Raw genomic sequence first — 72,089 nt, forward strand, 5'->3', positions numbered from 1 at the left:
GGAAAGACAGTACACGGGGCCCGCGTGGGAAAGACAGCACACGGGGACCGCGAGGGAAAGACAGCACACGGGGACCACGAGGGAAAGACAGCACAGGGGGACCGCGAGGGAAAGACAGCACACGGGAACCACGAGGGAAAGACAGCACACGGGGACCGCGAGGGAAAGACAGCACATGGGGACCGCGAGGGAAAGACAGCACACGGGGACCATGAGGGAAAGACAGCACACGGGGACCGCGAGGGAAAGACAGTACAGGGGGACCACGAGGGAAAGACAGCACACGGGGACCGCGAGGGAAAGACAGTACAGGGGGACCACGAGGGAAAGACAGCACACGGGGACCACGAGGGAAAGACAGCACACGGGGACCGCGAGGGAAAGACAGCACACGGGGACCGCGAAGCAAAGACAGTACACGGGGACCGTGAGGGAAAGACAGCACACGGGGACCACGAGGGAAAGACAGCACACGGGGACCGTGAGGGAAAGACAGCACAGGGGGACCACGAGGGAAAGACAGCACATGGGGACCGTGAGGGAAAGACAGCACAGGGGGACCGCGAGGGAAAGACAGCACACGGGGACCGTGAGGGAAAGACAGTACAGGGGGACCGCGAGGGAAAAACAGCACACGGGGACCGTGAGGGAAAAACAGCACACGGGGACCGTGAGGGAAAGACAGCACACGGGGACCATGAGGGAAAGACAGCACACGGGGACCGCGAGGGAAAGACAGCACACGGGGACCGCGAGGGAAAGACAGCACACGGGGACCGCGAGGGAAAGACAGCACACGGGGACCGCGAGGGAAAGACAGCACACGGGGACCGCGAGGGAAAGACAGCACACGGGGACCACGAGGGAAAGACAGCACACGGGGACCGCGAGGGAAAGACAGCACACGGGGACCGCGAGGGAAAGACAGTACAGGGGGACCACGAGGGAAAGACAGCACACGGGGACCGCGAGGGAAAGACAGCCGTTTGAGTAGAAGACTACAGTTTGAGACAAAGACATTGAGTAGACCAAGTCTAAGTTTCATCAATATCATGAGAAAAATGCATGGTTGTGACAAGACTTTGGACGTGGGTAGCACAGGTGCACAAAGAGCAAGAGCCCACGAGAATACTCCAAAATTTGGGAACCCTGTGAAAAAATTTGTTTTGAACTCCGAATTGCCAGTGACAATAAATTGTTCATTGAATTGTGCTTGTTGCAGTTTAAGCTTCAGTTCTCTGTTTTCCTCTTGGAGCCTCTCAAGTTCCTCCCTTGACATATCACGTGCCTTCGATACAGTCTGGCACCCCGCTCTGGCACCCTGCTCTGCTAACCAAACTCTCTTCCTTTGGTATCCATGGAAATCTCCACGCATGGCTGGTGGACTTCCTCTCTAGTCGTAGTCAACGTGTGGTCCTGAATGGGTTTCTCTCATCTCCTCTTCCTGTTCAGGCTGGAGTTCCCCAAGGCAGTGTTCTGGGCCCTGTGCTTTTTCTGGTCTTCATCAATGATCTCTCCGACTCTCTTGAAAATCCTCTCTATCTCTTTGCTGATGACTCCACTCTCTGTCGCTCCATTCCTCATCCCTCAGATCGGCAGTCTGCAGCCTCCTCACTCTCTGCAGACCTGGACAAAATCACAGACTGGGCAAACAAGTGGAGCATGTCTTTCAATCCTGACAAATCTCACACTCTTACGATGTCTCTCCGAAAAGACCGACTGGACAACCCTCCCATCCACTTTCTGAATAATCCTCTCCAAGCAGTTCTGTCACTCAAGCTTTTGGGTCTCACTATCTGCCATGATCTTTCCTGGGAAAACCACATTTCAAATCTGGCCTCCAAAGCCAGTCGCCGACTGGGCATCCTCCGTCGTGCGAAGTCCTTCCTTGGCACACCTGAGCTCCTCACCACATACAAGGCTTTCATCCGCAGCTCAATGGAATACTACTCTCCCCTCTGGGCTGGTGCTCCTGCCTCACACCTAGCTCGTCTTCACGCTGTTGAAACCAAAGCGTTCAGAATCATTGGAATCTCCCGCGATGACGCTAACTCCACAGGCCTCTCACTCACTCACCGCAGGCAGGTTGGTGGTCTTTCCGTGTTCTACCGACTCCTCTCTGGCCTTGCGCCCCCCCAGCTCTCTCTGGGCTCTGTCCCCCAAATATTCCTACAGGTCGCACAAGATCTGCCTGCAACCCTCTTATGGTTAAACTGCCAAAATCAAGACTTTCTGCTCACCTTCACTCCTTCATTCCTCTTTTCTCCCACCTCTGGAACAAACTCCCTCACTCTCTTCAATCCCACTCCACCCTCCAGGTCTTTAAAACAGCTGTTCACCACCATCTCTTATCTTCCCCCATCCAAAACCTTGATCTTTTCTACCCCCGCTAATTTCACCCCAAATCCTACACTTTTTTGAAATACCAACTTCTGTCCTGGAAGTCCTTGGTGTCCTTGTGTTTTTACACCTCTCCCCCCCCCCCCCCCTTCCCACGCCTCCTCCCCCCAGGCCATCTCCCTCCCGTGCTTCTCCCTGCTCTCAGGTGTTGTGTTTGTGTGCTTCCCCTCCTCTCCCCATCTTGTCTTCCGCTCCCTCTTTTTGTATGTTTTGTTTGTCTGGTTGATTTGTTTGTGAAATAAATGTTAGCTCTTTCACGAGCCTCGATTCAGTATACAAAAAAAAGCAAGAAAAAAAAAAGCACAGTGTGGAAGTTTACATCCAGCGTTAAAGATGGCTGCCTCGACTAAAACATTTTTGTTACCTGAACTTGTCGTGTGGTGTGGGCAGAGTGTGCGGCGGAAACACTGCTGCTCCATTAAGGCTTTCTATGCTGTGTCTGCAGCCACCTTGAGATGCCACCTGAGCGCTCTTAAAATGGAAACGGACGAATAGTGGAAGGCGTCAATCAACAATGCACCAAGAAGGGAGTACAAGGATAACTTAACGAGAACGGCACTAAATAGAGAGCATACCTCCACCTGGTTGGCCATATCACTCAATGGTGAAAAATCACTTTAAAAATTCTACTAGCCGGATCCGGATCTGGATCTTCACCAAAATTGAAGATTCGTCCCTGTCACACACAATCTGTCCAGCAAGTTTTGTCCAAATCCATCCATAACTTTTTGAGATATCCTGCTATGTATCGTTTTTCGCCCAATCTCCCAATGGTGAAAAATCACATAAAAAATAAAATAATTCTCATATCCGAATCCATATTGAAATCTTCACTAAAATCGAATCGAATCGTCCTTGTCAGACACCCAACCTGTCCACCAAGTTTCGTCCAAATCAGTCTACAACTTTTTGAGATATCCTGCTATGTATCATTTTTGGCCATATTTCCCAAAGGTGAAAAATCACTTTAAAAATTCTCGTAGCCGGATCCAAATCCGGATCTTCACCGAAATCGAATCGAATCCTCCTCGTCACACACATAACCTGTCCAACAAGTTTCGTCCAAATCCGTCCATAACTTTTTGAGATATCCTGCTATGTATCGTTTTTGGCCCGATCTCCCAATGTTGAAGAATCATTTTAAAAATTCTAGTAGCCGGATCTGGATCAGGATCTTCACCAAAATCGAATCATTTCGTCCTTGCCACATACGCTACCTCTCTGCCAAATTTCGTCCGAATCCGTCCACAACATTTTGAGATATTCTGTTCACAAACGGACAGACAAACAGACAGACAGGGGTGAAAACATAACCTCCATCCACCTTTGATGACGGAGGTAACAAGTGGATGTCATTGTCGATAAGATAAACATTCTTGCTGGGCATTGTTATAAACCCGTAGCAACCAGGCTCGTAACGGCACACGGCACATTATCCGTCACAGGTAGAGTTGGTGGTCGTCACTAGGCGAGGCACGACTAATTGAATATGCGGTATGTACGAGCCCTACGTAGACGACCATATTAGAACCCCAAAGCCAGAAACCCTTCTCTAAATTTACAATTGATCTTATTTTTACAATTAAGGATTCCATCGGAACCTCTGACTCACGACGGTGGGAACCTGTGTACAAATGGCAGATACCTTAAGTGTTTGTCCATTGTCTGACGTAACAATGCTGTCCGCGCCCTCCATGTGATTTATGTACAAGCTCCTGTCGTGAGTCTATTTTTAAATACACTAAAAATACATTATCACACAAGTAAATACACTAAACATACTGCATCACATACGTCATCCATACGCAGACACTACGTGTACATGTATGTTATGTGTAACGTCGATGGACATCTGTTTATGGCGTACGCATGGGAATGTTGAAGAGTCTGAATTGAGAAAAGAAGGTTAAAAGAAAACACTGATGGAGTGGGTATACTAAATAGATAACTAGTCTGCTCTTCAAGAAGGACACCATATGGTTATATGTCCCCTAGCTAATACCGCCAGATGGGCCGACCAGAGCCGAAGGTCCATGCGAGGGACATTGATGCCTGGTCCAGCCTGCGAAACTCCAGGGTGACGCTTTATAGCTGGGCCGGGATTCCAAACAAGGCCAGACAGGTCTGAGACGAGTGTGTGTACCCTCGAGCTATTCTGCCAGGCCCGGAAGTGTTGGTGATGAAAAATAAGGAGAGTGCAGCTGATAAATCAACCATGGAAATGCAATAAATTCAACTAAGGCCCTTTGTGGACAAGTCTCACCAATTATATTGCCACCAATAAGAATAGACCTTTTTTATGCTTTAGTTATTGGAGCTTTGCCCTATTTTTATAGGCATTTCATTTATTTACTCAGGTTCAATTGCATCTTTCAATTTCATCTTTCATGTCACCTGTTGAACTGGCTTCCCGAGTCCGTTGTCTGGAGCCCTTCCCAACTAGATTTCAAGCCTGCTGCATAGCACCGGCTAGTGGTCTCTCTCATTCGGCTAGTGGTCTCTCTCATTCGGCTAGTGGTCTCTCTCATTCGGCTAGTGGTCTCTTTCATTCGGCTAGTGGTCTCACACCGGCTTGTGGTCTCTCTCATTCGGCTAGTGGTCTCACACCGGCTAGTGGTCTCTCTCATTCGGCTAGTGGTCTCACGCCGGCTAGTGGTCTCTCTCATTCGGCTAGTGGTCTCTCCCATTCGGCGAGTGGTCTCTCTCATTCGGCTAGTGGTCTCTCTCATTCGGCTAGTGGTCTCTCTCATTCGGCTAGTGGTCTCTCTCATTCGGCTAGTGGTCTCTCTCATTCGGCTAGTGGTCTCTCTCATTCGGCTAGTGGTCTCTTTCATTCGGCTAGTGGTCTCACACCGGCTTGTGGTCTATCTCATTCGGCTAGTGGTCTCACGCCGGCTAGTGGTCTCTCTCATTCGGCTAGTGGTCTCACGCCGGCTAGTGGTCTCTCTCATTCGGCTAGTGGTCTCTCCCATTCGGCTAGTGGTCTCTCTCATTTGGCTAGTGGTCTCTCTCATTCGGCTAGTGGTCTCTCTCATTCGGCTAGTGGTCTCTCTCATTCGGCTAGTGGTCTCTCTCATTCGGCTAGTGGTCTCTCTCATTCGGCTAGTGGTCTCTCTCATTCGGCTAGTGGTCTCTCTCATTCGGCTAGTGGTCTCTCTCATTCGGCTAGTGGTCTCACACCGACTAGTGGTCTCTCTCATTCGGCTAGTGGTCTCTCTCATTCGGCTAGTGGTCTCTTTCATTCGGCTAGTGGTCTCACACCGGCTTGTGGTCTCTCTCATTCGGCTAGTGGTCTCACGCCGGCTAGTGGTCTCTCTCATTTGGCTAGTGGTCTCACGCCGGCTAGTGGTCTCTCATTCAGCTAGTGGTCTCTCTCATTCAGCTATTGGTATCACACCGGCTAGTGGTCTCTCATTCGGCTAGTGGTCTCTCCCATTCGGCTAGTGGTCTCTCTCATTCGGCTAGTGGTCTCTCTCATTTGGCTAGTGGTCTCTCTCATTCGGCTAGTGGTCTCTCTCATTCGGCTAGTGGTCTCTCTCATTCGGCTAGTGGTCTCTCTCATTCGGCTCGTGGTCTCTCTCATTCGGCTCGTGGTCTCTCTCATTCGGCTTGTGGTCTCTCTCATTTGGCTAGTGGTCTCTCTCATTCGGCTAGTGGTCTCTCTCATTCGGCTAGTGGTCTCTCTCATTCGGCTAGTGGTCTCTCTCATTCGGCTAGTGGTCTCACACCGACTAGTGGTCTCTCTCATTCGGCTAGTGGTCTCTCTCATTCGGCTAGTGGTCTCTTTCATTCGGCTAGTGGTCTCACACCGGCTTGTGGTCTCTCTCATTCGGCTAGTGGTCTCACGCCGGCTAGTGGTCTCTCTCATTCGGCTAGTGGTCTCTCATTCGGCTAGTGGTCTCTCTCATTCAGCTATTGGTATCACACCGGCTAGTGGTCTCTCATTCGGCTAGTGGTCTCTCCCATTCGGCTAGTGGTCTCTCTCATTCGGCTAGTGGTCTCTCTCATTCGGCTAGTGGTCTCTCTCATTCGGCTAGTGGTCTCTCTCATTCGGCTAGTGGTCTCTCTCATTCGGCTAGTGGTCTCTCTCATTCGGCTAGTGGTCTCTCATTCGGCTAGTGCTCTCTCATTCGGCTAGTGGTCTCTCTCATTCGGCTAGTGGTCTCACGCTGGCTAGTGGTCTCTCTCATTCGGCTAGTGGTCTCACAGCGGCTAGTTGTCTCTCTCATTCGGCTAGTCATCTCACACCGGCTAGTGGCCTTCGGCGCCCGGCAACATCATCATGCAGCACATGGAGACGGATTTGGAGGGAGCAGTGTACAATAATTGATTAATTAATTCATTAATTGCTTAATTAAAATAAATAAATAATAATCGCAAAATAATTAATTTCTTAATCAATTGGGGAATAGCATACCTAAACCACCAGTGTTTTATCCGAATCTGTAATTTTGAAAAAAATAATTAAATAAATACACAGCTAATCGAAATAATTAAATAATTAATCGATTGATCAATAAATAATTAATCGATTAATTTATTAATCAATAAATCAAAAATATCCTTCATAGCCAAATCACTTGGTCACTGTCATGTCTGAATATCAGCTTCCTAGCTCAAAAGGTGCCTGAGATATTGCCCAGATGAGAAAGAAAATAAATAAGTGATTAATAATGAAAATAAATAAATAATAATGATAAAATAATTAATTTCTTAAATCATTTGGCTAACAGCACAGCCAAACCATTACTGTTTCATCCGAATCTGTAACTATTTGAAAATTAATTAAATAATTAATCAAAAATTAAAGAATTAATTGATTAATTGATTAATCTATAAATCAAAAATACCCTTTACAGCCAAATCCCTTTTTTTGTTGTTGTTTTGTATACAAGATCGAGGCTCGTGTAAGAGCGAACATTAATCATTCAAAAAACAAACTGACACATAAAACATACAATAAAGGGAGCGGAAGACAAGATGGGGAGAGACAGGGAAGCACACAAGTACAACAGTATAGAACAGGGACATCGGGAGATCTGTGGAAGGGAGAGGGCTTGGGGGTTGACGGATGGAAAGGGGGGGGGGGGGGGGGGTGGGTGGGAGAGGTAAAAAAAAAAACACGTGGACACTGCTAGGACTTCAAGGAAAGAAGTCGGTATTTCAAAAAAGTGAATCTGGGGTTAATTAACGGGGTTAGAAAAGATCAAGGTTTTGGATGGGGGAAGATAAGAGTTGGTGGTGAACAGCTGTTTTAAAGACTTGGAGGGAGGAATGGGCCTGCAGAGAGTGAGGGAGTTTGTTCCAGAGGTGGGAGAAAAGAGTAATGAAAGAGTGAAGGTGAGCAGAGAGTCTTGATTTCAGCAGTTTAACCATAATAGGGTTGCTGGCAGATCTTGTGCGACCTGTAGGGGTATTTGGGGGACAGAGCCCAGAGAGAGCTGGGGGAGCAAGGCCAGAGAGGAGAAGGTAAAAGACAGAAAGACCACCAACCTGCCTGCGGTGAGTGAGTGGAAGACCCTCAGAATGAACTTCGTCACGGGAGATTCCAATGATTCTGAAAGCTTTGGTTTCAACAGCGTGAAGCTGAGCGAGGTGTGAGGCAGGAGCAACAGCCCAAAGGGGAGAGCAGTACTACATCAAACTGCGGATGAAAGCCTTGTATGTAGTGAGGAGCTCAGGTGTGCCAAGGAAGGACTTCGCACAACAGAGGATGCCCAGTCGGGTCACTTGGTCCTTTTCGTGTCCAAATATCAGCTTTGATGCCCGGCGATGACGTCATGCAGCGCCTGGAAATGGAATAGGAAAGGAGCGGCGATCAACAAACAAACAGTCGAATACGAAAGATGTCGTGCACAGCACGATACTTGAAAAATCCAAATAAACAATAATTGCCATTAAAACAGCAATTTTTCTGTTTCGAAAATTTTGCCTATCAAGTGTTTTTTTACATGTTTGAATGTTACACATACATAACACATTTGGCTCGTCATTACATTTTCTAAGTGGCCCTTGCTCATAGGTGTTTTACATGTTCTGGATTGCCTTGACCTTGACCATGATTTGACTTGACCTTGATTTTTGACTAATTTTGATCAGATCCTACTCACATATTCTCTACATATTGTTATGTCTGGGGGGTAAAGGAATATCTAGAGCCAGGTAGATCTGTATAGGTAGGTATTCGACTGTCGCGATAAGGATTCTCCCTTGTAATAAGTTCTGTGTTTTAGGCAGTTTGTCGGGATAAGAGTATACCTGTGAACATACAAGGATGTTCGGGTGTTAAATAGTGTAGGGACTAAGATAAACCCCTATGTGTCAGACCTGGAAATCATTCCTTTGTCCCTTATGACAACGCACTCCAATAAACACTTAGATAGGTCCTTTAATGCACACAGTAATTTGTTCCCTTCCCTTACGAAGACTGTGGAAGACAAACAGGCAGAAAGCCAGGACGGGGCGCCGCCGATGGGGCCGCAGCCAGCCACGCCACCAGCTGGCCTAGCAGCCAGCCTCGTGGCATGGCTGGGAGCCACGCCCATGAGGACTGTTGACTGGGCAGGGAGAGGGGCGAGCAATACCAGGTGGGAGGCACTCGGCCAATGAGAGGGCGCCAGTGAAAGGGAACATTGGAGGAGAGTGGATGGGAGGTCATAAAAGGGCACGCTGCATGACATTTTAGCAGCTCTCTCTCTGCTCTCTGAGCTCTCTTGGGTTCTTCGCTGGTCTCTTGGGCTGCACGACATTGTGTCTCTCTTGCTCTTGGGTTCTTCGCTGGTCTCTTGGGCTGCACGACATTGTGTCTCTCTTGCTCTCTCTCCCTTTTTGCCGTGGTTCTTCACCGGACTCTTTTGCTGCACGACACTGTGTCTCTCTTGCTCTCTCTCCCTTTTTGCCGTTCTTCTTCGCTGGTCTCTGCGCTTCTCTTCTTCGTGCTGACGCTTCGCTCGTGGTGCTTGGAGCAGTGCTCAGTGCTTCTGGAGCTTGGAGTGGTGCACGGACCTCGTGGGCGGTCAACGAGGAGCCTGGAGCGCATGGGCGAAGCGGACGAAAGGATTCTTCGCGCCGGAGCTCGGAGCCGTGTTGGACAGTGGACATTGCACTATGGACAGATAAGGCCGCACCCCACATAACATTACACGACGAGACATTTCCTTTCGTAATTCATTCCTGTGTGGCGTATTTGAAGTGAGGTGTGTGGGATCCCAACTTAGGATCATTATTTATTTACCGTCACGTTCCTTGTTCTCGGGTTCCGGAATAAACGTGTTCTTTTTGTACATTTTACCCTGCATTTTCGTTCGAGTTCATTCCCTCAATAGGTAAGCGCTCCCGCCTCTTCATCTTCCCTTCTTCTTCCCGCCCTTCTTCCGTTGATAGCAAAATCCGGTTTGATCGTCGCCTCCGTTAAATCCGTTCGGTCTTCCGCGCTCCCTGGTGTTAACCTTGAGGGATTCGCACGACAATATCAACAAATACGCTGTGTTAGTTTCAATTTAATATCTTGAAAAATCACTGAGGTATTTTAATAATAAATTTTAAAAGGCCCATTTGAATATAATAGGGTGAAATTGTTGTCGTGGACACCATTGACATGTCAAAACAGATACATCCATCACTCTGATTTTTGGTGAACCAATTCAGTGACCTGATATGCAAATCCTGCTCAAATTTCAAGTCAATAGGATAGAAATTGGCGACTTTATTTGATCTTGATCTTTGACCTTTTGACCTCCAACAATAGGCGTCTGTAACCTGAGATGCAAATTTTGTTCAAACTTCCAGTAATTGGGATGAAAATGAATTGTGACCTTGACCTTTGACCTCAAACCATCGGCTTCCATGACCCAATATGCTAATTTTGTTCAAGCTTCAAGTAAAGTGGATGAAAATTGATCTTGTGACCTTGACCTTTGACCCCAAAGTATATGATTCAGTGACTCGATATGCAAACCCTGTTCAAATTTCAAGCAAATCGGATGAAAATTGCCGATTTTGTGACCTTGACTTTTGACCTCAAACTATAGGCTTCAGTGATCCGATGTGAAAACTGATATGAAACTAAGGAATACATCTCCGAGCAGTGCCCCTCCTCCCTGACCACTCATTAAAGATGCAGTTCCATGACCCGTCCACACGCGTCTGCTCACTGTCTATAAAACCACCTGTTGGGAGGAAGGGATTCATTTCTGCATTGTCTGGCTTCAAGTTTGGTAAGAATGATGAAACAAATATGCCGTGTACTTGTCATTGTCTCATAATGGTTGAGAATGCTTGCTTAATAGTGTTTTATACTTTTCTGTCGATGTGTTGAATTCAAGTGGATTAAAACTCTGAATTGGAGTCGATGTGGACATCTTTGATTTTCACCACACAAACCCAGTTCAAATTTCAAGTAAATCGGATGAAAATTGAAGATTTTGTGACCTTGACCTTTTGACCTCAAAACCAATTGGCTTCTAGCTTTTGACGAGCTTTACCAGGTGTCTATGCCTCATGAAAACCGCTCTAGAATTGCAACCTCTAGGTGATTGATGCACAGACAAAAAAGCAAACAGACAAACAAACATACTGAGTAAACGAATGTACTTGCGAAAGTTCGATTTTGACTACATCCCAACAGTGTGGTGCAGAGATAGCGCACTTACCTTTCGGCTGTCTCGGCTGGGTTCGAATCCCGATCCGACTATAAACTGTCGGATTGGTCCTTCGCAGGTCGAGCATTGCATCACAAAGTTCGCCCTCCCTCGGATGGATTTTAAGCTGGGAAACAACGTGCTCGCATCAGTTAGTGAATGTTAAATATTCCATGGTGTCCTTTAATCAACAAAGAGTGGGGAAGTCATACTCTGGCCAGATCCCAAAAATCCCTGCCCTAATATATCAGCAGCACAGCTGATGGGAAAAGCAGCACCAGGACTGGTCCTGGGAAATGATGCTGATGACTCTGCTCGAAGCTTCCAGTAACTTCCAAAGATGACGGACATACGAACACAAAACTGAACATAAGATAAAGAAGAGTTTTTTTTAATCAGCAAAAATGGTGTTGATGGTGTCTCTGGAGAGCGAGTTGTTATGAAGGATAGAGAAGGATCCTTCTTCCTTAGTTTATTCAATCCCACTCATTCCATTCCGGTTAGCAATGCACAACCCAATTCAGGTGACCCTGCATCCCTACCCATGATGTTTTTACCTACCTCTTCCCATCTACAGGATGGCCTGAAAGTCACTTTACCCATGATACATATGTCTCCCACTTCCCCTCCACCCTTCCCAACCATGGAATGCAGCAACACTGGCTCACTGACGTGGGAGGACTCTTTGTGGGGCTTCATCAAGGAAAAAGTGTTGACAAACAGGGATCAACGGTGTTTTGCGTGCTGCAGGCGTGGCCACTTTAGCACAGGTGACTCATAAGATGTCTAAGAGGACTTGTCGACAAATTAAATGGTGCAAGGAGAATTATGGAGCACATACATACTCAGTGAGTGATTAATTATTGTGAGTACTGTACTGCACAATCAAACCTGGATATTAAAAGAGTTTGAGGACGAATGCTTTACCGGGGAGGGGTAAAGTAACTTCAGGCCATCCTGAACCTGCAGTTTTTTCTATACAGTCAGGGCTCGTACACTGAAGGGATCAGGAAGTAACAGGACAAAAGGAAGAGCAGATAGAGGGGGGAAACACCGACAGCAGAGTTGAAGGCCAAGATAGAGGGAGACTTGGACAAACAATGGGTGTGGGAAGGTAAATGCGTTCAGAAAAGGATGCATGGAGTTGACAATATGGATACAGAAGGAAACTCTCAGGAGGGAAAACTGTAAATTTCGAAGGAAGACAAATTTTGGGTGGGTGTGGTAGGTTAACAAGGGTAGAACAGATCATGGTTTTGGATTGGGGATTATCTGAGATGGTGGTGAACAGCTGTCTTGAGGACCTGGAGGGAAGAATGAGATTGAAATGAATATGGAAGTTGGTTCCACAGGTGGGAAAAAGAGGAATGAAGGGGTGGAGGTGAACAGTGATCCTGGATTTAGGTAGTTTCACCAGAAGGGGGTTGATGGTGGACAATGTGTGCCCTGCAGAAACCTTTAGGGGATCAAAGCATGGAAAGAGTAGAGAGTGCAAGACCAGAAAGGAGGTGGCAGAAGACAGGGAGAGAGACAGAGAGACAGAGAGACAGAGAGACAGAGAGACAGAGAGCCCACTGACCCGTGTGCGATGGGAAGGTGAAAGACCGATAGACTCGGCTTCGTTGCGGGACTTTCCAGCGATATTGAAGGCCTTGGTTTCCACAATATCAAGCTGGGCAAGTTGTGAGGGGTGAAAGCCAGTCCGGATGGGAGAGCAGTACTCCATGAGGCTGCGGATGAAGGCCTTGTAGGTGGATAATAGTTCAGGTGTATCAAGAGGATGGATGCCCAGTTAGCGACTGCCTTTGGAGGCCAACTTTGAAATGTTACCCAAGAGTATGAGTGACTTCACTTCTGAAATTCCTTGATTATCGAGAATATCTGCATCTTTGATTGAGAATATCCGCCACATTCTGTCGACTGGGCCGGAAGAACCAAGAAATGAAGGTTAGAAAGTTGGAAAGGAATGAAACAAAAATAACTCAATCAATCACTCACTAATCCTCCAATTTGAATGATTTCCAGAACGTTTATTCTCTTCCAATTAATGTTAAGAGCCAACTGAATATAAGGATGATTCATTCAAGGTGGAATAATTGGTGTCATTTAATGAGGTTACGAACAAGGTTGCCCCAGCATGATGCAAAGTCAACAAGTTGATGAAAATATTTTCACTGAATATGTTATTTCAAGAATATTCCACAAGACATGTTGAAAAAGCAAAACCAACAAGAAAAAGAGCAATCAGAGAGTGCAAACCCTCGCCAGGATGTGTTTTCATTGGTTTTTAAGGCTTTTGTGTTAAAACAAATATGGCGGCCGAACCACGTGACCGATGACGTCATCTTTTTTTATCCACTAATTTATTCCTAGATTATGCTCAAGAAATTTCATCTTGATCGGATTAAGTTTTGTACTTGTCGAAGTATGACGTCATAATGGAGGCACATATGACAGTATGAAATCATCATTGACATATTTTATTCCCCATGGAGAGTTCTTTACAATGAGCTACGTCTAAATTTTTTCTATTCAGCGCTTTCGGAGATATGGAGGTGCAAAGTTTTTCGTTTTTTCCAAGATGGCAGCCGAACCACGTGACATATGACGTCATAATTATCATAAAAAAATTCTGCAGGTGGGTTTGCATCTATGGTGAAAACTTCCTGTCAATCGGACCAACGGTTGCAGAGAAAATCATATTGATTCTGTGTGAACAAACAAACAGACAAAACAAACAAACTGACAGACAAACAAACAAATGAAAAATCACTCATAGAGCGACACTTGGCAAAAGAGAACAAAGCAGAATGGCACTCAGTAAAGCATCCTTTTGACCTCACAAATAATTGGTATTTGAATTCAGTTAGCTGATATAAAAATCCAATTCAAATTTCAAGTCAATCAGATGAAAATTGAGGCTTTTACAAATATGAAATAAGTGATTGACCTTTGGCTTATTTTGACCTTTTGGCCTATGCTGATCTCAAAAATAGTTGGTTAAATTCAGTTCACTGATGTGTAAATCTCAAGTGAATCGGATGAAAATGGAGGATTTTAGAAATTTGAAATTGTTGTTGACCTTTTGGCCAATGCTGATGTCAAAATAGTTGGTGGTTAAATTGAGTTTGCTGATATGTAAATCCCATTCAAATTTCAAGTCAATCGGATTAAAATTGAGGATTTTAGAAATTTGAAAAAAGTGGTTGATCTTTGGCCTATGTTGACCTTTTGGCCTATGCCGATCTCAAAAGTAGTTGGTGGTTGAATTCATTAAGCTGATATGTAAATCCTATTCAAATTTCAAGTCAATTGGATTAAAATTGATGATTTTAGCAATTCCAAAAAAAAAGTGGTTGCCCTTTGGCGTATGTTGACCTTTTGACCTTTTTACCTCAAAAATATATAGGATTTTCTCGGACCATGAACTCTACCATTTGGTGTAGTTTCGTGAAGATCTGTTTCAAATTGTGACCTGTAGGCAAGTATAAGTTAGCGGACAGACAAACACACAAACACACAAATACACAAACCGGAGTGATCAACATACTTGCAAAAAAAAAAAAAGTTTTTTTTTTTCCCAAGTAACAAACGGACTTAAATGCAATACCCACTCATCTGGCGAGGGTAAAAATCTCCAACATCATTGTGCTCTTGACATCTGTGTGCAGACTTCAGCTCCTTCAAAGTGGAAATGAAAGATATACTGTAATATATTTGATCAGAGGTCACACAGGATGTGATTTGGCCAACTATTGTGACGTCACTCAATTCATAGGTCCCATATGCAATTTGAAACAGTTACATTTGTGCATAAGGTCTTATGCCGACAATGTATGAAAGAAAAGGGATGTCACTTTATCTGTACTATAAGAGAGCCCTTTGCCTGTGTGTGTCTGAACAGATCTTTATCAAACTTTCAGAGATTCATCAGTGAGTGTTGAGTGTTTTAGACAAAAAAAAAAAGTTCGATTTTATTCGATTTTTAAAAATCTCTCTTGAAAAATGTAGCTATGTGAAATGTGATATTAAATGATCCCCAATTAGTATGTGTGTGTTAAAAATACCTGCGCTCCCGAAGCAAAAAATAGGGTTAGGCATTCGGTTGCGTACGTGTGGCGTACATACGTGTGTGTCTGCATTTTAAAAACTAATTTTCTCGGCAACCGTTGGTCCGATTTCCACTAAATTTTACCATCGGAGCGCCTCGGCCTGTAGATGTTTTCTTATTCATAATTATGATGCCACGGGTCACGTGGTACGGACGCCATCTTGGGAAAAAGTTACATCTCTATATCTCTGAAACTGCTCAATGGAAAATTTAAACAAGGCTCATTGTCAAGTACTCCCCATTAGTGGGGCGGCTTAGCCCAAACATTCAAAAGAATTGTGCATTTTGTGATACAAGCACCAAATTTGGCACAAATGTACATTAATATGTTGCGAACATTTTCAGATATTGGGCCACTTGAAATTCCGTAATTTTTTTTTTCAAATTTTTTCAAATTTCGTAATTTCAAATTTTTCGGGTGACACCGTCACAATTTCGGTCTTCGAGGCCGGCCGATAGGCAAAGTGTGACCGGAAGGGACGAGGTTCTCCTGACCACGTGGCCCTCGATCTGGGAAGCGAGAGGCGTTCCATTAGTGGACGCGCCCCTCACGCCCGACTTTTGGGCGGCCCCGGCAGGCCGTTTGTTTTGACGTTCCGTGACAGGCCCCGCACCCCCACCTCCGGGCCGACCGGAAGCTTGTGCTGAGTACATCATACCTGAACAACTCAGTGAGGCAGAACACAGCAGTGCACACCAGGGTGACCCCTTCAGTGCATAAACCAATTAACCTGTCCACTGCAGGGCATATAGAAATGAAGTTATTTTCTGCATATAATAATAATATAAGTTCAGTTCTATATAACAATTTCTGTTATCACCACTACCACTACAACTACTACAAGCTTTGTCTGGAATTTTGTGGACTAACAGACAAACAGACATACAGACAAGCTGGGATCAAAACATTACCTCCTTCCACCATTGAGTGTAGAGGTAAACATCATGGAAATTATATCATGCCCTAGATTTAATTCATGCTTACCCGTGTATTTGCTTCACTGGTTCACAAGGTCTTTTGCATACATGTAATTCAGACTCTCGTCTTCATTGCTGACCACACAATGTTCGCAACATATTAATGTACATTTGTGCCAAATTTGGTGCTTGTATCACAAAATGCACAATTCTTTTGAATATTTGGGCTAAGCCGCCCCACTATATCGGCCGGCCTCGAAGACCGAAATTGTGACGGTGTCACCCGAAAAATTTGAAATTACGAAATTTGAAAAAATTTGAAAAAAAAAATTACGGAATTTCAAGTGGCCCAATATCTGAAAATGTTCGCAACATATTAATGTACATTTGTGCCAAATTTGGTGCTTGTATCACAAAATGCACAACAGGTTTGCTATGCTGCTACACTACATTGTGAATAAGACATTAATGATTATGTTATCGGTGCCTTCATTATGACGTCATATTTCGACAAGTTCAACCCTTGATCTGATCAGTATAAAAACCACCTTTAGAGGCCATTTTTCCCCGCAAGCGGGGGTTGGCCTTTTTCGGGAACTGTGGTTGTTGTTGTTTTTCGGTCCCCTTTTTGAAGCAATGTTTTACGGCCGGATGCCCTTCCTGACGCCAACCCTTTTTGCCGCCTTTAACGACAAGCAGGGAATTACCAGTGAACTGGTACTCAATTAGCCGACCTCGGAAGGATGACAGGCTGGGTCAACCCCCCTGGCGTTAATTCAGCGATTAGACCGGAATCCCGGGACCGGGATTAGACCGGATCAGTATGAAAAAGAAAATTTCTCTGCAACTGTTCGTCCGATGGACACAAAATTTTGACCATAGGAGCACCTCCTCCGGTAGAATATTAAGTTAATTATGACATCATAGGTCACATGGTACAGGCGCAATCATGTGAAATAAGTGTTGTTAACGATGACGTTATTGGTGCCTTAATTATGACGTCATAATTCGACGAGTACAACACTTAGTCTGATCAGTATGAAATTTCTTGAGCATGATCTACACAACAATTATATTAGAGAATATACATTTATGATGGAATCACTCACGTGGTGTGGCAGCCATATTGGATCAAAGAAAAAAAACCCTTCAAAAACAGAAGAGTTGGTTCACACCAAGTTGAATGCGCAGGGTAAGTATTCTATCAATACTGTAATATTGAAGACCGGCCGATGAAGACCGGCCTCAGACGGATAGCTAAAATGAGCTTTAACTCCGAGGCGTACTTCCAACCTTGGCGGGATTATCTTTTCACACGTGCGGGAAAGTCCGAAGCCTTACCTGATCTGGAACACACAGGGTTAATCCGAACCCACAGAACAAAGAAATGAAACAATACAAGTAATTGAAAGTCAACAAATAATGATTTAATGAAAATAATGCAAGCAATTAAAATGAATGTGAGGTAAAAACTATTTCCTAATTTCAGACGTCTCCACTCAGATTCATACAAACAAGGGGGAAAGATAAATTAAAATAACTTCCCTAACTGTAGGGCTGACCCTCAGCTCTGGCCCCAAAGTGTGTTGAGGGCGCATTGGTCATTGCTGCAGGTGTAGCAGTTTGTGTGGGACACGCCCCGATAATGGCGCCGAACCCGCGCGTCAGAAAACGCCCAGGTGTGAGCAAGCACTCAACCAGCCCTTCCTCACTTCCACCGCCAAGCGCAACGTGGCCCCAGCTCCCCCGAAGACACTACAGTCCAACAATACCCCCGCCTCCAATGTTTTAAAAGTCCACAATGCTCCGAAGGTTCTCTGAACGAGTGCACACGAGAGGAGCGACCGTCCACCACGCAGCCAGGACACACACAGAGAGAGAGAGAGAGAGAGAGAGAGAGAGAGAGAGAGAGAGAGAGAGAGAGAGAGAGAGAGAGAGAGAGAGAGAGAGAGAGAGACAGAGAGAAAGAGAGAGAGAGAGAGAGAGAGAGAGAGAGAGAGAGAGAGAGAGAGAGAGAGAGAGAGAGAGATGGCGAGACTGTGTGTTTTTCCTTTCAGCTTTTGAATGTTCGATTGCTGACGTCACACTCTGACAAATCACCGAGCACTACTCAACATCCCATCGCGCCTCCACCAATCACGAAGGCCCAGGCGTGGCCTCCTCGTTCCGAGTCATCGGGGGGCGGAGTCTAATCTCTGTTCGGGAATGTTCGGATGACGTCGGTGTTTACTTGCCGATTGGCAAATGCTGTTTGTCGGTCCTGGCGGCGTTGTGAACGAATGAGTCCATTGCCTGGCCGGCTGAGTTTTATAAGAACATTAGGGAAAAGGTATTTTTCCTAAGGTATTTCATCTCCGACCCCCCACAAACGTAACAATACCATCTACTTATAATATTAAATATAACTTTTCCTTAGTAGGTGTAGGGAAGTGTTTTGGGCACCCGAAGAAAATAAGAAAAGAAACCCAAATTAACGCCAGGCACTCCTGCTAGTTATATATGAGGACTTGTTGATAAAGACAACGATACGATGCCATTGGAGTTGATGAAAAGATGACGACAGGTGTCCAGAAAAGGGTCATTGGGACACTTATTCCATTCAGAAAAGTGAAATTGAAATTTGGATTTGCTTTGAAGGTGAGGCAGACTGAATTGGTGGAACGTAGGATAAGGGTCGATATTTCGGTGGTAGAACTGTATATCTTGTCGAGGTTTTTGTTAAGGAGAATCGAAGGAACACAAAGACAGTTGAATGGTCACACTGCAGTGACTCGCTCGTACTGGGAAGATACATTTGGAATTTTCAGGAATTCCTGTGACTCCACTACATAGTCACGATTCCCACCATGGCCTCTGGTACGAAAACTCGGACTAAATCTGTGTGACGTATAAACTCTTCAAGTAAAAAAGAAAATCACCCGTTTGACTAAAGACTTGACCGAAGATTCGAAAATTGAATCCTTTTTTTGTTGTTTTTGAGATTTTACAGCTGAGGCTCGACTTCCAGTTTATTATTCCCCTACTCGTTTCATTGGAGGGGGCTATAGGCTTGCTCTCTGTCTGTCCATCCGTCCCACCTGTGGTTTCTCAGAAAAAAATCCAGTTACTCCTTCACCTCGATATCTTTTAAACCTTCACCTTCCTTGGAACCCTTCACCTTCCTTGGAACCCTTCACCTTCCTTGGAACCCTTCACCTTCCTTGGAACATCCCTGGAATACAAATAGCATATATTTTTTTATCATGGAAACCCGAGATGGAAGGTTATCGAGACAGGGTTAAAGAGATGTGCCGTTTACTTTTGGATAATGTTCTATTTACTTTATCATAAAGTCAACAGTTCTTTGGAAGGAATTTTATCAACGAAATGTCCACAGTTACGTCTGCGTCATAGAACTTCAATTGGTGCCTATTGTTTCTTCTTTTTTTTCTTTTTATCCAAGGTCTAGGCTCGTGGAAGAGCTATGACACAGAACATATCAGGACACAACATAACAAAGGGACCAGAAAGAGAAAGGGGGAACACTAATAGCAGAGCGGAGGGAGAAAATCGACTGAGATGGACAACCAGGGGATACAGGTAATGGTGAGCTTGAAAGGGAGATATAAAGGTGTGAACAAGATGGATTACATCAGCAAAAATTTAGGAGGGGTAGGGATGGTTTAACAGGTGTAGAAAATATCATGGTTTTGGATCGGGGATGAATTGAGATGGTGGTGAATAGCTGTCTTGAAGACCTGGAGGGAAGAATGAGATTGAAGAGTGTGGCAGGTGATACAACAGGTGGAAAAAAAAAAAGCGGACTAAATGGGTTGAAGTGAGTTGTGGTTCTGGATTTAGGCAGTTTCACGAGGAGTGCGTTGCTGGTGGACTACGTGCGTCCTGCAGATACCTTGGGGATGAGGGGGGAAGGCAAGGCATGGAGAAGGCAGAGGGTGCAAGACCAGAAATGAGGTGGAAGAAGACAGAGAGACCACCGACCTGTCGGCTGTGTCGAAGTGATCAGCCCATCGACACAGCGACTTTTATTTCGACTTTTATTCCTGACTTTTCCAAAAATCCAAAGTCGAGACTGTTACGTGGTCCCCTCAGTGCATACCAGGTCTCGGTGACCCCCGGACCGTGAGAGGACCTTCGCCAGCAAATAGTATTATATAGGCGCATTCGCCACGCAATCCATAGGAATTTCACCCAGGCGACAACTGATGTGCAAGTATATATTTCCAATGGTAATGATACCAAACACTTTCAAAGACACAACCACGGAGATTTTCCCCGAGCAATCAACAATACACAACCAGGCACAATCAATATTACAACCATGTGAACTCATCTACACAAACTCTAAGATGGCCATCTTAATCTTATACATTCCTCACGTGAGCCCCACTCCTGACTCCCTCCGTGGTCAATGTCTCTCCTCTCCGCACACGGGCGGTTGAACGAGCCCCGGGCGGACGTGCTCTAAACGTGCCGTCTCGGACTGGGGCCGCGGCTGCAGCGCACCTCCTTGCCAAGCCACGGGGCAAACCCAGCGCGGCGTCCAACGTGCGCGAGGCCCCAAGTGCGGACCCGTACGCGTCTTGGTAGACGGGGCCAAAACCCAGCGCGGCTTTCGACGCGAGCGAGGCCCAACGTGCGGACCCGTACGCGTCTTTGTAGACGGGGCAAACTGTCCCGGACGCTTGGTTTCGTGCACGAACTCACGGTGACTGGACGTGTCAAAAGGTATTTACCGCCCAGGTAACTCCTCTCGCCAGACGTTTCGCAACGGCGCGTTTTCCGCGCAGCGTAAGGTCGATTCCACCTTCTCGTCGTCGCGGGGCGAGGAAGAAGAAAAAACCTTCCTTTCCCTCGTGTCTTTTTCCTCCCTTTTCCTCACTTCCGCTTCCGGCCACTTCCGTTTCCTGCCACTCTTTCAGAAGGGCTCCTGACCCTCCAACCACAACAACTACACAACAACTTAATATACTACACACGGAAGCAAAGACCTGCATGGTAATTTACATACATTCACCTAAATATGTAACACTCCCCCCCTTCAAGAAAGAAAGTTTGAACCCAGCGAAAACTTTCTTTGCCGGCCAATTTGGAGAAACAACCAGATAACTCAACCCCCCCACATTATCAGTTCCCCCCGGGCACAGTTATCACTTAAAAATAAAGCCAGTTAAGCCACTCGATAGCACTTTTCCGGGAGGCCAAGCCGAGTATTCACTACATGGATGCCTTTAGGAACGCGGAGTTCACGGTTAGTCCGTGCAGGAAAGTTCTCTACATGGGCGCCTTGAGGAACGTGGAGTTCACGGTTAGTCCGTGCAGGAAAGTTCTCTACATGGGCGCCTTGAGGAACGTGGAGTTCACGGTTAGTCCGTGCAGGAAAGTTCACTACATGGACGCCTTTAGGAACGGCGTTCACGGTTAATTCGTGTAGGAATCTTGGCTCGGCGGCTCCGCCGCCTTCAGTGCTTCAACTTCTCAGAACGTCCCTAATAATTAGGGTGGGACCACTGGTCCCTGTAGTCCCCTGAATACCGGTCTTCTTCTCGGCCACTACTTTGCCAATTCTTCCTTCGGGAGCGGCCGTAACTCAGGGAGCCTCCATAATAATATTGACTGCGGCCACCACCAAAACTACCGCCCAGTTGTCCTCTCCTGTAGACCTCTCGACGCCTACGAAATGCCTTCCCTACTGTTATGGTCCGACCCTCCAAATCCTTGCCATTCCAATTCTTCTCTGCCTCTCTGGCGTCTTTTGTGCTGGCAAACGTGACAAAGCCGAACCCTCTTGACTGTTGCGTTTCCCAGTCTCTTACCAACCGCACTTCCACCAGCGGCCCATATCTGTTGAAGACAGAGGTCAGAACTTCTTCCTCTGTTTTGAAGTTCAGTCCCCCTACAAATAACTTGGCACTTTTGTCACCATCCCGAGCTGGTGTGGTGTTATTTTCCCTGCTGGGCTCTTTATCAACCCTCAGGTTACCATAAACTTGACCCCCGGCCAAATCATTCCCGAGAACCACAGATACACCCTCTACAGGAAACGTGGCTTGTAAACCGACGGTGACCGGTCCTGACACCAAATCGGACTCCAACTGGATGACCTGAAGGGGAGCACTAACACCGCCCCCGATCCCCTGTAAACGAACACTATCCCTCGTTGCCGTCTCCTCGGACCATGGCAAAATGCCTTCAAGCATTAAAGATTGATGGGCCCCTGTGTCTCTCAATATCCTAACCGGTCTCCGGTTAGTCGAGGCTCCATCCAGTGACACAAACCCCTCGGAAATAAATGGTTGGTAACCCTCTTGATGGCGATTTCTTACGCTAGCCATCGCATTCGGAGTTGTAATAGTCGGACTCCGCTCTGGGTTGTCCCTTTTCATGAGGTAACAACTGGACATCAAGTGTCCAGGTTTTTTGCAAAACGCGCAAGTAGGCCCGGAGGAAAAACTCGGGGTCTGCCTCGGGCCCCCCGAACTATAAGTTTGTCTTGGGCCCGCATCCCTCTGATTTCGAACCGGTGGGGTATCATAGTTGTCCCCATAATCATCTCGAGGCCGCCGCCATGTATGGTCGTTCTCCGCACCTGCTGTTCCCCACCTCCCCTGCGGAGATCTAGGCGAGGAGTTAGGTTCGTGGACCCCTATTCGGTGGGTTAAGGCATAATCATCTGCCATGGTGGCTGCGTCCCACAACTTTGGTACCTTCTTTTCCTGCAGGTACACTTTGATGTCCTCGTGGACACACTGCTGGAATTCCTCCACCAGGATCAAGTCCCGCAATGTCTCGAAGTCTTTCCCGACTCCTTTTGACTCACACCACCGATCAAACATGTTTTCTTTCACTCTGGCAAACTCCACATGGGTCTCACTCTCCCTCTTCCTGGCATTCCTGAATTTTTGCCTGTAAGCTTCCGGAACCAACTCATAGGCTTTGAGGATGTGCTTCTTCAGTACCTCATAATCTGCACATTGGTCCATTGGTAGCGCCGAATAAATTTCCTGAGCTTTCCCCACCAGCACACTTTGCACGAGTATGGTCCATGCCTCCTCCGGCCAGTTTAATTGTCGAGCCACTTTCTCAAAGTGTGGAAAAAATTTTGCGACTTCTTTTTCACTGAACGGTGGAACCAGCCTCACATGTCTGCCCACATCCCAGGTTTTCTGGTTAGGTGTCGACCCCGTCAGCAAGGGTGGTGCCTCTCCCCGTTCTCTCATTAACTCCAGCTCCTTGAATTTGATTTCTTGCTGAAGCTGCATGTCACGTTCCTTTAATTCCCTTTCCGCTTTTCTCTCCTCTGCTTCGAGTTCCCTTGTTTTCATCCTTTCTTCTGCTTGTTTCTCTTCTCTCCTCTCCTCTGCTTTCCTTTCTTCTTCTGCTCTTTCCTTTTCTGCTTTCCTTTCTTCTTCTGCTAACCTTTCCTGGAGTTCTCGTTCCACTCTCCTTTCCTCTGCTTGTTTCTCTTCTCTCCTCTCTTCTGCTTTCCTTTCTTCTTCTTTTAACCTTTCCTGGAGTTCTCGTTCCACTCTCCTTTCCTCTGCTTGCTTCTCTTCTCTCCTCGCTTCTGCTTTCCTTTCTTCTTCTTTTAACCTTTCCTGGAGTTCTCGTTCCACTCTCCTTTCCTCTGCTTGCTTCTCTTCTCTTCTCTCTTCTGCTTTCCTTTCTTCTTCTTTGATCCGTTCCTGGCTCCGTAATTGCAACTCCAGTTTCCGGAGCTCCACGTCTTCTGGTTCTTCGGGTAGCCACTCCCAGGCTAACTCGTCCCATGTTCCTAATCCCACCATAGATTGTATCACCGTGGCCTGCAACTCTGCCTTCCTCAAATTAGTTCGGACCTCCAAGTTAAAATGTTTGGCCAATTTCAAGAGATCCGACTTTAGCAACGCTCGGAACTGTGCCTCACTCGGGGTTACCCCAAAGTTCTGTGCCACAAACGCCATGGTGCCTATCGTTAACACCTGTTAACCTTCACCCCAAGACTTTCCCCAATTTCTCAAAAAAAAAAAATATTACCAATTAATAATTAATTAATAAATTTTAATTACCAAAAATATTATTATTTTATTATTTTATACCCTTTTAGATCCCGGACGTAGACCCAATTGCGAAACCGCAAATCGTAATTTGGACGAGCCCCCAATTCTGTTACGTGGTCCCCTCAGTGCATACCAGGTCTCGGTGACCCCCGGACCGTGAGAGGACCTTCGCCAGCAAATAGTATTATATAGGCGCATTCGCCACGCAATCCATAGGAATTTCACCCAGGCGACAACTGATGTGCAAGTATATATTTCCAATGGTAATGATACCAAACACTTTCAAAGACACAACCACGGAGATTTTCCCCGAGCAATCAACAATACACAACCAGGCACAATCAATATTACAACCATGTGAACTCATCTACACAAACTCTAAGATGGCCATCTTAATCTTATACATTCCTCACGTGAGCCCCACTCCTGACTCCCTCCGTGGTCAATGTCTCTCCTCTCCGCACACGGGCGGTTGAACGAGCCCCGGGCGGACGTGCTCTAAACGTGCCGTCTCGGACTGGGGCCGCGGCTGCAGCGCACCTCCTTGCCAAGCCACGGGGCAAACCCAGCGCGGCGTCCAACGTGCGCGAGGCCCCAAGTGCGGACCCGTACGCGTCTTGGTAGACGGGGCCAAAACCCAGCGCGGCTTTCGACGCGAGCGAGGCCCAACGTGCGGACCCGTACGCGTCTTTGTAGACGGGGCAAACTGTCCCGGACGCTTGGTTTCGTGCACGAACTCACGGTGACTGGACGTGTCAAAAGGTATTTACCGCCCAGGTAACTCCTCTCGCCAGACGTTTCGCAACGGCGCGTTTTCCGCGCAGCGTAAGGTCGATTCCACCTTCTCGTCGTCGCGGGGCGAGGAAGAAGAAAAAACCTTCCTTTCCCTCGTGTCTTTTTCCTCCCTTTTCCTCACTTCCGCTTCCGGCCACTTCCGTTTCCTGCCACTCTTTCAGAAGGGCTCCTGACCCTCCAACCACAACAACTACACAACAACTTAATATACTACACACGGAAGCAAAGACCTGCATGGTAATTTACATACATTCACCTAAATATGTAACAAGACCCATAGAGGAGCAAAATTCGACCTTCGTTATAAATAATCAGCGAAAGTGCCCATCCCCAGTAACGGGCAAAGCAAGCAAAAGTATCCGGAGTGACGGAAAAGGTTTAACTTGATCAATCAATAAAAAAAATTCATGGACTTTTAAAAGGTTAATTGTGTTGCACTCTTGGATTCACTCAGAGTGAAAACTCTGAGCTACTTATACCGCCCGTCGCAAAATGGTGGTGCAACATCGGATGGTGGAGATTGGATTTGTCTAAAAAGAGGGCAAAATATAGCTATGTTTTAATTGTGCATTACTCCAATTATGCATTTCTTTCATATAGGGGACATGTATGAAACAAGAAGAAAAAGACATAAAATGTCATTGCCCCCATGGTTTTAGTAATTGTGCTGTATGGAGTTAAAGGCCGTCAGTCAGCCATCTTTGATCAGATTACAAAACAAATCTTTTGCATATGTATATACCCTCATGTATTGTCTTTGTGCCAAGTTTGAATAAAATCGATCCGTGCATGTCCGATAAATGGTTGGGGACACGTTTAAGTACCAAAATGGCCATCAACCAGTCATCTTGGATCTGATCTCGTAAATAAATGATGTGTATATGTAAACCATCATTCATTTTCTGTGTGCCAAGTTTTAACAAGATTGGTAAATGCATGTCCGAGAAATGGTTGAGGATGTGGTCAATATCGGATTTTTTTACAACTAAAATGGCCGCCAGTCTACCGGTCGGCCATTTTTTTTATCAGATCGCAAAATAAATTGGGGTGCAAGTGTATGCCATCATGTATTATCTTTGTGCTAAGTTTGAACAAAATCGGACTATGCATGTTCAAGAAATGGTTGGGGACACGTTTAAGTAACAAAATATCCGCCAGTCGGCCATCTTGGTTCAGATGTGGAAAGAAAATGACGTGCATAGCTAAGCCATCATTCTTCATCTGTGTGCTAAGTTTGCCCAAGATCAGTAAATGCATGTCCGAGAAATGGTTGAGGACGTGTTCAATATCAGGTTTTTTTTACAACTAAAATGCTCACCAATCGGCCATCTTTGATCACGTCACGAAACAAAATCATGTGCATATGCATTACAATCATGTATTGGCTTTGTGCCAAGTATGATCACAGACGGGGGAGTGGGTCACACACACACACACACACACACACGGGGGAGTGGGTCACACACACACACACACACACACACACACACACACACGGGGGACTGATGTATAGTCAGTCTATACATCTCCGAGATATGGTTGCGGATGGACAGACTGACGGACAGATGGGTGAGACCCAATCCACAAGCCCACGTTTTGGACTAGGTCCAACGGGGGCTAATGATATCTGTCCAGGAGGCACATCTAATGATTTTGGGACAGAAGCCAAAGGTCATGGGATTTTATTTCCGAATTTTAGCAAATGTAAAAATTTTTTTACGTGAGAACATTACAGGATTGTAAATGCGGTTGGGAACCGTTATTTATTTCTATACACGTTGCCATCTCATCACATCTTGAAGTGGCACTTGTCTCATTGAAGCCTGTACATCCATGGAATTTCCATGAAGCAATTTGATCTGTTTTTGCCATTGAAGCAGATGAGACCATCACCTCTTGATCTGAGATGTGAGAAATGCAAAGCCTTTGATAAACTCCAGTTATCTGCCTCAGACAGCATCATTAGACGTTCATCCCTTGCTGGGAGCCAGAAAGCTGAAGCCCTTTTGAAGGAGTACGAAGAAACTGGCAATCCTGATCCTGAAGCAGCCACTCAAGTTCTCTCATCTTTGGACTCGGCCCGTTATCGAAGATGGAAAGAAACCGAGGAAAACATATTCAACTCATTCCATCAGAAAAGTTTTGAATCTTTTCCACCACCTGGGTGCTGCTAATCCAAATTTCCAATGCCTCTCGGATGTATGTATGTATTACCTTGGAAGTAGAATGTGCTCTTGAATAACTCTTCAAAAAATGTGCTCTTCAAAATAATTTTGAAATCACATCAATTTCGATTGAAAAACAAATTGGCTCGAAATGGAGCACCAAATGGCTTCGCAGCGGCGGAGTGAATGATTCAGCCTGTCCGATTACCTGCAAATGATTCCTTCATGGCATGTTAACCCGATGAGGCCAAATTGTTATGAACGTTGGTAGAAATATAAAATGCAATTCCACTGCACGAGTTGGGGAAAGCCATTTCCACTGAAACGTTCGGACAAAGATGGAGAGAACGCAAGAGATAAACGTTCAGCATGCAGCCGACAAAACACAAATAACGTGTGCAACCAGAACTGTGGGGCAACACCAAAAGGTGTGAAGGCATTGGAAATTTCTCACCTTACTAGGCAGGAAAAAAATAGAGAATTGTATATATATATTTTAATTCATCCAACCTTTTCAATTTTACAACTCCACTGCCGAAGGTCCGTCTATTTGTCTTTGAGCAGGATATCTCAAGTTATGGATGGATTCGGATAAAACTTGGTGGATGAGTTGGGTAGGTGACAAGAACAAGCAGATTCGATTTTGGTTCAGATCCGGCCTATCAGTGGGATAGAAAACGTAAACGGTCACCTATGAGTTGGCCTGCGTTATGTTTTCCCCCAACTAAACCCAACATATTTTTTCGCAATAAAATTGTTGTTCTAGATGACCTTCCTCCAGCACGTGGCACTTTATTATACAGCAATACATACTAAGAATGGAATGTTAAGCTGCCTATCCTAGAATCAAGTGGATGTAAAGCCGGGTCCATGCCCGAGTGGTCAGTTGAGTAACCTGGATGCATGAAACTGAATCCTAATTATATGTAAATGTTTCTGGAACAAGTTGAGTAGTTGCACACAGTAGAGAGACACTAAAGAAGTAGAGAGACTACGAAAAAACCCATTTGCTAAGCGAGGTATCATGACGTATTTTATCATTCGTGCGTTTACAAGCTGTGAGTATAGTTGCTACAATCCTGGATTTTCTGTAATGAAAATTGTAATTGTATGAAATTTTCTGTAATTAAATTAATTTTTGAAAATTTTAGAATTAAATGTTTTTGAAAAAATGTTTGTTTTTATGTTTTGGAAATTTTCTTTTTTAAATTTTTGAAAAATGTATTTTTAAATGTTTTAAAAAAAAAATTGAAATGTTTTGAAATTTTTATTATATTTTGAAAATGTGATTTTTTTTTAAAATGTGAAAATTGGTTTTTTGGAATTTTTTTTAAAATCTTTTATTTTTTGAAATTTATATATTGTTATGAAATTGGGTAGAGGAATATCTAGAGCCAGATAGATCTGTATAGGTAGGTATTCGACTGTCGCGACAGGGAATCTACCCTGTAATAAGTTATATGTGTAGTCCGGTTTGTCGGGATAAGCTGTATTGATGTCCCCGCTATGGGGGAGCAGGGCGTGCTAAATAGTCCAGGGATTATGGATAAGATTCCTTTGTTCGTCATCCCCCCTGTCACCAAACCTTTGTCCCTTATGGCAATGCATACCCATATAAACACTTAGATAGGTCCTTTAGTGCACACAGTAATTAAATCCCCTTCCCTTACAACGACTTTGGAAAACAGGCAGGAAGCCAGATCGGGGCACTGACGGATGGCCGCCGCCAGCTACAGCTGCATTTCCTGTATGCAGGAGTTGTTAGACTACGGATAGCAGGCCTAGCAAGATCGAGTGACACAAGCTATGACCACGCCACAGGGAACGTGTGATTGGTCAGCACTGAAGGCACGAACCTGGGGCGAATCAGCGGCGGTGACGTGGAGAGATGCGAGAAGGTTCAGTGAACGCTGGAAGGGGCTGATTGGGTGGCGCGCCAAGGCTGACGTCACCGCAGGTGATAAAAGGGTGCTGCTCGACATTTTTAGCAGCTATAGCTCTTGCGCTCTCTGGCTGTCTTAACGCTGCATGACGTCTTGTGCTCTCTGCGCTTCCCTTCTTGGTCTTGAGAGGTCCTTGGTGGTCGTTGGTTCGCCATCTTCGTGGTGCTTGGAGCGGTGCTCGGTGCTTTTGGTGCTGTGAGCGGGCAGGGCCTCGTGTGCGATCGACCCGGAGCTTGGAGCCGGACGGGGCCGTGTTGATCGACGGACAGTTAAGAAGCACCACATTTCACACGTACACGACGGACAGTTATTTTCGTAATTCATTCCTGTGTCGGTGTATTTGAAGTGAGGTGTGTGGGATCCCAATTTATGCTCTTTATTTATTCATCGTCGCGTTTCATCGTTTCGGGTTCCGTGAAATAAATCACTATTTTTGTACATTCTAATTGGGTTGTTCGAGTTCGTTAATTCCCGACAGGACCGGAGCTGCAGTCGGCGCGCTCCAGATAAGCATTTTTCCCGCTTCTTCCTCTTCCCTTCGCTCCAGATAAGCCAAAGCAAAATCCGTGTTTGGTCGTCGCCTCCAGTAGATCAGTTTGGTCCATCCGCGGTCCCTGGTGTTAACAGGAGGGATTCGCACGACAATATTTTTAATTATTTAAAAAAAAGAAATTGAAATTTTTTGAAAAAATGTTTTTTTCATTTTTTGAAAATATACATATTTTAAAGTTTTGAAATTTTTATTATATTTTGAATATATTATTTTTGAAATTTTTTGATAAATAGGCCTATTTATTGAAAAGTTTTGAAAAAAAAATTTGGGAATTTTTTGAAATATTTATTTTTTGAGATGTATATTTTAAAAATTATTTGAATTTTTAAAAAAAAATATTTTGAAAATGGTTTTTACAATGTTTTTTTTGAAGTTGAAATTATTTTTTCACTCCACCATGACAATGCTGAATTTACAAAAATGTCGAGTACAAAAGTAAATTGTGGAGAGGAGTCCATTAAACATTTGGTAGAATTATTGAAATAGGAAAGTTGGAAGCATTCTGTGACTGCTTCTGTATTCAATATCACATTCAAAACAACTACAGATGAGACTAGGCCTCTCTTCATCAGTAACTGGAGGGTTCATAGAACACCATGTTGTCTTCAGCAAAAAGACATGGGAAGTGTCTTTTCAACTCTTGCTTTGCGTTTCCAAGCACGATCGATATTAGCTTTGATCGTGAACCTTGGATAGCAGCCATGATGGTAGAAGGTGGAACAGTCCAAGGAACAGTCCATATGAAGCCGATGGGTCAAATGGAACAGTCCAGAGCTGAACCTTCAGTCAACTCTTCTCGGGGTTGTTTGGAACGATCTTTGAGAAAAAGATGCACGAAACGTACGTCTTTTGGACAAAGATCTGTCGTTAATTACATTGCTGGGTGCCACCATTTTGTCTGAATCTCGCTGTTACGTTACCAGCAGTTTTCAGGTGGCGTTTGTGGTTCATACTTCAACACAGGGACTGGCAGGATTGGCGTAGAGCCCTAGAGGTACGCAAACTCGCCTCCAACCTGTCTAGTAGGGTGGTTCTTAAAAATGAAAGTTAGAAAAGTCATGCTCCTAACACTTAAAAAAATTTTTGTATGCATGACAACACCCTTGTGGTGAAATTTAAAGCCATTTGGACTAAATTTAGGGGTTGTACACGGAGTTTGTAATTTCACAAATTTGGCTCATAAATGTTTGGAGTTGATTATTCTCCACTGCTATTTTTTTTTTTTTTTTTTTTTTTTTTTTTTGTATACAAGATCGAGGCTCGTGAAAGAGCGAAAATTAATCACACAGAAAGACAAACAGACACATAAAACAAATAACATCGGGAGCGGTAGACAAGATGGGGAGAGAGGGGGAAGGACACAAACACAACATTTGAGAGCAGGGACCGAGAGCCATGGAGACATCGAGAGATCTGTGGGAGGGAGAGGGCTTTGGGGGGGAGGCATGTGAAGGGGGGAGGCATGTGAAGGGGGGGAGGCATGTGAAGGGGGGGGGGGGTGGGAGAGGTATAAACATATGGACACTGCCAGGATTTCCAGGAAATAAGTTGGAATTTCAAACAAGGTGGATCTGGGGTGAATTAGTGGGGGTAGAAAAGATCAAGGTTATGGATGGGGGAAGATAAGAGATGGTGGTGAACAGCTGTTTTAAAGACCTGGAGGGAGGAGAGGGATTGAAGGGAGTGTGGGAGTTTGTTCCACAGGCGGGAGAAAAGAGGAATGAAAGAGTGAAGGTGAGCAGCGAGCCGAGATTTCGGCAGTTTAACCATCAGAGGGTTGCTGGCAGATCTTGTGCGACCTGTAGGAATATTTGGGGGACAGAGCACAGAGAGAGCTGGGGGAGCAAGGCCGGAGAGGAGTCGGTAGAAGACAGAAAGACCACCTACCTGCCTGCGGTGAGTGAGTGAAAGGCCCTCAGAGATAGCTTCATCGCGGGAGATTCCAATGATTTTGAAAGCTTTGGATTCAACAGCGTGAAGCCGAGCCAGGTGTGAGGCAGGAGCACCAGCCCATAGGGGAGAACAGTATTCCATTGAGCTGCGGATGAAAGCCTTGTATGTGGTGAGGAGCTCAGGTGTGCCGAGGAAGGACTTCGCACGACGGAGGATGCCCAGTCGGCGACTGGCTTTGGAGGCCAGCTTGGAAATGTGGTTTTCCCAAGAAAGATCATGGCAGATAGTGAGACCCAAAAGCTTGAGTGACAGAACTTCTTGGAGAGGATTGTTGAGAAAGTAGATGGGAGGGTTGTCCAGTCGATCTTTTCGGAGAGACATAGTAAGAGAGTGAGATTTGGCAGGATTGAAAGACATGTTCCACTTGTTTGACCAGTCTGTGATTTTGTCCAGGTCTTCAGAGAGTGAGGAGGCTGCAGACTGCCTATCTGAGGGAAGAGGAATGGAGCGGCAGAGAGTGGAGTCATCAGCAAAGAGATAGAGAGGATTTTCCAGAGAGTCAGAGAGATCATTGATAAAGACCAGAAAAAGCACAGGGCCCAGCACACTTCCTTGGGGAACTCCAGCCTGAACAGGAAGGGGAGATGAGAGAAATCCATTCAGGGCCACACGTTGACTACGACCAGAGAGGAAGTCCGCAAGCCATGCATGGAGATTTCCATGGATACCATAGGAGGAGAGTTTGGTGAGCAGAGCTGGGTGCCAGACCGTATCAAAGGCCCTTGATATGTCAAGGGAGACAGCTCTGATTTCCTGTTTGGCATTCAGGACCTCCATCCATTGTTGAGACAGCAGAAGCAGCATGTCCAGAGTAGAGTGACCTGGTCTGAAACCAAATTGATGATCAGAGATCAAGCCATTGGAGAAGAGGAAAGATTTCATATCCGAAGCAATGATGGATTCCATGACTTTGCTGATAATTGGGAGCAGGCTGATTGGTCTGTAGTTGCAAGGATCTGTTTTTGCATCTTTTTTGTGTAAAGCGGTAATGTTAGCTGATTTCCAGGATGCTGGCAGATGACCTTGAGCAAAAGATAGGGTGAAAAGAACAGAGAGAGGGTGAGATAGTGCGGCAGAGCAGGATTTTAGGACCCGTGGGCTGATGCCGTCTGGTCCAGTTGCAGAATCAGAGTCGAGGTTTGACAAAAACTCCTCCACCTTGTCAGGAGAGAAGGACACAGAGTCCAGGAGCATTTGGGTTCGACTGGGAAAGGTGGGAACAGAGAGAGATGGGTTTGGGACTAAGGATTTCGAGGCGAACACAGAGTTGAGGCATTCGGCTTTGTCACGTGCGATGTCAACTGTGTGGCCATTTGAGGTAAGGGAGGGGATGGAGGGGGAACAAACACCAGAAACGGATTTGACCAGACGCCACCAGGATTTGGAGGAAGGAGACAGGTTTGAGAGTTCATTCTTGAGTGAGGAGAGATAGTGCTTCCTGGCACTCCTGAGGGTAGACACACACTTGTTCCGAGCTTGGTGGAAGGAACTGAGATTTCCTTCAGTTGGATTAGCCTTCCAAGAGGCAAAGGCAAGTTGTTTCAGGGCAACTGCCTCACCACAAGATTCAGTGTACCATGGACGGGAGGAAGGGTAAGACAATTGAAGGCGAGATGGGATAAATCTGTGCATGAGAGAGATCAGTTTGCTTTGGAAGAATTCCCAGGAAGAATTGATGTCAGAGGCAGTGGAGATGGGAGACCAATCCAGACGATTGATGGCTGCTTGAAGACCGTCCCAGTCAGCCTGAGTGAAATGCCAGACTCGTCGACGCTGAGGAGGCTCTCTGAGAATGGCCAGAGAGATGTCCACTTTGACAAGCACATGATCAGAAGAACCGATTGGAGCAGAAGAAGAGCAGCAGACATTAGCAGGGAAGTTTGTCATAACCAAGTCTAGAAGAGAAGATACTCCATTGGCTGAGATCCGGGTCGGGAAATTGACAGATTGTGTCAATCCCAGTGAGTCACAGAAGTCCTTTGCTGAGGTGCCATGACTAGTGAGAGAGGAACCCACACCCAACCAGGTGGCATGATGACAGTTGAAGTCACCACATATGAGGAAGAGAGAGTTGGGATGAGTGGATAGAAGTTGGTCCATGTTGTCAGACATTGAAATGTAGATGGAGTCATCACTGTTTGGGGGACGGTACAGAACACATATGAACAAAAGGTGGGAGCGGAGAGGAAGCCGTAACCAGAGGTACTCCTGCGGGTGAGGAGGAAAGAGAGCAGTGCAAGGAGAGTGAGGAAGAGAGTTTTTGACAAAGATAGCCACCCCACCACCAGGCCGAGGCTCAGGTCTATCATACCGGAGGAGGGAGTAACCAGGAAGAGATATTAAGGAATCAGAGACATCTTGAAGGAGGAAAGTCTCTGTTAAGCAGATCAAGTCTGGATTGTCAGAAGCAACCTGTATGGAGAGATCAGTCAGGTTTGAGCGAAGGCCCCGGATGTTTGAGGTCCATACCGTTAATGAAGAGAGAGGGGGAGCATCGGGTACAGGACAGGGGAGGGGAGGAGTAGGGTAAGATGAAGGATGAGAGGGGGAGGTAGGGAGAGCAGTTGATAGTGTTTCAGATGTTGCAGAAGAGTTCCAAGAAAGGGAAGGATGAGGAGGATGAAAGGTTTGCTGGTGAAGGGATGCGGCACAGTGAGGGGTTGTTTGAGGGGGGGCAGAGGAAAGTAGAAGGTTTGGGGGGGTGGAGGTATGAGATAGAAGGGAGACGAAGTGGGGAGGAGGCAGCTTGGAGGAGGAGGGTGGAGGAGAGAGAATTGGAGAGGAATGGTATGGGGGGAGAATTGAATGGGAGGGATTGGGGGGGAGTTTTGAAGGGGAGGAGTGAGGGGGGAGTTTAGGAGGGGAGGGGCAAGGGGGGAGTTTTGGAGGGAAGGGGAAAGGGGGGAGATCAGGAGTGGAGGGGCAAGGGGGGAGTTTAAGAGTGGAGGGGCAAGGGGGAAGTTTCGGAGTGTAGGTGCAAGGGGGGGGATTTGGATGGGAGGGGCAAGAGGGGAGTTTAGAAAGTGGATGATTAATGAAAGACGAACATTGATAACAAATTGGGTTTGTTGTGATTTTCAAGTTAGCAATCCGGTTCAGGATGATGGAGGAGGGATGGAATGAATGTGAATTTAGACCATGTAGTGAGGGAGACGTATAAGATATTGAATTTCTTTTTTTTGAAGTGGAATGAGTTGGAGAGGAAATTGAGAAAAGCCTTTTAAATAGGAAGAAAAACAGCGTGTTGTAATATACCACTGAATAAAAAACAGAAGGGGAAAGGTTAAACATATTTAAAAATATTTAAACAGAACTATGAACAATCTTATATGCACAAAAATACCAACGGGGGGAGAGCCGAGAGGGACCACCACGAGTCACGTGAACAGGGCAAACGGTGGATGGCAAGGAGATAATGGGGGTGGGGCGAACAGCACACCTGGACAGAAAATACAGGATGAGACAACAGTACACGTGGAGAAAATAAAATAAATGTTTTTGTTTTTTTTTGTTTTTTTTGGGGGGGGGGGTGGGGAATTAGAACGTTAGACAGTATTATGTTCGGGGTAGAAGGGAAAAAACCAAGAGCCAAGCAAAACACACTTAAGTTAACAAAACACCGACGGGGGTACAACTACAAGGCCACACACAAGGGCAGAAAACGATTAATTAATTACGAGTTACAGGAAATTCAAACCAAAACTAACTATAATCAAACAATATCACATGGACGATAAAATAACGAATTGAAATTTGACAATCTATCTGGGGAAATGGGGGAGAAACACGTGGTCGAAGAACGAACGAACGAATAAGAATGAATAAACGAATGAGCACAGAGAAGGTAGTCTTTTTTTTTTCTTTTTTTTGAGTTGAGATTTACATAAGGAAGTAGGCTTTGGGGTGGAAAGACTGCGAAAACAGAGAACGAAAGTTATTGGATCACAAACGACAGGCGCTGAGAGAAAAACAAAGCCTCAAGGTTGTACAGTGTACACTGTACAAGACCTCGAGACGACACGAATTAACGCGATTTTCAATACAGGTATGAAAGATTTGCACCGAAAATCTTTGACGGGACAATAAACGTACATACACCATAAAAGAAATACAGTTATAACGAAAATACAAATTGGAACAATGACTTAACTTCGATTTCGATGGAGAGCGTGGAGACCTGCGAAAAAACGAACCGTCGCCAGCAAGACCCAAGACTATACTTATGATTTTGACCATTACAGTTGACCTATGACCTTGCTATGTACTGCACATTTTGAAGTTGTTTTATAAGTTAATTGAATACAGTACAGCTGTACTCTGGTGTATGGAGTTGGTCTCATTGAAGAGTACAATCATCTCCTGCCAAGGGATGAACAGCAAACCCAGTATCTGCTTCAAGTTGTGACAAAACATCGCAAGAGGTTTTCCGATTGCAGAAAATAAACGCTTATCGGGCACAAACAATGAGTGGCGGGCCACCATGAGTCACTGTGCTACCCTTAAAACGTGATGTATTCAAAAAATATTTCACAGGCAGAAGTTTTACCTCAATACCCAAAAAAAAAATAAAGGTTAGGAGTAAAACCATTTAAATTCTTTTTTTTGCCTTTTGTAGCGAAGAACCAGCCTCGTGTCTAGCCTGGGTTCGAATCCTGACCCAGCTATAAACTGCCATCACGGTGTTTCACAAACAGGTGTTTCATTGATGTGCCCCTTCCCCCTTTTGTTTTTCCCCCAATATTCCCCCTTCCCACGCCTCCTCTCCCCCAAGCCCCCTCCCTCCCACAGATCTCCCGATGTTCCTGTTCTCTGCTGTTATACTTGTGTGCTTCCCTCTCTCTCCCCATCTTGTTTCCCACTCCCTTGATCATGTTTTTTGTGTCAGTTTGTTTTTATGTGATTAATGTTAGCTCTTACACGAGCCTCGATCTTGGATACAAAAATAAAAAAATTAAAAATTCCTCGGATGGACGTTAAATGATAGTCCTGAAGAGTAGGCGAGCTATCGCCGGCACAATGGCCCAATCGCTGCCCTAACCAGCAAGGGGGCACTGCATCAGCAGCACAGCCTCAGCGAATGATACTACTTTGTGCTATACATGAACGAAGAACTGGTAATCCTCGATTTCTGGTTCGAGTCGCGTCCAAATCGAAACCACTGTCGTCATTTGTTGTCTCATCGATATGAAAGTGAAAGTGTATTATTTGTGTGTCGTGTCGCCATGATGCACCGGTACATTTAATATGCCACAGGAATATCAATGACGTACTTTAACCAACACTTAGGATCTCCAGGCAATTAATGTTGGTGCTCCTACTATGACGTCGATATAACATGACGTCAAACAAGTCTCGAACCTTCGAGGCTACACATCCACATCTGGAGTATGGCGCGCAACTCAGGATCATCTACTTATTACATATGCACGTGCGAAGGTAAAACTGAAAGAAGGAAGATAGGGATGGGGGGGGGGGGGTTGTTTTTGGGAGTCTAAGGGGTCTAAAGGGTGTAGAGGTTTTTATGAGTCTATAAGGTGTTACATATTTAGGTGAATGTATGTAAATTACCATGCAGGTCTTTGCTTCCGTGTGTAGTATATTAAGTTGTTGTGTAGTTGTTGTGGTTGGAGGGTCAGGAGCCCTTCTGAAAGAGTGGCAGGAAACGGAAGTGGCCGGAAGCGGAAGTGAGGAAAAGGGAGGAAAAAGACACGAGGGAAAGGAAGGTTTTTTCTTCTTCCTCGCCCCGCGACGACGAGAAGGTGGAATCGACCTTACGCTGCGCGGAAAACGCGCCGTTGCGAAACGTCTGGCGAGAGGAGTTACCTGGGCGGTAAATACCTTTTGACACGTCCAGTCACCGTGAGTTCGTGCACGAAACCAAGCGTCCGGGACAGTTTGCCCCGTCTACAAAGACGCGTACGGGTCCGCACGTTGGGCCTCGCTCGCGTCGAAAGCCGCGCTGGGTTTTGGCCCCGTCTACCAAGACGCGTACGGGTCCGCACTTGGGGCCTCGCGCACGTTGGACGCCGCGCTGGGTTTGCCCCGTGGCTTGGCAAGGAGGTGCGCTGCAGCCGCGGCCCCAGTCCGAGACGGCACGTTTAGAGCACGTCCGCCCGGGGCTCGTTCAACCGCCCGTGTGCGGAGAGGAGAGACATTGACCACGGAGGGAGTCAGGAGTGGGGCTCACGTGAGGAATGTATAAGATTAAGATGGCCATCTTAGAGTTTGTGTAGATGAGTTCACATGGTTGTAATATTGATTGTGCCTGGTTGTGTATTGTTGATTGCTCGGGGAAAATCTCCGTGGTTGTGTCTTTGAAAGTGTTTGGTATCATTACCATTGGAAATATATACTTGCACATCAGTTGTCGCCTGGGTGAAATTCCTATGGATTGCGTGGCGAATGCGCCTATATAATACTATTTGCTGGCGAAGGTCCTCTCACGGTCCGGGGGTCACCGAGACCTGGTATGCACTGAGGGGACCACGTAACAGAATTGGGGGCTCGTCCAAATTACGATTTGCGGTTTCGCAATTGGGTCTACGTCCGGGATCTAAAAGGGTATAAAATAATAAAATAATAATATTTTTGGTAATTAAAATTTATTAATTAATTATTAATTGGTAATATTTTTTTTTTTTGAGAAATTGGGGAAAGTCTTGGGGTGAAGGTTAACAGGTGTTAACGATAGGCACCATGGCGTTTGTGGCACAGAACTTTGGGGTAACCCCGAGTGAGGCACAGTTCCGAGCGTTGCTAAAGTCGGATCTCTTGAAATTGGCCAAACATTTTAACTTGGAGGTCCGAACTAATTTGAGGAAGGCAGAGTTGCAGGCCACGGTGATACAATCTATGGTGGGATTAGGAACATGGGACGAGTTAGCCTGGGAGTGGCTACCCGAAGAACCAGAAGACGTGGAGCTCCGGAAACTGGAGTTGCAATTACGGAGCCAGGAACGGATCAAAGAAGAAGAAAGGAAAGCAGAAGAGAGAAGAGAAGAGAAGCAAGCAGAGGAAAGGAGAGTGGAACGAGAACTCCAGGAAAGGTTAAAAGAAGAAGAAAGGAAAGCAGAAGCGAGGAGAGAAGAGAAGCAAGCAGAGGAAAGGAGAGTGGAACGAGAACTCCAGGAAAGGTTAAAAGAAGAAGAAAGGAAAGCAGAAGAGAGGAGAGAAGAGAAACAAGCAGAGGAAAGGAGAGTGGAACGAGAACTCCAGGAAAGGTTAGCAGAAGAAGAAAGGAAAGCAGAAAAGGAAAGAGCAGAAGAAGAAAGGAAAGCAGAGGAGAGGAGAGAAGAGAAACAAGCAGAAGAAAGGATGAAAACAAGGGAACTCGAAGCAGAGGAGAGAAAAGCGGAAAGGGAATTAAAGGAACGTGACATGCAGCTTCAGCAAGAAATCAAATTCAAGGAGCTGGAGTTAATGAGAGAACGGGGAGAGGCACCACCCTTGCTGACGGGGTCGACACCTAACCAGAAAACCTGGGATGTGGGCAGACATGTGAGGCTGGTTCCACCGTTCAGTGAAAAAGAAGTCGCAAAATTTTTTCCACACTTTGAGAAAGTGGCTCGACAATTAAACTGGCCGGAGGAGGCATGGACCATACTCGTGCAAAGTGTGCTGGTGGGGAAAGCTCAGGAAATTTATTCGGCGCTACCAATGGACCAATGTGCAGATTATGAGGTACTGAAGAAGCACATCCTCAAAGCCTATGAGTTGGTTCCGGAAGCTTACAGGCAAAAATTCAGGAATGCCAGGAAGAGGGAGAGTGAGACCCATGTGGAGTTTGCCAGAGTGAAAGAAAACATGTTTGATCGGTGGTGTGAGTCAAAAGGAGTCGGGAAAGACTTCGAGACATTGCGGGACTTGATCCTGGTGGAGGAATTCCAGCAGTGTGTCCACGAGGACATCAAAGTGTACCTGCAGGAAAAGAAGGTACCAAAGTTGTGGGACGCAGCCACCATGGCAGATGATTATGCCTTAACCCACCGAATAGGGGTCCACGAACCTAACTCCTCGCCTAGATCTCCGCAGGGGAGGTGGGGAACAGCAGGTGCGGAGAACGACCATACATGGCGGCGGCCTCGAGATGATTATGGGGACAACTATGATACCCCACCGGTTCGAAATCAGAGGGATGCGGGCCCAAGACAAACTTATAGTTCGGGGGGCCCGAGGCAGACCCCGAGTTTTTCCTCCGGGCCTACTTGCGCGTTTTGCAAAAAACCTGGACACTTGATGTCCAGTTGTTACCTCATGAAAAGGGACAACCCAGAGCGGAGTCCGACTATTACAACTCCGAATGCGATGGCTAGCGTAAGAAATCGCCATCAAGAGGGTTACCAACCATTTATTTCCGAGGGGTTTGTGTCACTGGATGGAGCCTCGACTAACCGGAGACCGGTTAGGATATTGAGAGACACAGGGGCCCATCAATCTTTAATGCTTGAAGGCATTTTGCCATGGTCCGAGGAGACGGCAACGAGGGATAGTGTTCGTTTACAGGGGATCGGGGGCGGTGTTAGTGCTCCCCTTCAGGTCATCCAGTTGGAGTCCGATTTGGTGTCAGGACCGGTCACCGTCGGTTTACAAGCCACGTTTCCTGTAGAGGGTGTATCTGTGGTTCTCGGGAATGATTTGGCCGGGGGTCAAGTTTATGGTAACCTGAGGGTTGATAAAGAGCCCAGCAGGGAAAATAACACCACACCAGCTCGGGATGGTGACAAAAGTGCCAAGTTATTTGTAGGGGGACTGAACTTCAAAACAGAGGAAGAAGTTCTGACCTCTGTCTTCAACAGATATGGGCCGCTGGTGGAAGTGCGGTTGGTAAGAGACTGGGAAACGCAACAGTCAAGAGGGTTCGGCTTTGTCACGTTTGCCAGCACAAAAGACGCCAGAGAGGCAGAGAAGAATTGGAATGGCAAGGATTTGGAGGGTCGGACCATAACAGTAGGGAAGGCATTTCGTAGGCGTCGAGAGGTCTACAGGAGAGGACAACTGGGCGGTAGTTTTGGTGGTGGCCGCAGTCAATATTATTATGGAGGCTCCCTGAGTTACGGCCGCTCCCGAAGGAAGAATTGGCAAAGTAGTGGCCGAGAAGAAGACCGGTATTCAGGGGACTACAGGGACCAGTGGTCCCACCCTAATTATTAGGGACGTTCTGAGAAGTTGAAGCACTGAAGGCGGCGGAGCCGCCGAGCCAAGATTCCTACACGAATTAACCGTGAACGCCGTTCCTAAAGGCGTCCATGTAGTGAACTTTCCTGCACGGACTAACCGTGAACTCCACGTTCCTCAAGGCGCCCATGTAGAGAACTTTCCTGCACGGACTAACCGTGAACTCCACGTTCCTCAAGGCGCCCATGTAGAGAACTTTCCTGCACGGACTAACCGTGAACTCCGCGTTCCTAAAGGCATCCATGTAGTGAATACTCGGCTTGGCCTCCCGGAAAAGTGCTATCGAGTGGCTTAACTGGCTTTATTTTTAAGTGATAACTGTGCCCGGGGGGAACTGATAATGTGGGGGGGTTGAGTTATCTGGTTGTTTCTCCAAATTGGCCGGCAAAGAAAGTTTTCGCTGGGTTCAAACTTTCTTTCTTGAAGGGGGGGAGTGTTACATATTTAGGTGAATGTATGTAAATTACCATGCAGGTCTTTGCTTCCGTGTGTAGTATATTAAGTTGTTGTGTAGTTGTTGTGGTTGGAGGGTCAGGAGCCCTTCTGAAAGAGTGGCAGGAAACGGAAGTGGCCGGAAGCGGAAGTGAGGAAAAGGGAGGAAAAAGACACGAGGGAAAGGAAGGTTTTTTCTTCTTCCTCGCCCCGCGACGACGAGAAGGTGGAATCGACCTTACGCTGCGCGGAAAACGCGCCGTTGCGAAACGTCTGGCGAGAGGAGTTACCTGGGCGGTAAATACCTTTTGACACGTCCAGTCACCGTGAGTTCGTGCACGAAACCAAGCGTCCGGGACAGTTTGCCCCGTCTACAAAGACGCGTACGGGTCCGCACGTTGGGCCTCGCTCGCGTCGAAAGCCGCGCTGGGTTTTGGCCCCGTCTACCAAGACGCGTACGGGTCCGCACTTGGGGCCTCGCGCACGTTGGACGCCGCGCTGGGTTTGCCCCGTGGCTTGGCAAGGAGGTGCGCTGCAGCCGCGGCCCCAGTCCGAGACGGCACGTTTAGAGCACGTCCGCCCGGGGCTCGTTCAACCGCCCGTGTGCGGAGAGGAGAGACATTGACCACGGAGGGAGTCAGGAGTGGGGCTCACGTGAGGAATGTATAAGATTAAGATGGCCATCTTAGAGTTTGTGTAGATGAGTTCACATGGTTGTAATATTGATTGTGCCTGGTTGTGTATTGTTGATTGCTCGGGGAAAATCTCCGTGGTTGTGTCTTTGAAAGTGTTTGGTATCATTACCATTGGAAATATATACTTGCACATCAGTTGTCGCCTGGGTGAAATTCCTATGGATTGCGTGGCGAATGCGCCTATATAATACTATTTGCTGGCGAAGGTCCTCTCACGGTCCGGGGGTCACCGAGACCTGGTATGCACTGAGGGGACCACGTAACAAAGGGGTCTAAAGGGTGTAATGGTCTTCAGGAGTCTAAGGGGCTTAATGTGTCTTAAAATGGCCAAAGGGTCTAAAACGTCAAAAATAGTCCAAAGGGTATGTTCCAGTAGAAGTTACAGGTCTGAAGGGTTCTAAGGGGTCGAAGTGGTTTTGTGAGTCAAAGTGTCTAAAGAGGGTCCAATGGGTCTATGGGTCAAGGGGTCTAACGGGTGTAAAGGTCTTTAGGAGTCTAAAGGGTCTTAAAAAATCTTAAGTGTCTAAATGTGTAAACGCTCAAGGGGTTTAAGCGGTCTAAGGTGTCTTAAAATGTCCAAAGGGTCTAAAATAAAAAAACATGCACAAATCTTCGATTTTGCAAGTAAGAACAGACCAGACCAACCAGTCTTCGATTTCGGAAGTAACAAACCGACACTTTGCGAAATCGAGCTCCAGTAGTATGGTATGATTAAAGGTGGTCAACACAGATTTACTGAGTGGAGACCATGTTTACCAAATGTATTGGTGTTCTATGAAGTCGTTTCTGATTGGGTGGAGGAGGGAATTGCAGTGCATGTAATATACTGTTACCTTCATGAGGGGAAGGGAGTCAAAGATAGAATAAAGACCTTCACCCATTTTATAAACACTGAGGAAAAGGCCTTCTTTTCCTGTATCAAGGTAGATATTTAGTGTGGTGTCATCCGTCAGACCACCACTGGGGTGACACTGTTGTCCAATTTAGTGGTTAAACAGTATAAGGATGTCCCATCCATTTGCCCCCTTCATCTAAAAGGGTTTTGGGATTGGGCCAGGTAAAGGTGTCAGTGAACCTCTCATCACCTGACCTCAGTGACCAACCAGCAGGGAGCTAGCGATTGGATGCATCCTCATTGGGTGAGTGGGTAGGAGTGCGGCCATCCATTAGCTCACAGATGATGAATGATTCTGGCCCCGCCCGAGAGGTGTGGAAGCTAGGCGAGTCGAGAAGTATGAACACGGGCTCTCTTCTTTCTCTCTCGCCATGTTCCTCAGGGCTGCATCATCGCCCTACGCGTTGCACCAGAGTCTCGCCAACGGTGGAGCAAGAGGATGCACACAATTCAGCCTGTTCCGTGTGAATGATTGGCATGCTCCCAAGAGGGTTTTAGTTTCTCTGTTTATTAAGTGCTGTGTTCATTTATTACTTGCAAAATCGAAGATTTTTCAAGTATATTGGTCGGTTGTGTTTGTGACTCTTAGTTTGTCACCGGCCTACAGGTCACAATTTTCAACCGATCTTCACCAAGTGGTAGGGTTGGTCAAATGCCAGAAGCCTATTGTTTTTGGGGTCAATAGGTCAAAAGGTCAACATAGGCCAAAGGTCACCAACTTTGCTAAATTTCTAAAATCCTCAATTTTCATCCGATTGACTTGAAATTTGAAGACCACTTGCATATCTGGTCAATGAATTCAACCACCAAGAATTTTTGAAGTCAACATAGGCCAAATGGTCAACATAGGCCAAATTTCTAAAATCCTCAAGTTTCATCCAATTGACTTGAAATTTGGAAAGGACTTGCACATCTGGTCACTGAATTCAACCACCAAGTACCTTTGAGGTCAACATAGGCCAAAAGGTCAACATAGGCCAAATTTCTAAAATCCTCAATTTTCATCCAATTGACTTGAAATTTGAAGAGGACTTGCATATCTGGTCACTGAATTCAACCACAAACTATATTTGATGTCAACATAGGCCAAAAGGTCAACATAGGCCAAATGGTCAACATAGGCCAAATTTCTAAAATTCTCAATTTTCATCCGATTGACTTGAAATTTGAAGAGGACTTCCATATCTCGTCACTGAATTCAACCACCTAGTATATTTGAGGTCAACATCGGAAGGTCAACATAGGCCACATTTCTAAAATCCTAAATTTTCATCTAATTGATGTGAAATTTGAAGAGGACTTGCATATCTGGTTACTGAATTCAACCACCAAGTATTTTTGAGGTCACCATAGGCCAAAAGGTCAACATAGGCCATCATGTATCATTGGAAAACTTTTGGGGGAGGGTAGATTTTGCAAGTATCGTGCTACGCATGACGTTTTCTTGTTTATTCATTCATTACTATATTCTCTGTGTCTGTCTGTCATCCTGAGATTCATACCGTTAGCGTCGTGAAAATAAATGCTTTATTTTACAACACACACACACACACACACACACACACACACACACACACACACACACACACACACACACACACACACATACTCCCTTTTAATTATTAATTAAAAGTCATCGAAAACGAGTTGTTGTCTGGGCCCACGGATAGACCACGCCTTTGGTTTCTTTTTGCACACCTCTAAACTGTCGAGTGTGGGCCTACTGTTTTTTGTTTTTTTTTGTAAACAGAATCGAGGCTCGTGTGAGAGCTAACACATTGAACATGAAAACATGCAATGAAGGGAGCGGGAGCCAAGAGGGGGAGAGAGGGAAGCACACAAGCACAACAACAGCAGTAGAGAACAGGGATGTCGATAGATCTGTGGAAGGGGGCAGGCTGGGGGAGGAGGGAGGAGTACACGGTATAAAGCAAACGAACACTTCTAGGAACTTCAGGAAAGAAGTTTGGGATTGAAAGAGGTGGATTTGGAGTGGTTTTAACCAGGGTAGAAAAGATCAAGGTTTTGGATGGGGGAAGATAAGAGATGGTGGTGAACAGCTGTTTAAAGACCTGGAGGGTGGAGTGGGATTGAAGAGAGTGAGGGAGTTTGTTCCAGAGGCGGGAGAAAAGAGGAATGAAGGAGTGAAGGTGAGCAGAAAGTCTTGATTTTGGCAGTTTAACCATAAGAGGGTTGCAGGCAGATCTTGTGCGACCTGCAGGAATATTTGGGGGACAGAGCACAGAGAGAGCTGGGGGAGCTAGTCCGGAGATGAGTCGGTAGAAGACAGAAAGACCACCAACCTGCCTGTGGTGAGTGAGTGAAAGGCCCTCGGAGTTAGCGTCATCAAAGGAGATACCAATGATTCTGAATGCTTTGGCTTCAACAGCGTGAAGCCGAGCTAGGTGTGAGGCAGGAGCACCAGCCCAGAGGGGAGAGCCGTATTCCATTGCGCTCCGGATGAAAGCTTTGTATGTGTTGAGGAGCTCAGAAGTGCCCAGAAAGGACTTCACACGACAAAGGATGCCCAGTCGGCGACTGGCTTTGGAGGCCAGCTTGGAAATGTGCTTTTCCCAGGAAAGATCATGAGACCAAAAAGTTTGAGTGACAGAACTTCTTGGAGAGGATTATTGAGAAAGTAGACAGGAGGGTTGTCCAGTCGGTCTTTTCGGAGAGACAAAGTGAGGGTGTGAGATTTGTCAGGATTCAAAGACATGTTTGACCTATTTGACCAGTTTGTGATTTTGTCCAGGTCTGCAGAGAGTGAAGAGGCTGCTGCCTTCCGATCTGAGGGTTGAGATATTGAGCGGCAGAGAGTGGAGTCATCAGCAAAGAGAAAGAGAGGATTTTCCAGATCAGGAGAAGTGGTGGAAGTATTGGTCAGAAGAAGAGTTGACATATGTTGTGTGCAGGAGACGACATGGAAGGGAAGTGGTGTGACGTGCATGGAAGTCCAGAAGGCGTGCATGGCGTTGGTGTCCTGTTTTCTGAGGAGTTTGTAGACAGTGTCGTGAGTGTGACTAGAGTGAGTGAAAGGTTGATGATGGTGAAAATGATGATTGGAAAGCTCTTGGTGAACGTCATCTCGGGATATGCCCCGCAGGTTGGTCGGAGCGATGAAGAGAAGGACAAGTTCTGGTGTGCGAGAGAGAAGCTGATGGAAAATGTGAAAGATGAGGAAGTTGTTGTGGTAGGAGGAGACCTAAATGGACATGTGGGAAGGAGTATGGAAGGTTTTGAGGGAGTTCATGGGGGTTACGGATATGGTGTGAGAAATGGAGAAGGTGAAAGGATTTTGGAGTTTGCTGATGGAGCTGATTTGTTGATTTGTAATACTCTGTTCCAGAAAGCGGATAATAAGCTTGTTACATACACGTCAGGTGGGGCGACGACAACTGTTGAATCCCTGATGGTGCGTAGGTGAGATCGCGGGCACCTCTGGGACACAACGGTGATTCCGGGGGAGGAGGCTGTTTCACAGCACCACTTGGTTGTCTGCGACATAAGAGTGAAAGGTGCGAGGAGAGCTCGGCGGTAAAGTACCAACAGAGAATGAAGGTGTGGAGGTTGAAAGAGGTGACAGTGAGGGAGGCATAAAAAGAAAGGCTGATAATGGTGGAGGATGTGGTGGAGCTTGAAAGTGGTTGGATGTCAATGAAAGATAGTCTGTCCAGAGCCGTCGGTGAGGTATGTGGATGGACAAAAGGAAACAGAGGGACTCGGAAACATGGTGGTGGGATGATGAAGTTGGAAAGAGGATTGACGAGAAGAGGAAGAAGTTCAAGGAGTGGCAGCAGGCGAAGGATACGGGGGTAGAAGAGGCAGAGCATGAAAGTTATAAGGCAGCCAAGAAGGCTGCAAAGAAAGAGGTAGCAAAGGCGCAGGAGGCATGTAGGAAAATGTTCGGGGAACGCTCGGATTCGGAAGAGGGTCAGAGAGCGGTATTCAGGATTGCAAAGCAGATAGCGAAAGAGAGGTGTGATGTGATGGGGGTGAGTTGCTTGAAGGATGAAGTGGGACAAATCGTTGTGGACCCAGATGGAATTAAAGGAAGATGGAAGAGATATATGGAAATGCTTTTGAATGCAGAGAATGAATGGGATGGCAACATAGAGAGTAACCCAGTTTTAGGACCGACAGAGAAGATAACTGAGAAGGAAGTTGAGGAAGCGATAAAAGCAATGAAGAGTAGAAAAGCGGGAGGGCCGACGGGAGTTGTGGGAGATATGTTGAAGGCAGCGGGAAGTTTGGTTGTGAAGAAAATGACAGAGATCTGTAATCTGGTGGTGAAAGAAGGCCGCATTCCAATGGATTGGGAACCGAGTACACTCGTCCCTCTGTACATGGGGAAAGGTGACCCTCTGGACTGTGGCTCGTATAGAGCGACAAAGTTATTAGAGCATGGAATGAAGGCATTCAAAAGGGTGTTGAAGAAAAGGATAAGGAAGAAAGTGAAGATCGAGGCAATGCAGTTTGGATTTATGCCAGGAAGAGGCACGACAAACGCGCTTTTTATTGTAAGGCAGTTGCAGGAAAATTACAGTGCATTCAGAAAGTATTCAAACCCCTTCACTTTTTTCACATTTTGTTATGTTGCAGCCTCATGCTGAAATCGTTTAAATTCATTTTTCCCTCATCAATCTACACTCAAAACCCAATAATGACAAAGAGAAAACAGGATTTTAGAAAGTTTTGCAAATTTATTAAAAAGAAAAAACTGAAATATCACATTTACATAAGTATTCAGACCCTTTGCTATGACACTTGAAATTTAGCTCAGGTGCCTCCCATTTCTCTTGATCATCTTTGAGATGTTTCGACACCTTGATAGGAGTCCACCTGTTGTAAATTCAATTGATTGGACATGATTTGGAAAGGCACACACCTGCCTATATAAGGTCTCACAGCTGACAATGCATATCAGAGCAAAAACCAAGCCATGAGGTCGAAGGAACTGCCTGCAGAGCTCAGAGACAGGTTTGTGTCGAGGCACAGATCTGGGGAAGCCTACAAAAAAATTTCTGCTGCATTGAAGGTTCCCAAGAGCACAGTGGCCTCCATAATTCTTAAATGGAAGAAGTTTGGAACAACCAGGACTCTTCCGAGAGCTGGCCACCCGGCCAAACTGAGCAATCGGGGGAGAAGGGCCTTGGTAAGAGAGGTGACCAAGAACCCGATGGTCACTCTGGCGGAGCTCCAGAGATCCTGTGTGGAGATGGGAGAAACTTCCAGAAGGACAACCATCACTGCAACACTCCACCGATCTGGGCTTTATGGCAGAGTGGCCAGACGGAAGCCTCTCCTCAATGAAAGACACATGAAAGCCCGCTTGGAGTTTGCAAAAAAGCACCTAAAGGACTCTCAGACTGTGAGAAACCAGATTCTGTCTTCCTCAATGCCTTTCTCTGTGCCTCGACACAATCCTGTTAATTTCCAAATCATGTCCAATCAATTGAATTTACTACAGGTGGACTCCAATCAAGGTGTAGAAACATCTCAAAGATGATCAAGAGAAATGGGAGGCACCTGCGTTAAATTTCAAGTGCCACAGCAAAGGGTCTGAATACTTTTGTAAACGTGATATTTCAGTTTTTAGCCGCGTCGCAAGACGCTAGTCATAGAGTGCCCTCTGCTGTTGTTGTTCTTCTTGTTCTTCTTGTTCTTGCAGAGAAGACAAAACCTCAAAGCTCCACCCATTCTGGGAACCATAGCTCCACCCATTGTGGGAGAGGCTTCATATAAACAAATATCCACCATTTTATTAACTCGCATAGCTTTGAGGCCTGTTTTGTAGGCCCGTGGTGTCTTCCTCTCTCACACAGTTTTATTTCAAATCAAATTCCATATATCATTTCATTTTTCACAGTCGCTAACATAGTTTTAGACTCGGTTGAAAAAAAACGGGAAGAAAATCTGATGAAAGTTGCCCTTTATAGAACGAAATGAATTCTCAAAGGCCTGTAACTTCAAGTCCATTGAGATATATTTTTTTTAAATCGCGGCATGGTCAGTCATACACCGCCCGAAATAACAGACGGGAAAATGCCGAGATATATTAAAAATTCGTCCATTTGATGACAATCGTCACGACGAAATATTTAATTTATACGTCGTCACAATAATGTGGAGAGAGGAGCATAGCTTCGTTCACGTGTCGCCACATACGGGAAATTGCCGAGATATATATTTTTTAAATCGCGGCATGGTCAGTCATACACCGCCTGAAATAACAGACGGGAAAATGCCGAGATATATTAAAAATTCGTCGCCACACACGGGAAATTGCCGAGATATATTTTCACTTTGCACAAAAATAACATTAAGTAATCGAATCAATAGGAATGTCCTGTGCCTATAACATCGACGTTATAGGCACAGCTGCATCTAGGTATTGTGTAACATCGACGCGGCTTTTGTTTTAATTAAAACTTTTTGTACTTGTTTCTTAATAAATTTGCAAAACTTTCTAAAATCCTGTTTTCTCTGTCATTATGGGGTATTGAGTGTAGATTGATGAGGGAAAAAATGAATTTAAACGATTTCAACATAGGGCTGCAACATAACAAAATGTGAAAAAAGTTAAGGGGTCTGAATACTTTCTGAATGCACTGTACATGGAGAAGAGGAAGAAGTTGTTTTTTGGGTTTGTTGATCTGGAGAAAGCATTCGATAGGGTTCCACATGAAGTAGTGACATGGGCATTGAGGAAGTTAGGAGTTGAGGAATGGTTGATCAGAGTAGTGATGGCAATGTACAAAAGAGCACGCACAGCTGTAAGGAGGAAGGACGGGAACAGTGGTGAGTTTGAGTTGAAGGTGGGAGTGCATCAGGGGTCGGTACCAAGTCCACTACTATTTGTAGCTGTGATGAAGGTGCTGGTTCGGAACGTAAAGGATGGTTTACCGTGGGAGTTGTATGCATAGCATCTGGTGTTCATTGCAGAGAGTATGGATTGACTGAAAGAGAAATTGAACAAGTGGAAGGAATGTATGGAGGCAAAAGGTCTGAAGGTGAATATCAGAAAGACGAAGGTGATGGCAAGTGGTATAGCATGTGGTGAGGTGGAAAGAACTGGGAAGTGACCGTGTGCTGTGTGCAGGAAGGGTGTCGGAGTGAACTCCATTCAATGTACAATGTGTGCCGAGTGGGTTGATTGAAAATGTCGTGGTCTGAGAGGGTCATTGACGAGTGTGGTAGCTGCATTCAAGTGTAAGGTGTGCACAGAGGGAGCTGCAGATGGAGGAAATATTGAGTTGGATCTTGGAGATGGCTGAGCTGGAAGGTGTGAAAACATTTTGTTACCTCAGAGACATGCTGAATGGAGAAGGTGGATCAGACTCGGCAACGGTTGCTCGAGTGAGATGTGCATGGAAGAAGTTTCGGGAACTGAGTGGCGTGCTGACAAGGAGGGGAGTGTCGTTGAAGCTGAAGGGAAAGGTGTATGCTGCATGTGTGAGAAGTGTTATGATTTATGGGAGCGAGACATGGGTAATGAACGTGGAGCAGCAACGAAGGCTGGAAAGGGTGGAAATGCGAATGGTTCGGTGGATGTGTGGAGTATCGTTGAGATAGAGGAAGACAAATGATGAATTGCGAAAGATGATGGGAATAGAGCCTGTGATTGATGCTGTGAAGAGGAACAGGTTGAGCTGGTTTGGTCATGTGTTGAGGAAGGATGAAAGTGACTGGGTGAGAAGAGTGATGGAAATGAATGTAGAAGGAAGTAGAGGATGGGGAAGACCGAGAAAGACTTGGCTAAAGATGTTGGAAAAAGAAATGCGGGTTAACAAGGGGAGATGCAGAAAATAGGGCAAAATGGAGAAGATTGTCATGGGGCCTGCAAGGCTAATCCCCGCTCTAGCAGGGAAAATGGCCTTAAAATGCCTTTTGTTGTTGTTGTTGTTTACTTTCTCAACAATGCTCTCGAAGAAGTTCTGTCACTCAAGCTTTTGGGTCTCACTATCTGCCGTGATCTTTCTTGGGAAATTTTCCAAGCTGGCCTCCAAAGCCAGTCACCGACTGGGCATCCTCCATCATGCGAAGTCCTTCCTTGGCACTACTGAGCTTCTCAAAAAATACAAAGCTTTCATCCGCAGCTTGATGGAGCACTGCTCTCCCTTCTGGGCTGGCCCTGCCTTACACCTTGCTCAGCTTGACACCGTGGAAACCAAGGCCTTCAGGTTTCACTCCACCATCACAGACAGGTCATTGGTCTCTTACCACCTCCTTTCTGGTCTTGCATCCTATGCTCTCTGTGCTTTGACTTACCCAGGTTTTTGCAGGGTACATGTGGTCCACCATCAACTCCTTTCTGGTGAAACTCTAAAAATCCAGAATCACTGCTCACCTCCAATCGTTTGTTCCCTGTTTTTAAGTGGTGAAGCCGCTGCAATATTTGGCTGTGTCCTTCCTTACAGCCTTCCACAAAAAATGAAGAAGAAGAAACTTTCCAACCCACCATGTTTAATTATAAAGGGTAATTCAAATGGATTCTAAAGGGTAATTCTAAGGTGTAATTCTAAAGGGTCATAAAGGGTAATTCCAAAGGGTAATTCCAAAGGGTAATTCTAAAGGGTAATTCTAAAGGGTAATTCTAAAGGGTAATTCTAAAGGGTAATTCTAAAGGGTAATTCTGAAGGGTAATTCTGAAGGGTAATTCTAAAGGGTAATTCTGAAGGGTGATTCTAAAGGGTAATTCTAAAGGGTAATTCTAAAGGGTAATTCTGAAGGGTAATTCTGAAGGGTAATTCTAAAGGGTAATTCTAAAGGGTAATTCTGAAGGGTAATTCTGAAGGGTAATTCTAAAGGGTAATTCTGAAGGGTGATTCTAAAGGGTAATTTTAAAGGGTAATCTTCAAGGGTAATTTTAAAGATTGATTCTCAGGGCTAATTCTAAGGGCTAATTTTAAAGGGTTCTAAAGGGTAATTATATTGTGTAATTCTAATACATAATTCTAAAGGGTTTCATTTGTTACTAGGCTTTGCCTATTTCATATTAACAATGCCAAACTGAATCACTACCTTTGGACACAGGTGCGATTCATTTCCCCCACCTTTGGAATCAATTTCCACATTCTCTTCAATCTCATCCTTCCCTCCACATTGTCAAGACAGCTGTTCACCACCACTTCAAATCATCCCCCATCCAAAACCATGATCCTTTGTGTCCCCGTTATCCACCCCACACCCCCAAGCCCACTTCCTCCTAATTTTCCAGATATTCCACCCCATGTGTCCATCCCTACCCTTCATTCCTTCCCACCCCCATTATTTGTCCAAGCCTCCCTCTGTTTTGTCCTTCAATCCTGATGTTGGCGTTTCCCCCCTCTCTCTACTGTTGCTTTTGTTCTGTTGCGTTCTGATCAATTCAGTGTTCTAGTTCTTCCACAAACCTTGACCTTGTATTAAAAAGAATAATTCTGATCACATGTATCTATAATATACAAGGAGTTTAGTCTCGGAGTGTCTATCCATCTGTCCCTGAAGCCGTGTGACTATATGTCTATTGATTACGTACTGTTCGAACTCGTTGCATCCTGTCTATTAATGATGTATGTCTATTATTTACGTACTATTAGAATGTACCTTTCGACCCTTTAGACTGCTGAGTCCCCTTAGAACTTTGGAAACCTTTTCAGAATCCCTAGACTTCTAAGACCCCAAAGATCCAAAAGATCTTGAGGACCCAAAAGACCTCGAGGACCCAAAAGACCCCAAATACCCTGAAGACCAAAAATACCCTGAAGACAAAAAGACCCCAAATAACCCAAAGACCCTTTAGAACCATTAGACCCTAAAGCCCCCCCCCCCCAAGACCCTTAAAGCTCCATTTACCTTTAGGACCCTTTCAATACTTGACACCTTTAGATACCTTCACCCTTTCGACCTTTTATATCATTTAGACCCCAAGAACCTTTAGACAGTCACACTCCTTAAGTCCCTTTTGACCCCTTAGACCTTAACACCATTTAGACTCCTTACACCCTTCAGACAGATAAGATAGCTTAGACTCTTGACCATTTAGAGCTTTAGACCACTTGGAACCCTTTTAGATTACAAATAAATAATCTCACCGGTATTACAAAGAAATGTTTGTGTTATGATTGGTGTAAATTATGACAACACAACAACTCACGTACAGTCATTATCCTCAGTTAAAACAAGCCTGTGCCTCTGCAGTGACGTGAGGTGAGGCAAGCATAGTCAGCCAATCCTGCTATTAATTATAAAACACCCTAGTGATGTGTATGGCTGCCCCACTGTTCTCATACCACTCCCACAGCAAATTAATGTTGATAACCTGTTAGATTGAATTATTGTGGGACATGACGAGTGGCTGAAGAAAACACGAGACGCAGTAATGCAGGCTTGATGTGCCAAATGGCCTCCTCCTGCGTACAAGTTCCTTGTGATGCTCTACAGGATCCTACTCATTGTAAAAGGGACATAGCCCACTTTACAGGATTGAAAGCATTGTAAAGGGAAATATAAATATTACTTACTCAAATGGTGGAATTTTTTTATCGTCGACGGAGGCATTATGTTTTCAGGTTGTCCGTCCGGCTGTCCGGCTGTCCATCCATCCGTGATAGGTTTTCATTACCGCAACAACTTGAGAATGGCTGAAGGGGTCTTAGTCAAAGTTGGTGCAGGTCTGTATAATGAGGTAAAGATGAACCGATTAGATTTTGGGGTCACGAAGTCAAAGGCCAAAGGTCATGTTAGGTAAAAAAATCCTGTTACCGCAATAACTTGTGAACCAGTGATGGGATTCTGACCAAATTTGGTGAAATTATGTAGAATGATGTAAAGATGAACTGATTAGATTTTGGGGTCAGGAGGTGAAAGGTCATATCAAGTTACAATAATTCCGTTACCGCAATTAGTTTCATCTCTCGTTCGTCATCTCCACTATATGCATACCATACATATCTCACTCGCCCCTCCCCCCTCGTTCTTAACCACTCCTCCACCTCGTGCGTATTTATTATGTAGATCCAGATGAACAATCCTGAAGGGAAAACACTATGTACACTTGTTCATATGGTTTGCAAGAATGCAAGCCTTTCATGGGGCATCATGCTAATTATCCATGCAGTGCATCTGCTCGCCCACGTTCCCTAAATGTTGGTAATTAACAAGAATGGCGATGAGAACACACGTACGTCACACGATCAACTGTTCACAGACAAAAGATTTTTATTTACAAATATCAAAACTCTCCAATAAGATCGCATATCCACGGCATATGGGAAACGAAACAGCATGCAGAATACTAAAAGGATCCACTTAAGCCTCGTCAAAAATAATAAATAAATCACTTAATTTACCATTAATCAATACCAGACTTATAATTAATACCAGACTTGCACTGTATAGAAAATATCTTATATGGCAACTGTGATCGGCAGCAGAATTAGAGGACAATTAATGGACGGCGATATTAAAAATGTCGACAGAACGGCTTTCGTTGTCTTGAGCGGCTCCGTAAACACAGGAACGTGCCACTGTCTGAACGACACCAAGTCATGTTATAAGAAAGAACACTGAGAATAATTAACACTTTTATGGCCTCTGATGGATAAAAAACAACTGAACAGCATGCAACTTATAGGGTACATCGAATCGGTAATAAAACGAGCCAACAGGTGACTCAATGTAGACTCTGTACAGCACTGCGTTCGCAAGGACGAAGGATCGGGTCGAGTGTAAAGCACAACCACCAAAACAAGGACGGAAAAACCAAGTCCTTAAGAGGAAACAACACAAATAAAGGGGAAACAACACAAAAAGAGTAAAAAGGAGGCCGGAGCCGCTTGGAGAACATTTGGCGCTGCAGCCCGAAGTCGAGATCAGGCATGAAGCGTGAAGACCGGATGGTCCATACACAAGGACAACTCACGACGAAAAACCCTTTGCCTCCGGCAGTATCATCCTCGGTTTCTCAAAAACTCGTCGATAGGAGGGAGGTAGTGGGAGGGAGACTGATTGAGGAGTGATGGGGTAGAGAATAGTCAGCGGCGAAAAGGAAAAGCGAGAGTGGACACAACGGGTAGAGTGGTTTGAAAGGACCTCGCAGACCGACTGCCAAAAAACGGGCGACAACAAAACCGATTGAGGCTGATGGATAGTGCTGGTTTTCTCGCCTCTGGCTACTATATATGGCTGGAGCTTCTTGCCGTCCCTGGCACAAGAAGAGTGCCGAGGTGACGACATGGAGTCGAGAAGGTCGCGGCTTCTTCAGAACTTGCTCTCGGAGGAGTTCTGCCGGGCTGCAGCGCTCGCTTCGTCTTCCTCCAGGTTTTCTTTGTCAGGTGAGCGAGCAATCATGAGCAGCTTCTCTTTTTTGGTGTACTGTCGCCGTGGGGCCTTCAAGGGATTGAATTCGTCATCCAGAAGGTCGATACCTTCCATGGTATTATATCCTTCATGGTGGTCACCACCCCCTTCGTTGGTCTCCTTTTTTGTGTCATCTCCTTTTCTCGGGCTTTTAGGTTCTGGCTCCACGGTCTCCTTGGGTGGAATTTTTTCCTGTTCAGTCTTTTTGAGTGGAAGTTTTTCCTGGACCGTGTTTGTGGGTGGCTGTTCGAGGCAAGCCTTCTCCTCAATCTGCTCCTTTTTTGCGTCTTTCACCGGGGAGATAATTGCAACACTATCCTCGGGCTTCGTCGTCGTCATGGGTGCCGAGGTCACTGGCACGGTCGCCGTGCTCGCTATTGTAATTGTTGGGGCCAAAGTCATCAAGGCTGTTTCCGAGCTCGTTGTAGAGGCCTCCGTAGTAGTTTCTGTCTTTTGATCTGTGGTGGAAACAACCAGAGCAGGTGTCGGAACTTTGCCAGTCAAATCCGTCTTTGTGGGCTGCTCCTCGTGACTCTGCGCCTCATCCTGAGGCTTCATCGGAGGCTCAGCCGTTACGGTGGGTGGGGGGGCCAACCCACCGTCCCCCCGGCCCTCGCTACGGCTCTTATCGAGAAGGGGTTCGCTCAAGTTCTGTAGGTCCTCGGCATCAGTGGCATGCCTTTCCGAAGCGGGCACGGCCTGCTCTTCGGCTAGAAGACTGTTCAGCTTGATCAGGGGTACCGTGAACGCCGTGATGGACGATGACACAATGGACTTCATGCGGAAATTCCTCGGTGTACCATTTGCAGCCTGTCTTGCTTTTCCACAGCTGCTGATATGCACAGTGTTCAGCGTAGAACTAGGACGATCCGGGAACCAAGGTCCGGGAAGACCGCCGGGTCCGGTGCCCAACGATCCATCTCCAAAGAGCTCTGGGTGGCTCAGAGCACAAGGAAGTGTCATAAGAAGGTTGGCTGCCAACTTGGCAGCACATTGAGGCTCAAAACACTTTATGTCGTGCGCATTGCAATTGTGACCCAGCTTGGTGGCTTCCTTGGCCAACGCATCTGGGTCTCTTCCAGCCTCGGCATCGATGACCGCCGTGTAGATATCTCGCAGGTGAACAACCTTCGAGCGGCTCCTCCCACGGTTCTCGTACAGAGCGGCCACGCCACAGATAAACAAAAACACCCCGAGACCCACTGTGAGAGGTCCCAGGATTTTCATGGTGTAAGTGTGGAGAGACCGTGCTAAGAAGCCTTTCTTCAGCTCGTTCGCCGTGCCGTTCGCTTTTTCCTCGAGGGTCATAGACACGGTGCCATTATTCCGCGGATCGCGGTCGATATCAATCGGAGGTCGCGGCCAGTATCCGAGCACAGTCATGCCGATACCCAGCAAGAATAACAGGCTTCCCATGGCCACGAAGACTCCCGCGACCGGACAGGAGCGGACGCGGCCCGCCTCGCCTCCATCGGCGCGGCGGCGACGGACCGCCAGAGCCTCGGGGTCATGGCGTCTCGCACCAGTGGGGAAATGTCGAGGCAGGATGGCGATACCCCGGAAAAACGCGACGACCACCGACATCTTCAACCGCCGCTCCGAGCCCGGGATGTATAGAACGGCGATGCACGCGTAGAGGCGGGTGCAGCTGGGGGAGCAAAGGGCGGGAGAGGGAGACTTGTTGAAATGGTGAGCAGAACGGCAAACGTAGGAGGGAGAGGGATGCAGTTGCAAGAAAGGGGGGCTTAGTCTGGAGAGCTGCAAGCGGCTTTGCAATTCACTGCACCGATGCAAATTGCGGACGCACGCCGGAGCAAACCGCACGCGGTGAGCGGTTGCAGCGAGGGACGCGCGAGCCGCGTCACGCGACAACACGACGGCTGCAGCAGCAGCAGCAGCAGCAGCAGCACATCGCACATAAAGGAGGAGCGATCCGACGGTGGGTGTCCTGGCTCTCGCAATGCATTTTGGATTCCGTCCGAGCGAGGGATGCAAGCCCATCGACAGATAAGCGCGCAAGAGCCCCCGAGAGGGCGACACCGAGACAGAGGCGTGAAGCCCTTCGTTTAAAGCGACGCTTCGTTGCACGCACGGGGTTTGCAAACGGCGAACGTGACGCTGACCGCGGGTCTCATCGGTGATCAATGCGCGAGTGATTGCTTATAAAAAAATAAAAAAAAGTTGCCAATAGCGATTGGGGACGATTTCAAGCATCGAGAGAAACTTCATCGCTCGCTCGATGGACGTGCGTCGCGCATCATCGGGAAGGACAGCACGTGTGCCGCACGGGTGGGGGGTGACGATCCGCCTCGCACGCAGCACGGGAGGGGAGGGGCTGCAATGCACGCAGTACGACACACGTGCCGCTCCGTGACCCCCCGGGCACAAAGCGTCGCTGGCGGGAGACGCGCGTAGCAGCAACTTTGCGCGCACACGAAACAACCGGCTACATCTCGTACCCCATTCGCACAAAGCCATTGCTACCTACGCGTTCGGTCGACTTACCGAGGAGTCGCACGCTGCGGCAAGAAGCTGCTCAGGACGCGGCTGGGGCGTTAACGAACCTCCGCAGCAAACAAGGCCCGGCAGCCCGTTGCCAGGATACGCCGCCTCCGAAACGGTGATGAGGCCACGTGGGCGTCCATACAAGCTATTATTCCACCGTCCCACCGGAGGGGCGGGGTGCAGACGAGGTGGCTCGGATAGTAACCACTCGTGGGGAATGTAGGAAAGGTGGTAGGGAGCAAGCAGTATTTGTAGAACGCGACCGGTGTTTATGGATTGTACAAGCAGCTATCAGATCAAATAACCCGTCACAACACCAGAAGCAAGTGGCGCAAGCAATTCGGGAGATGATTCACTGCACGTCGCTCGTGTTCAATTGGAGAATTGAAAATGGCCTCCACGCACCCCTCCGGCATAACCACAATCACGTCATCTCTCATCGGTAATCGCTGTGTAAGCGCGAAATCCAATAAGTTAAATCAGGAAACCCACAAAAACCAAGTCGATCATAAAAGCAAGCCATGCAGACTTCCATGCACATGCATCGCTTCTTCTTGCTCGGCATTCTTCCCTCCACCGAAATCCACCAGACATTTTCAAAGCCAAAAACGTTCTTTTGAAATTCCCTGGCAGGTGAGTGAAGATGTCTCCCCAGCAAAGCATCGTTTGAGATAGGAACGTTCGTTTTTTAATAACACGAAATAAAGGCACCTCTGGTTATTATAGTGCTGTCAAAAAAATGTCAGGCTCACGTCCAGAGATACGACCTCAATGATCTTCATCCATAATGATTAGCAGGTATTAGAACAGGACAGTGGGGAAAGAGGCAGTACATTTACATTTGAGCTGTCGTGCCTGGTTTTGATTACTGATCAGATTATAAAGTGTCAAAATGGTACCTTGCGTCACCAAGCCCCTCAGATGGATGTTAAGCTGGGTGGCACTTCTGCTAACATGAGCTGGTGCAGAAAGTGGTGAGGGTGGAGCGAGTTCAGAGAGTGCTGAGTGCAAGCAGTGACAAGGATGGGGCGAGTGCAGGCAGTGAAGAGGGTGGGCGAGTGCAGGCAGTGAAGAGGATGGGCGAGTGCAGGCAGTGACGAGGGTGGGTGAGTGCAGGCAGTGACGAGGGTGGGTGAGTGCAGGCAGTGCCGAGGGTGGGGTGAGTGAAGGCAGTGACGAGGGTGGGCGAGTGCAAGCAGTGACGAGGGTGGGCGAATGCAGGCAGTGACGAGGGTGGGTAAATGCAGGCCGTGACGAGGGTGGGTAAATGCAGGCCGTGACGAGGGTGGGGCAAGTTCAGGCAGTGACGAGGATGGGCGAATGCAGGCAGTGACGAGGATGGGCGAATGCAGGCAGTGACGAGGATGGGCGAATGCAGGCAGTGACGAGGGTCGGCGAGTGCAAGCAGTGACGAGGGTGGGCGAATGCAGGCAGTGACAAAGGTGGGTCGAGTGCAGGCTGTGACGAGTGCTGGCAGTGACGAGGGTGGGGCGAGTGCTGGCAGTGACGAGGGTGGGGCAAGTGCAGGCAGTGATGAGGGTAGGGTGAATGCATGCAGTGACGAGGGTGGGCAAGTGCAAGCAGTCACGAGGGTGGGGCGAGTGCAGGCAATGACGAGGGTGTGTGAGTGCAAGCAGTGATGAGGGTGGGTGAGTGCAGGCTGTGAGAAGGGTGGGGCGAGTGCTGGCAGTGACGAGGGTGGGGCAAGTGCAGGCAGTGATGAGGGTAGGGTGAATGCAGGCAGTCACGAGGGTGGGCAAGTGCAAGCAGTCACGAGGGTGGGGCGAGTGTAGGCAATAACGAGGGTGTGCGAGTGCAAGCAGTGATGAGGGTGGGTGAGTGCAGGCAGTGACGAGGGTGGGCGAATGCAGGCAGTGACAAGGGTGGGCGAATGCAGGCAGTGACGAGGGTGGGGCGAGTGCTGGCAGTGATGAGGGTGGGGCAAGTGCAGGCAGTGATGAGGGTAGGGTGAATGCAGGCAGTGACGAGGGTGGGCAAGTGCAAGCAGTCACGAGGGTGTGCGAGTGCAAGCAGTGATGAGGGTGCGTGAGTGCAGGCAGTGACGAGGGTAGGTTGAGTGCAGGCAGTGACGAGGGTGGGGCGAGTGCTGGCAGTGACGAGGGTGGGGCAAGTGCAGGCAGTGATGAGGGTAGGGTGAATGCAGGCAGTGACGAGGGTGGGCAAGTGCAAAGTCACGAGGGTGGTGCGAGTGCAGGCAATGACGAGGGTGTGCGAGTGCAAGCAGTGATGAGGGTGGGCGAGTGCAGGCAGTGACGAGGGTAGGGTGAGTGCAGGCAGTGACGAGGGTGGGGCGAGTACAGCCAGCGACGAGGGTGGGGCGAGTACAGGCAGCGACGAGGGTGGGGCGAGTACAGGCAGCGACGAGGGTGGGGCAAGTGCAAGCAGTTACGAGGGTGGGCGAGTGCAGGCAATGACAAGGGTGGGGAGAGTACAAACAGTGGTGAGAATAGGGTGAGTGCAGACAATGATGAGGGTGGGGTGAGTGCAGGCAGTGGTGAGGGTGGGGTGAGTGTAGGCAGTGGTGAGGGTGGGGTGAGTGTAGGCAGTGGTGAGGATGGGAAGTATGCAGGCAGTGCCAAAGGTGGAGTGAGTGCAGGCAGTGATGAGTGCAGGCATGGCCAGCCAGTTCATGCTCAGGAGACTTGGGCCAAAAACCTGACTGATCCCATTCGTTGGGAAAAAATGGAGCCATTATATAGGAGTAGCAGTAGTAGTGGAGGATGTGCATTCGTTGGGAAAAATTGGAGCCATTATAGGAGTAGTAGTAGTAGTAATGGAGGATGTAGTTACACAACCGAGAATGAGCAAGATCTAACCTTGCCAATCATTGGTGCATTTCTCAAGTCATGAACATTCGCTCATCACAATGGTAAACATGAAAATGTCTTTTTTTTTTCTTTACTGAAAAAAGCCCCGGCGTGTACCCCGGTTTGGAATTAGGTACACCGTATCCCTGCGTGTCGCAAGAGGCGACTAAAAGGGTTGGCGTCAGGAGGGGCATCCGGCCATAAAAACACTGCCTCAAAAAGGGAACCATGACAATTACAACTACATATGGGCAGGGTACAGCCCGAAGAACCCCGTGTGGGACCCCACCCCCTCTCGTCAAAACTCAAGGTGGGGAACCCGATCGAAGCAAGGGAGGAAATCACTCCATTTATGACGACGAAACGTCTGATGCCCGACGTGGAGATCGGTTTCTGAGGTTTGGGACGTGGAATGTAGGGACAATGACAGGGAGATCAGAAGTGGTGGAAGTATTGGTCAGAAGAAGAGTGGACATATGTTGTGTGCAGGAGATGAGATGGAAGGGAAGTGGTGTGAGAATGGTGAAGTGTAGGTAGGGACAGAAATACAAGTTTGTGTGGCAAGGGTGCCCAGAAGGCATGAATGGTGTTGGTGTCCTGAAGAGTTTGTAGACAGTGTGGTGAGTGTGATGAGAGTGAGAGAAAGGTTCATGATGGTGAAAATGATGATTGGAAAGCTCTTGGTGAACGTCATCTCGGGCGGGATATGCTCTGCAGGTTGGTCGGAGCGATGAAGAGGACAAGTTCTGGTGTGTGATAGAGAAGCTGATGGAAAACGTGAAAGATGAGGAAGTTGTTGTGGTAGGAGACCTAAATGGACATGTGGGAAGGAGTACAGATGGTTTTGAGGGAGTCCATGGGGGTTACGGATATGGTGTGAGGAATGGAGAAGGTGAAAGGATATTGGAGTTTGCTGATGGAGCTGATTTGTAATACTCAGTTCCAGAAAGAGGATAATAAGCTTGTTACATACACGTCAGGTAGGTCGACGACAACCGTTGACTACCTGATGGTGTGTAGGTGAGATAGGGGGCACCTCCGGGACACAAAGGTGTTTCACAGCACCACTGTGTTGTATGTCAGCGACATAAGGGTGAATGGTGTGAGGAGAGCTCGGCGGGTGAAGTACCAACCGAGAATGAAGGTGTGGAGGTTGAAAGAGGTGACAGTGAGGGAGGCATTAAAAGAGAGGCTGAGTATGGTGGAGCAGGGCGCCCATACTTTTTTTTTTTTGTAAATCAATCGAGAGGGGTGTTCATATTACGTATTTTGGTGTGTAGAACACAAATCTGAGGTTTTTAAAAATTCTGATAACCCTAACCTACATCAATTTGCAGTTGATTATTATTACATTTTTGATTATTTTGCTATTCTTCTGGAAAAAAAGAGACGTTTATTATTTTGAAGTTAGGGCTTTTATTTTGGTAACTTCCTGTTGGGACAGCAGTTGTAGCCATCTTGTTGCTGAAAGCTCGATGTTGAGGAGGTTGGCAATCCTTATCCATCCGTCTTCTCTTCTCTTCTTATGAGGGGGGAGGCTGTGAGGCCGGTGAGGGCTGTGTGATCCAAGCCCACATTAACTGTTCCTGCAGCAGAGAGAAAATGATTCCTGTGAAAGATCTTGCCTGCATCAAGGGACAGAAAGAGAAGGTTGGAAGTAAAGGACCCCACCAAATGGGGAGCCCTGATCTGCCAGAGCACAAGAGACAGGTGAGGACATTGGAAAGGCAGGAAAAGAAAAAGAATGCAGAGAAAAGGAGGAGCGAGGAGGAAAATGCTGCAGCAGCAGAGAAGGCAGCCAGGAAGGATGTTGAGAGATTTTTGTCAGATGGTGATGAGGATCTGGAATTGGAGAGAAGTGGTGCTGAAGATGAGTTTGTCACTGAAGTTGAGCTCTTCCCTGGAACTGACACTGAGCCTGCAGCTTCAGCAAAGGTCCAGAAAAACTATGATGAGATTCCAAACATTGCCCTTGCTAGTGTAAGGTATGGCATAGGGCTGAGGCCAACTGCAGCGATAGCAACTGCAGCTCTGATTGATGCAGGAATCATCACAACATCATCATCATCAAGACAATACAAGTAAAGCGATTGATAAGAACAAGGTCAATAGAGCACAGGAGAAGTTGATGACAGAGCTGGGGGAAGAGTTTGATGAGAAGTGCAGGGAGGAGGGGGGGGGGGGGGATCTCCTGCATCCTCTTTGATGGGCGGATTGACCTGACCAATGTGATGGAAGCTGAGGGCAGTGACCAATCTTTTCCTGCAAAGATCAAGGAAGAACACTATAGTGTTGTTAGTGAGCCTGGTAGCTACTATCTGTTCCACTTTACCCCAGAGAAAGCAACTAAAGAGGAGTCACATGCGGAGCAGATTGCTAAGGTCCTGTTTGCCTGGCTGAAAGAGAGGGGTTTTGATAAGACCTTGTGGGCCATTGGAGGAGAATCAACAAATGTCAACACTGGTGTGAAAGCTGGAGTAATGCGGAAGCTGGAGCTGCACCTGGGGAGAAAGCTGGTCTGGTTGGTGTGCAACCTGCACACTGGTGAACTTCCCCTGCGCCATCTCATTGTTCACCTTGATGGCCCTACTCTGTCAGACAACACATTTTCCGGGCCAATAGGAAAGCTCCTTGCTTCTGCTACAGACTTGGATATCAATCCAAACTTCACCGGATCTTTGTTGGCCCTCCACTTATCAAGCTGTCTGACAAGGCCATTGAAGATCTCTCAACTGATCAACACTATGGCTATAAAATTGTCTGTGCAATCAGGGATGGAGTGCTTCCTGCAAGGCTGGCTCTAGTGGAGATTGGACCAGTAAACCACAGCCGCTGGCTCACCACAGCGAACAGACTTCTCAGGCTCTGGGTGTCAAAGCATGGACTGAAAGGAAAGAACCGGAAGAATCTGCAATTCATCATTGGAGTGTATTATCCATGTTGGTTCAACGTGAAAGTCAAGCACTCTTGGATCGAAGGGCCTAGGCACATCTTGTTTCAGCTGGACTGCCTCAAGTCCCAGAGGAAGGAGGTGCTGGACCTTGTGATGCTGACTGTGAGAAGATCTGCTTGGTATGCCCACAGTGAAGCCATCCTCCAAACACTGCTGTGCTCTGAGGATCAGAAGGAGAGGACTGAGGGGGTGGAGAGAATCCTGGCCATCAGGGGAGAGGGGGACCCAGACACTCAGCTGGGGGACTCCTCTGTCAGGACCAGAAAGACACCTGACATCAACTGTGATGCTTCCAGCATTGGTAACTTGATCAGCTGGTCAGAAGGTGTGTCAGAGTCACCTCTCACCTGCTCCCTAAGCACCTTGGAGGTGAAGAACTTCATCAACACCCCCATGGAGGTGCTCAACTGGCCTTGCCACACACAAAGCATTGAGAGGGTTGTTAAAATGGTGACTGAGGCTTCTGCTAAGTACTTCTCACAGGAAAAGAGGGATGGAGTCATCAGGGCTCAGGAGACCAGCAGGAGGCTGATGTCCAAGAATGAGTCAAAGCAGGACTTGTGCAACCTGGTAAAGTTCAAGAAGTAAGGAGATTGATCTTTGTAATTGTAACCAGTGATATACATGCAGTTCACCTGTTAATAAATATGTACATTTGATTTGGCTGTGTCAATATGAATGATTTCCCTTATATCTTTTAATATCTTATAAAGGGGTTCGAAAGGTTAAAATTGGCAATTTAGAAATAACAAATTGATGGAGGTTAGAGTTATCCTATCCAGAAAATAAACTCATATTTGAATTCCCCATAAAAAAACACATAATATAGACACCCCTCATGTTAGGATTTCCTTCAGATTCATTTTGGCACCTGAGTATGACCCACCCTAATGGTAGAGGATGATGTGGTTGAGCTTGAAAGTTGTTGGATGTCAATGAAAGATAGTCTGTTGGGAGCCGTTGGTGAGGTATGTGGATGGACAAAAGGACCACCGAGGCACTAGGAAACATGGTGGTGGGATGATGAAGTTGGAAAGAGGATTGATGAGAAGAGTAAGAAGTTCAAGGAGTGGCAGAAGGTGAAGGGTACGGGGGCAGAAAAGGCAGAGCATGAAAGTTACAAGGCAGCCAAGAAGGCTGCAAAGGCGCAGGACGCATGTCGGAAAATGTTCGGAGAACGCTTGGATTCGGAAGAGGGTCAGAGAGCGGTATTCAGGATTGCAAAGCAGATAGCGAAAGAGAGGTGTGATGTGATGGGGGTGAGTTGCTTGAAGGATGAACTGGGACAAATCGTTGTGGACCCAAATGGAATTAAAGGAAGATGGAAGAGATATATGGAAATGCTGCTAAATGCAGAGAATGAATGGGATGGAAACATAGAGAGTAACCCAGTTTTAGGACCGGCAGAGAAGATAACTGAGAAGGAAGTTGAGGAAGCGATAAAAGCAATGAAGAGTAGAAAAGCGGGAGGGCCGACGGGAGTTGTAGGAGATATGTTGAAGGCAGCAGGAAGTTGTGGTGTGAAGAGAAGGACAGAGATCTGTAATCTGGTGGTGAAAGAAGGCCGCATTCCAGTGGATTGGGAACTGAGTACCCTCGTCCCTCTATACAAGGTGTTACATGTTCCTCCCCGACCTCCTGGTCTCGGTATGCCTCCGAACCCCGGAGGAGCCACGGCAGAAAGATATGTTATTCCGTGTCGAAATCAATAAGGAAACCACTCCAATGGTTATAAACAAACCAATAATATATTAAAAATCACACAGGAATAACGGTACAACAAATGGCAATAAAGAGTGCACTCTATATACCATCAATAAAGTCAAATAACTCACTGCTCCCAGCGAGTGAAAAGGACACTCCTCAATGTCTCCATAACCTTTTCCCAGGCGAATGTGATTCGCGTCAGCGGTCGCTGGAACGATATCCAGTCGATTTTCGAATCGCGTACAGTTGACAATGGGGATCGCCCCGCCAAAACTGTACAACGGCCCTTCAGAGGGGCACCTTCACCGCTCACTCAGCGAACTGCAACGTACTTGGAGACGAAGCGGTCGCACACACACATCCCCGACAAACGGTAGGATGTTGGGGTGAAGATGACGCGAGGAAAAACCTTTGTAGGTGTCCGAAGCACGGGGTTCAAAATGGCCGACGGCTCTTACTTGAGCCGATGCGACTTGGCGAGGATTCGTCGAAATCTCAGTGCCCAAATCTGACCGCAGATTTTCCCCTCCAGCGATAATTCCTATCGCCGGATGTCCCTTCAAGGAACTCAAAATTCCCACGCGACTTTCGGTAGACCAGCCTCGCTATGGAGCCTTGACGTCACGCGTCTTCTCCAACTTTGCTCGCGCCGCCTCTTCCTCTTCACCTCCTTGTCTTCCCGTTTGGTTTCCTGTATCATTTTAAGTTAACCTTTTAAACTTGAGATAGCTGTTCCTGAATAATAAACCTTTTGAGAATAATAATAGTACATAATATCAGAAATATGTCAAGTGGGTGAAAACCACAACAGCGGAAGTAACGAATCCGTAACACTTCCCCCCCTCAAGAAAGAAAGTTTGAACACAGCGAAAACTTTTTTTGCATGCAAACTCTTTGAACAAACAAAAAGAAACTCACAACCCAAATCACCAATTCCCGTGAGCAACAATTATCAACATCTCAAAAATAAAGCAACAAAATTTCGAACAACCCACAGAGATTTCCAAAGCTAATTGACTCTGGACAAAGCGTCAGCCATGGCATTGTCCCTGCCCTTTACATGTTCAATTTCCCAGTTGGACTCCTGCAAAGCCGAACTCCATCTCATCCCCCTTTGATTTTACTTTTCCTTTCTTTTGAATGAAGGTTAAGGGGTAGTAATCAAAATCCAAAGTCAAACACAACGACAACACTTTTCCCAGGAGGCCGAGCTGAAAGCCAGGTTCCATGGTGGTTGGGGTGGTGAGGCCTGGAAGTATTCACTACATGGACGCCTTTAGGAACGTGGAGTTCACGGTTAGCCCGTGCAGGAAAGTTCACTACATGGACGCCTTTAGGAACGTGGCGTTCACGGTTAATCCATGTAGGAATTTTTTGCTCGGCTGCTCCGCAGCATTCAGTGCTTCAACTCTTTCTAACTTTCATAATAATCATGGGTGGACCGCTTGTCACTGTATTCACGTAAATAGCGGTCTCCCTCTCGGCCACGACCCTGATTATCATTCCTGCGGGAGCTGCTGTAACGCTGGGAGCCTCCGTAGTAATATCGACTGCGGCCACCACCGAAACTACCGCCACGTTTTCCTCTTCTGTCGCCCCCACGACACCTATGAAATGCCTTCCCTACTGTTATGGTCCGACCCTCCAACTCCTTGCTATTCAGATCCTTTTCTGCATCTCTGGCGTCCGTGGAGTTTTCAAGCGTGACAAAGCCAAACCCTCTTGACTTTTGTGTCTCCCTGTCTTTTATCAGCAGCACTTCCAAAAACAGTCCATATTTGCTGAAGGCAGACTTCAGAACATCTTCCTTGGTTTTGAAGTTCAGTCCCCATACAAAGAGCTTGCCAATATTGCCTCCATCCCTGACTTGCGTGTGCTGACACTTAGTTTCAGGGTACTTCCTCCTAGGCTTTTCAACAAACATCGGGTTACCAGCAACTTGACCCCCGGCCAAATCATTCCCGATAACAAAAGATACTCCCTCAACAGAAAGAGTGGCTTGTAAACCTACGGTGACCGGTCCTGACACCAAATGGATGACATGAAGTGGAGCTCTAACGCAGCCACCAATCCCCTGTAAACGAACACTATCACCAGTTGCCGTCTCCTCTGACACTGGCAAAATGCCTTCAAGCATCAAAGGCTGATGTGCTCCGGTGTCCCTCAAGACCCGAAACGGTTTCTGGTTAGTCGAGTCTCCATCCAAGGACACAAACCCCTCTGAAATAAACAGTTGGTAACCCTTTTGAGGGCGATTTCTCACATTTGCCATTGCATTCGGAGTTGTACTAGTCGAACTCTGCTCCTGATTTTCCTTTCCCAGAGCGTAACAGTGGGACATCAAGTGTCCAGGTTTATGGCAAAAAGCGCAAGTAGGCCCGGAGGAGAACCTCGTGGTCTGCCTCGAGCCCCCCGGAGGATAATTCTGCCTTGGAACCGTTGTCTTCTGATTTCTAGAAGTCGTAGTATCAGAGTGGTCCTCATAGTCATCTCGAGGCCGCCCCCCTGAATCTTCGTTCTCCGCACCAGATGTATCATCTCTCCGTGCGAACTTTAGGCGGGAAGTTAGGTTTATGGAACCTCATCCTGTGTTAAGGCGGTCATCTGCCATGGTTGCTGCCTCATACAACTTTGGTACTTTCCTTTCCTCCAGATGTGCTTTAATGTCCTCGTGGACACACTGTTGGAATTCCTCCACCAGGATCAATTGTCGCAATAGTTCGGTCTTTTCCAACCCCTTTTGAATCACACCACCTACCAAACATGGTTTCTTTCATTCTGGCAAACTCCACATGGGTCTCACTCTCCCTCTTCCTGGCATTCCGGAATTTTTGCCGGTAAGCTTCCGGGACCAATTCATAGGCTTTGAGAATGTTTTTCTTCACTATCTCATAATCTGCACATTGGTCAATCGGTAAAGCCGAATAAATATCTTGAGCTTTGCCCACCAGAACACTTTGCACTAATATGGTCCAGGACTCCTCAGGCCATTTTAGCAGTTGAGCCACTTTCTCAAAGTGTTTTTAAAAATTGGCTACCTCCTTTTCATTGAAGGGTGGAAACAGCCTCACACGTCTGCCAACATCCCAGGTGTTCTGACTAAGTGTCGAACCAGTCAGCATGGATGGTACCTCTCCCCGTTCTTTCATTACATCCAGCTCCTTGAGTCTAATTTCCTGCTGAAGTGCCATTTCACGTTGCTTTAACTCCCTTTCGGCTTTTCTCTCCTCTGCTTCGAGTTCCCTTGCAGCTCTCCTTTCCTCTGCTTGTTCCTTTTCTCTTCTCTCTTCGAGTTATCTTTCCTGTACGGCTCTTCTTTCCTCGAGTCTCGTTCCTGCGCTGCTCTTTCCTTTTCTGCTTTCCTTTCCTCTACTCTTTCTTGTGCTTTTTTCTCTTCTAACCTTTCCTGGAGTTCTCGTTCAACTCTCCTTTCCTCTGCTTTTCTTTCTTCGAGTTCTCTTGCAGCTCTCCTATCATCTGCTTTTCCCTTTCCTGGCTCTGCAATTGCATCTCCAGTTTCCGGAGCTCCACATTTTCTTGTTCCTCGGGTAACCAATCCAAGGCTCCCTCTTCCCATGTTCCTTGTCCCACCAGAGATTCTATCACCAATCTCTGCATCTCTGCTTTCCTCATATTCGTTCGAACCTCCAAGCTAAAATGTCTGGCCAATACCAAGAGGTCCGATTTTAATAACGCACTGAACTCACTAGGGGTCACTGCAAACTTCTCTGCGTCAAACTCCATGGTGACTATTGTTAACACCTGTTAACCTTCACACAAGAAATGAAATATATATATATTTGTTTGTTTTTGGAAAAATTTGGGAATGTTGGAAAAAGTTCCAAATTTGGGAATTCTGGGAATGTTAGGGAATTCTTTCCGGGACTAAATTTAGGGAATTTTATATACCGGACGAAGACCCAATTTCGAGCCCACAAGTCAATTGGATGAGCCCCCAATTTCTGTTACGTGTTCCTCCCCGACCTCCTGGTCTCGGTATGCCTCCGAACCCTGGGAGGAGCCACGGCAGAAAGATATGTTATTCCGTGTCGAAATCAATAAGGAAACCACTCCAATGGTTATAAACAAACCAATAATATATTTAAAATCACACAGGAATAACGGTACAACAAATGGCAATTAAGAGTGCACTCTATATACCATCTATAAAGTCAAATAACTCACTGCTCCCAGCGAGTGAAAAGGACAATCCTCAAAGTCTCTATAACCTTTTCCAAGGCGAATGTGATTCGCCTCAGCGGTCGCTGGAACGATATCCAGTCGAAGCCCGAATCTCGCTCTCTAGTCGATTTTCGAATCGCGTACAGTTGACAATGGGGATCGCCCCGCCGAAACTGTACAACGGCCCTTCAGAGGGGCACGTTCACCGCTCACTCAGCGAACTGCAACGTACTTGGAGACGAAGCGGTCGCACACACACATCCCCGACAAACGGTAGGATGTTGGGGTGAAGATGACGCGAGGCAAAACCTTTGTAGGTGTCCGAAGCGCGGGGTTCAAAATGGCCAACGGGTCTTACTTGAGCCGATGCGACTAGGCGAGGATTCGTCGAAATCTCAGCGCCCAAATCTGACTACGCAGATTTTCCACTCCAGCAATAATTCCTATCGCCGGATGTCCCTTCAAGGAACTCAAAATTCCCACGCGACTTTCGGTAGACCAGCCTCGCTATGGAGCCTTGACGTCACGCGTCATCTCCAACTTTGCTCGCGCGCCTCTTCCTCTTCACCTTGTCTTCCGGTTCGGGTTCCTGTATCATTTTAAGTTAACCTTTTTGACTTTAAATAGCTGTTCCTGAATAATAAACCTTTTGAGAATAATAATAGTACATAATATCAGAAATATGTCAAGTGGGTGAAAACCACAACAGCGGAAGTGACGAATCCGTAACAAAGGGGAAAGGTGACCCTCTGGACTGTGGCTCGTATCGAGCGATAAAGTTATTAGAGCATGGAATGAAGGTTTTGGAAAGGGTGTTGGAGAGGAGGATAAAGAAGAAAGTGAAGATCGACAAAATGCAGTTTGGATTTATGCGAGGAAGAGGAACGACAGATGCGCTTTTTATTGTAAGGCAGTTGCAGGAGAAGTACATGGAGAAGAGGAAGAAGTTGTTTCTTGGGTTTGTTGATCTGGAGAAAGCATTCGATATGGTTCCACGCGAAGTAGTGACATAGGCATCGAGGAAGTTAGGAGTGGAGGAATGGTTGATCAGAGTAGTGATGGCAATGTACGAAAGAACACGCACAGCTGTAAGGACGAAGGACGGGAACAGTGGTGAGTTTCAGGTGAAGGTGGGAGTGCATCAAGGGTCGGTACTAAGTCCACTACTATTTGTAGCTGTGATGGAGGTGCTGGCTCGGAACGTAAAGGAGGGTTTACCGTGGGAGTTGTTGTATGCAGATGATCTGGTGTTGATTGCAGAAAGTATGGATGGACTGAAGGAGAAGATGAACAAGTGGAAAGAATGTATGGAGACAAAAGGTTTGAAGGTGAATATCGGAAAAACGAAGGTCATGGCAAGTGGTAAAGCATGTGGTGAGGTGGAAAGAACTGGGAAGTGGCCGTGTGCTGTGTGCAGGAAGGGTGTCGGAGTGAACTCCATTCAATGTACAATGTGCGCTGAGTGGGTTCATCAAAAATGTCGTGGTTTGAGAGGGTCATTAACCAGTGTGGCAGTTACATTCAAGTGTAAGGTGTGCACAGAGGGAGCTGCAGATGGAGGAAATGTTGAGTTGGATCTTGGAGATGCCGTGAAGCTGGAAGGTGTGAAAACATTTTTAGTCCAGGAGCCCAGAATGTATATTCAAGTGAAAAGCGCCGGAACCTTTGACCTCATGGGCTGATGGGGGAATCCACCGACATCACAAAAATGCATTGCTGCTGGGTCTGACCCGTGGCTTTTCCCCCAAAATCACTCAATTAGTGACGCCATTACCGAAAAACCTATTTTTCTCAATATCTGGAAAACTATGCATGATAATATCACGAATAAGGTGTCTATACCTATGTTTACATGGTCAATAATTACACTGACACCCGCATTATTGCTAGAAAATGTATAGTTTTCCAGGTAAATGTTTAGTTCACCCACTCAGTTAGCAACGCCATTGCGGAAAAAGCCATTTTCATTAATATCTGAAAAACAATGCATGATAATATCACAAATAAGGTGTCGATACCCATGTTTTATGGTGAAATATTACAATGCCAACTCTCGTGCTTGAAAATGTGGAGTTCACCCTGAAAGTCGCCTACTGGAGCCGTACCATCTCTGTCTTTTGTTACAATGTGGCAAATAATGCATTGGTCTCTGTCCCTTTTTGTTATTTACAGATCATGGCAAATGATGCCCCCGTTTGTATAATTTGCAAAGAAAGAGGAGAAAAGAAACGTGCCCTGAAGTGTTTCAATTCCAGCATCTGGGAAACAGCCAACAATGCTGCTAGTCGGCGAAAGGCACTTCAAAGGGACAAGTTTTCGAACACCTCGGAAGAGATCAGAACAGCTGAGGGCCCAGAAGGCAAATATTACCACTCAGTTTGCCTCAGTCGATTCTGTGCTGTTAAGAGAGGAGCACCTCCAAGCACAGAACCATCTGAACCACCTCAGAAGACCACTCGTTCAAGTTCCGATCATCCTTGGACAGGAATGTATTTTTTGTGGACAGAAAAGGACGAGGAAGTTGCAGAAAAATGAACCCCTCAGCCAATGTTTGACCACAGACGGGAGCAAGGCAATCCTTCTTGCTGCTAAGAAAAAGTGTGATACTAGGATCATTGGACGAGGGGAAAATCTTATTGCAAAGGATCAAATGTCCGATTGCGATAGCACTGTCGAGAACTGTCGCCGTGTCATTGAGAATGCCGCATTTGAGGATCTCATGAAGAGATACGAGGTCTTCTTCCATGACGCCATCAATGGAAAATATGGAGGAACAGCATCATACTGGGCTACCTATGTATATTTCATCAACAGGGTGTATCGACAGCTGCAACGGGCCGTACGGACCAATGATGTAGATGGA

General features: G+C 46.7%; 1 protein-coding gene and 1 long non-coding RNA gene across 2 annotated transcripts; both read right to left on the reverse strand.

The window, feature by feature from the left end:
* Positions 1 to 7,864: 7,864 nt before the first annotated feature.
* On the reverse strand, positions 7,865 to 53,286 carry LOC137432400 (uncharacterized). The gene is made up of 3 exons (XR_010985489.2): positions 53,215 to 53,286; positions 11,052 to 11,166; positions 7,865 to 8,189 (listed from the first exon to the last, which is right to left on the reverse strand). It is a non-coding gene; the product is annotated as an uncharacterized LOC137432400 (long non-coding RNA).
* Positions 53,287 to 53,894: 608 nt separating this feature from the next.
* LOC137432399 (uncharacterized) lies at positions 53,895 to 57,866 on the reverse strand. The gene is made up of 2 exons (XM_068124297.2): positions 57,557 to 57,866; positions 53,895 to 56,699 (listed from the first exon to the last, which is right to left on the reverse strand). The coding sequence occupies exon 2, from the start codon at positions 56,633 to 56,635 to the stop codon at positions 54,953 to 54,955; it is 1,683 nt and encodes a 560-aa protein (XP_067980398.2). The 5' UTR covers positions 56,636 to 56,699; positions 57,557 to 57,866; the 3' UTR covers positions 53,895 to 54,952.
* Positions 57,867 to 72,089: the final 14,223 nt, after the last annotated feature.

The sequence above is a fragment of the Myxine glutinosa genome, chromosome 8 (genome assembly GCF_964187855.1).
Source record: "Myxine glutinosa chromosome 8, kmMyxGlut1.1, whole genome shotgun sequence".
In the NCBI taxonomy this organism is placed as follows: Eukaryota; Metazoa; Chordata; class Myxini; order Myxiniformes; family Myxinidae; genus Myxine; species Myxine glutinosa.

Coding starts and splice junctions, on each gene's coding strand:
- LOC137432399 (XM_068124297.2), bottom strand. CDS start 56,635: ATGTCGGTGGTCGTCGCGTTTTTCCGGGGTATCGCCATCCTGCCTCGA.